Here is a 72,089-nt window from a genome sequence, read left to right on the forward strand (position 1 = left end):
ATGAAATAAATGTCATAACTTAAAGTCTATGTCTAACATCAAGATTTTACTAAATGTAGATATTGGTGAAACATATGAAACTAGATATCGAAATGGTGGAAGTGTAAAATATTGTTTCACGCATATTGGATAGGCAATGAAGAGTGCCATACCGTAACGTATTGGATGTTCGTTGGTTGATTACAATTTGACGTCCCTTGTCAGCACCGTGGCTAAATGAGACGGGGACTACTGCTTAAAGTGGCTTCTCAGAAACTTCTCAAGATAGCATCCGAGGCTTTAAGCTCCCAGCGGGATTTGAACCAGCAATCACGAACACCAAAAGCGATCACTCTAGTGGTGATTTAGATACAAGTCAAAAATACAAATAGAGCCTAGAGAATAACGTTTTATGCTACCATTACTTATTATCATAGAGTACTCACCACCAGTAGATACATCTCCAGCTTCAGTTGCAGTATCAAATGCGCTAGCTGGCAGAGCGTCTGGGTTCACTGGAAATATTCCACAGGCTCGGAATCCATTTACTGCAGCGCCAACATTAGCAGCCTTTCCCCACGCTTCAGCAAACAGATTACCAAACACATGTTTAGTGATTTTTCGTCCTCTGTTCTGGCGAATGAAAGAAGCACATTGGTCGTTCCAGTACACTTTGAGAGGCTTAAATATTGCTCTATCCAGTGGCTGTAACCAATGAGTTGTGTGACTCGGCAAACATAACAACGAAATCTGATTGTCCATGCAAAATTGAATAGCTTCGATGTTGTTATAATGAGTAGTGTGTCCGTCCAACACTAACAGCACCCGACCAGAAGGTTTGTGCTCACGAAAATGTTTCAGCCAAAGTAGAAAGGTTGCATGTGTCATATAGCCCGACTCAGACATCACCACAACTGACCCAGGGGGCAGCCCATCCTGGAATTCTTCGCGCATTCTGACACCTTTGAAAATAACAAATGGTGGTATAAACGATCCACTAGCACTGATACATGCCATCACTGTCACCGTCTCTCCCTTCTCTCCAGTTGTCACTGCGTGTATTGCCCGTTTCCCTTTCGCAGCCAAGACTTTTCCCGGTTTGTGAATCAGCTGGATCCCTGTTTCGTCGCAGTTGAACACATGCGATGCTAGTAGTCGACTTCCGTCCTCATTCTCCATTTCTTTATCCAGAAGGATGTAGAACAGATTACATTCTTCCTTGCGTAAAGCATCAGATCGAGCATATGATAGTGGTTGAGCTTTGCGAACGCTGACGTTTCTGTGTCGTTGTAATAATGCATATAACCAGTCATAACCAGCACTCTTCTTTGAGGAATTAAACGGATGTTTCAGTCCCTTTATTTCGCAATATTGATATGCTATTCGTTTCACATTTGCGATAGTAAGCGGAAACCCCTTACTCTCCAATGTTAATAAATGGTCCACCAACTCCTGTTCCGCAGCACCAAGGGCAACTTGACGCCCTAATTTTGGTTCATAATCTTGATTCTTCTTTAATCTATGCTGTAAAGTTCTACGTGGTATACGTATGCGAAGCTAGCTGTGTAAATTTTCATACCTTCCCGTATGGCGGTCAACGCTTCTTGAATTTGTTCCTCTCCATACGCACCTCTTTCCGTACGTCTCTTGTAATTTCTAACCATTTTTCTGAAACGACACAAAGAAGAAGAAACATGTTAAGCCAATTAACTAAAACTATGATTCACGACACATTCACATTTTACACATTCACAGTAATTTCAGTACTCATAGTGTCTTGGTTTCGCACTCAGAAGGTCATGGATTTGAACCCATCGGCATACCATACTGTCTGGTTTTCCGGGGTTCTTCTTACACTAGGTAAATGCCGGGATGATATCTTGTAAATCAGCTATGATCGACTTCCTTTCCAAATCTGTCTCTTCGTTGCTGTTACAGTAGTGAAAAAAATAGCTCGAGGTTTCTTCTGCACTTTTGCGTGAAATAAGATATGCATATATTTACTGTGATGTACCTCATCTCCCCCCCCCCCTGGCGTCTAAGCCTGGTGATTTTTTTCATCTAACTCACAATTCACTTACCACACTGACTTCCGTTCCGCACTCTCTCATTTCCATTTTATTGATATAAATTATTTAATTGGCTTATTTGTTTTCATATTATGTAAATGGATGTTTCTCTCTGCTTTACAAATTCAAAGTTATCTATTGTTTGATTTTTTTCACACAAGCCTTTTTCTTATGTGTGATTCAACTTATATATTAACCTACCACGTACCCAGGCTACGTTCGATGTATATTTTAATACCTCGTAATTTTGTTCACATCACACTGTTGGGGCAATTTGCGCATATGCGAATTTTACCCTACACGGATCTGTGCATTTTCCCCCAAACTATAAATAAAATTTGTGGTTAGCAACACTGACACACTGGTCTTGTCACACCCATGTGCACGCCAGCGTTGCACAAGCCGGTCATTGTACTTGACGCACATGCCTCTTGATTATCACAACTACACACAGATTTCTTCTAGTAATCGTTTATACCATTTCCTAATGTTATATTGAACACTACTGAAATAAACCAATAACATTTGAAAGTCTACTTACCATCGAAATTTGTCCTGTTTGCCTGCAACAACTCCTTTATATCTTTCCCTTCAACACAACACTCACCATGTTAGTCAATATTGCCAATTCAGGATTAAACATAGTACTGCGCATTTTCCCCATAGGAACACTAGATAGTTTTAGCCAGATAGTAACTAGTAAACTCAATCACACTCAGTACCATTAGTTGTTTGGTGTTATCCGTAAATCAGAGATCATGGTATCTCATTTCGTGTAGATTTTTGCATTTGTTTAATGCTAAAAATGTATTTTGTCGCTAATTGAACCCAGTACCATATTTATACCGACAGAACGTACCTTAGTCACAAGGTGACATGTGTGAAACACTAAACTATTCGATTAACACCTGCGGCCTTGTCAACACTAGAGAAAGTTACAAAGTGATTAAGTAAATACGGAACATAGTTCATACAAAGTGTAGCGATGTATGAGGTCTCCTTTTCATACGATTTGGATAAAGGATACATCTGAAAATAGCAACATAGAAATATATAAAGATTTCTCTGGATAATTTGGAGTAGTACAGAATTCGAACATATATACGTTGGGAAGTCAAACATTCGTTTTTTCTTCTTTCTTTACTTCTTTCTTCGGATTTCCAATAAAATTGACTACTGAAAAGCTGAATTATAGATTCTGTATTAAAACAACACCTTCGCTAGACATCTTTAGTATACACATTGCCTTACATACATAACAATACATTAGTTATTAATGCATGTCCGAAATAATAGTGCTTCGTATAGAATTTTACTTTATCCAATCGTAATAGCACAATGATAAAAAAATATTGGAGGGATAATGTTCTTATTACAGAAAAAAATGAGTTGAAATGACTTAACACTAACAAACATTTTCTTTAAACAGAAATAATATTTTATTCTAATTTATGGAAAAAGACATAATTTGTAGTACAGTAGCTATCTTTATTAGGGTTATATATTCGTACAATTGGGTCTGCCTTCAGAAAGGACGTACTTTTAGCCACAACCTACACTGTTTCTTTTGACTGTCTTCCAAGCAGAATCCTGGTTTTGTTTTGATGCACGAAATAACTGAAACAAAAATCAGAAAATATTTAATATGTTACATTAAGTGTGCTGAACTTGGTTGTACTTAACAGTACAAAGTATCTTAACATTTTTGAGATTAAATGGACAAAATCTGTTCGGTTAGGTATGGACCTTTGGGTTGCACGTAGAAAAAACTTCGAAGTGTTTATTGATGCTGAACAACTCAAAATGCATTACTATCCAAAAGTAAGTGGGCACCCCAATGGTGTTAGGGGCACCATGGGGTACCTAATATCTGTATTTTTAGATATATGGAAATATATGTCTCTAAAATGTAAGGAACTAACAACTGTTTACCGAAAACCTCAACTCGGTAAGCTTTATGGATATCGAGATATGGGAAAATAAAGAGAGACACCATAGAAGTGTGGGGTTTGTGTACTAGGTGGTGAAGTTTCGGAAGCGTAATTACGAGGGCTAACAACAACCTCAAAAGTAGTTTCAATTAAATACTCTACACACACGCCCTGGTGGGGGTTTTCGGGTACCATGACATTCACAGAACTCTCATTTCTAAACATTCTAAAATATGTATTAATAACGTTTTAAAGAACATTAGAGGTGTGTGTTTACCGAAACCGCAAATCGGTACGCCTAACAGTTACCGAAATATGGTGAAATAAAAAGCGACACCATAGGTACGTGGGGCTTGCATATTAGACAGTATAATTTAGAAAATTAATTAAAATATAACTATCAAGATATTGTCAAATAAGGGGAGGATCCATCCAGTTATGGGGTTTTCGTGTTAGGTGGTAAAATTTCCGAAACCGGTCATGGAAAGTTAATAAGCATCAGTAGCAAATTCATCTTAAATAATTAGGTATATCCATGGAGTTTAAGAATATAATGGGGTCTACCAAGATTAAATTTTAAAAGCTTTGGAAAATATATTTTGACATTTGTAAAGAGTATTAGAAATATGTATTTAAAAAAAACTTCCAGCAAGTACATCTAGCAGCTAGAGAGACACCATACAATAAAAGCGTATTAGATCTTAAAATTTCAGAAAACATTTATTGATCCTAACAAAAGTTAAATAAGAAGGTACTTCTATGGGTTAAGTGAGTACCTCAGACTCGTCAGTACAATTTCGATCGAAAGACTAATTCAGCTCTAAATTTTCTTCCAAGCGTTCACCGGGCTCTAACAAAAGTGAAAATTCTTTGTCAATATCTAATATAGCAAGCGAGATATAAGAAATTACTTATTTTATGATGTCGTAAAAATAGAGACCCACATGGATTTGTACTTTTGAGTCTTTGCTGTAAGAAGAAGAAATTTCAGAAAACAACCGTATATACCTTAATAAACAATTAAATGGGCGGGGACACGGTGGCTTAGTGGTAGAGTGCTTACCTCTGGTGTATTGGGTTCTTGGTTCGATCCGCGGCCAAGTCCGTTTGTAGTGGACATCGTATTCGTGAGTTTTCTCGGGGTATTCCCTTTCCACCCATCTTTGCACTTCATGAAGTCTGTCAACAACATTCACTTGTCTTAATCATAATCTCCCTTAGAATAAAAAACATAATCGTGGGTCACTACGCTGAAATATTTCTTTTTATTTCATTTTAAAATTAAATAGGCAGTTAAGTATGATCGTATCTCTATGGGTTAAGGAATACTCCAATAGTTTCTGCAAAAAAAAAAAAAGACTAGGTAAACATCCTACCACTAAGCTACTGTGTTCCCGCCCATTGAATTCTATTAATTTATATACAGTAGTTTTCTTAAATTTTTTCTTGTAGGAAAGACCCAAAGTACAAATCCATAAAGATCTCTATTTTTACGTCAAAAAATATATAATTCCTTATGTCTTGGTTACTATCTTAGATATTGACAGTGAATTTTCATTCTTTTGCACAGCTCGATGAACCCTTGGAATTGCCTGAAGAAAACCTAGGACTGAACTAATCTTTCGATCGAAATTGTACTGAGGTACTCATTTAATGCATAGATGTACCATCTTATTTAATTTTGTTGCGACCAATAATTGTTTTCGAAATTTCAAGATCTCATACGCTTTTATTTCATTCTGTTTCTTCAGATGTTAGATGTACTAGCTGGAAGTTTTGGGTAAACACATATTTCAAATACTGTTTACAAATATCAGATTATATTTTCAAACGCTTTTAAAATTTACTTTTGGTAGACTCCATGATGTTTTAACATCCCATGAAGATATCTAATTACTTTAAGATGAAATTGCTACTGGTGTTTATTAACTTTCCATGACCGAATTCGAAAATTTTAGCATCTAAGACGGAAACCCCTTAACTGTGTTGGTCCTCCCTTTATTTGACAACATCTTGATAGCCGTTAGTCATATTTTAATCCATTTTCCGAATTGTATCGTCAAATATACAAGCCCCACATACCTATGGTGTCGCTCTTTATTTTGCCATATCTCGGTACTCATAAGGCTTATCAAGTTGCAGTTTTCAGTAAAAAACATCAGTTCTTTACATTTTAAAGAATGTATTTACATATATCTAAAATGCAGAAATTAGGTAGGCCTACCAATTTGGAACCCCATTGGAGTACCCACTTACTTTTGCATAGCAGGGCAAAAACGCCAGTGGTTCTCACTTTAAGGTTGAAAGCATACTATTTTGTCTCTTCTGTGAGCATCGCCAATCTGTCGGAGCTGTACCACAGTTGGAAAGACTCACTGATTCTTCCTATAATGACCATGTAATCAGAATTCAAAATGGAGTAGGCGTTGAAGGAAAAACAATATTTCTAAAACGCACTGTGTATCAAGAATACAATATAAAGTAGTAAGTTTAATAACTTTGCATCACTTTTAGCACTCAAGAAAGACAATAAGATCGTTTTTACATGCTTTTTAAATCAATTTCAAAAAGAAAAATGTTAACTGAATTCAAAAGTTAACTGTATATCACTTTCATGTTAAGAGTACAGTGGACATATTAAATAACTATACATCACTTTATAACTATACATCACTTTAAACACTCAAGAATGAAAATAAACGTTTGTACATACATTTTAAAAACAATCTGAGAAACAAAATAACTTAACTGAATTCAAAATTTAATTATGCATCACCTAAAGCTTAAGAATACACTATAAAATACTGAGATTAATAACAATGCATTACTGAAGAATGAAAACAAAAATATTTTAGCTACCTATATTGTATTTACATATTATTTCTCATTAACATTTTTTTTATAACTCATGATCAAGTCTAGGGATGCGCAAGAGAAAAGAATTGAGATTGTCTCTCCTCGAAATGGTGCCGCGAAAGTTATGTCTCGTCTCGAAAACTGGATACGAATTGGAAAAGCTCTGTCTCGTCTCTAATTTCGTAACAAAAATTCTGTCTCGTCTTGTCTTGTGCGCATCCCTAATCAGTTCCATAGCCAAAAACTTAATTTCGGAGGGAGTTCAATAGGGCTTTGCGATATCTGAATTTAGACATAGATAATCGATATCTACAAACTATCGAAACTTGTTCGAAATATCGAAAAATACAGAAATATCCAAATATAAACAATATCAGAAATCGATAATATAGAAATATGAAAGAGATAAAAAATATGGATATATTGATCAAAAATTTCGATATCGAGGTTTTGATATTTGAAACTATCAATCGTTCGATCTAAATATCACACAGCCCTAGGCTCCAACTGTTGTCACCTTTAAAATTAATGTGAAAATTGCTGACTAATCTTCTGTAAGTACCGTAAGACGAGATTATTTTGCACTTCAGGATTAACTTTGCACAAAATACGGGAAAAGTTTTATAGTCCTCTGTCGGTAAAATGATGGACTGTAAAGAGAAAGTTTCAATTGCAACCGTAAGATAGAACATCTAACTGGATTTTGACTATAATGTTGGCGGTTAACATCAGTTCTAATTACCTGAAGGGTTTATTGTTGTAGAGGTATGGAAAGCAGTAACTGTAAACTGCAGGCCGACAAAATTTGAAAGATATCACCTACAAGAATTTTCGTCGAAGTCAAGTCAGTTTCGTAGAATACTCTGCGTATAATGGGACTTTGAGACAATAGTTGAAATTGAAGTGTGAAACGTTTTAAACTCATAGAAAATAGAACTGGGGGAAGGCTGTTTCAGCCTCTAATCGAGGCTACTTTGCACCGATCCAACGTAACCCCTCAGATAGGAAATTATTACTACTGATACCTCCTGTCGTCTAACTTTAGGAACATTTCCTACTTAGTTTGATGTCGGAATGGATTTCTTGTTGGAAAATAAATTACGAACAGCGGCGGATTCAGAAAAATAGCTTGAGAGGGACTTCACACAGAAAGACTTCCTTTATTTAGAAATGACTAGGCTTTTTGAAGGGCTTCAAGCGTAGACGCATAGGAATGACTAACATTAGATTTTTAAAAAATAAATCCTGCAATTTGGAAGGTAGGGCTGAAAGCCCCAAATCCCGTAAATCTTCCACTGATTATGGTTGGGATGATATTCTTGGATATAAAGAGCAACCAAGCAATCAGATTCGGAGATTTTTGCTGTTCTTGATTTGCCATTTTTGTGGGACATACTAAACTATCAGAATGTAGTTCCTATGTCACACAGTGGGGCGAAAACGCAAAAAGCTGGCCAAAAGTAAAAAAACGAAAGTTAGTAATATAGGATTTTTTTATGTAGTTGGCTAGAGTGATGTTAGAAGGGCCCAAATCCATAAATAGAATAGGGTTTTTACTTTATTCGACTACCTGAGCCACTCTTAAGTAGACCCTTCAGCAGATCAAATGCGTAGAGAACAATAGAAGAATTGTGACGCGTCCGTTTAAACGGTTGTAACTTTCGAACGCGTTCATAGTTTTTAAATCTGTAAAGTTTTCCTATATCGTACTGGTAAGTAGAATAAGTGTATGAAGTGAAAAATTAATAATAATGATGTAATAATTTATAATTTGAATCGCAAGTCAGGCAAAATTTTCACATTGTTTCTATATTTTATTAACTTAAAGCGTTGAAAACATTATGTGCACCCTCGTGCACCACGTTCATATTTTGTAGAATGGTAGTCTGAAAATTAATTAATGCTGTCGACAAAAAAGTAGCTGCCAAAACCTGCCAATTACGAAGCGTGTTGATCTTAATTATTGCTCATTAATGTTACAGTGACAAGCCGTTGCAGTTATCATAACCGAATCAAATACCAATAATGTGTGTCATTTAAGTAATAATACATTTCTAATAAATAAGAACGTAAGTAACAAGTAATTGTTCATCAAAATATGTGAAAAAAGTGAATGTTGTTAAAGATACATTGTGAAAATTACGAAGTATGTTCACATTCTTGTTATTCCGCCATTTTGGATCCGCCATTTTGTTTTTTTCAACTTTAGTTGCAGAATCGTAATCAGCAACCCCAATAACCCCTTTATCGCCACTTTTGAGAAAATTTCTACTACTTTTTCGACTTTTGTAAATATTATTCCTCCATTTTGGATCCGCCATTTTGTTTTTTTCAACGTTAGTTGTAGAATCGTAATCAGCAACCTCAATAACCCCTTAATACTAAATTTCATTCATTCTGAATATAGTTATCGTATTTTGGCCAGCTTTTTGCGTTTTCGCCCCACTGTGTGTCGGTACCAGAAAATACATAATTTTCTTTACAAATATCGATAATTCGTACTAAGTACTGACACCGGTACCGTAAATCCAACCTCAATATTTGTAGACTGCATGCAGTTTTGTGTAGGACGTGAAATGTATAAATAGAGGAGAGAAAACATTGCACAGAAACTTTATGTTCGTATGTTGAAAATAATTTCCTGTATGTGTTGCAAAGTATCTTCAGCTATCAGGTTACTTTGCAACAAAGTTTATATCAAATGAAATGAAATCTTTGAGGTTCACGTCCCACGATTGTCGGATATGCTAAAGGAGACGATGATGATGAGAATGAATGGAATAGTAGAATGAAAAATGTGTGAGAAAACGGGAAAACCTCGAGAAAAAACACACACAGTGTTTCTCTAACACAAAGCCTATTTGGCTGGGATCGATCCAGGAACTTCACGCAGGAGAGGTGAACGTTCTACAACTGAGCTACCACGTCCCCCAAAACACAACCTCAGAATATACTTCATGTAGAGTAGAAATAACAATATGTTGTAAAAAAAAATGGCCGGTCTGAAAGGCTTGTAAGCTAAATAATACAATTGCTACTCGATTTATTACTAGCATTGTTTAATTATCTACGGTACTGAAAATCGCAACACTAATATCATTATGTTATGTCACATCCTTTGAAAACTATGCCAACTGCAAAGGAGACCTGCTTTGCTTCGTGATATCCGAAGAGTAGACGACTGAAGGCGAAAGCAGGCAAGTAGCATACAAATTTATGATGTTGAAGGCCTTATTTCTCACAAGTATGGAGAAAAGAGATAGAACCAAAAATAACAGGAAATCTTTGTTTATGTCCTACGAGTATGCTATGTAAGCTGACGGTCACAAATAAGTAATGAAAATTGATGATCTTGGAATACTATTATGTGGAATAATGAGGGAGAAAAATAATCGTTGATTAAATATGAAATTGAAAAAAATAAGAGCCTGACGCTCAAATACTTATCTATCCGACAGCCATCTTGATTCCCCTAAAATATCATGAAGTGCTTGAATGATTCTAAACCCAATAATAGTAACAGTAATTTAACAATAAACACAGAATATATAATTTACGCACCTTGAAATGTAGAAATTAATGATTGTAATCCCCAGCTTTCCAATAGACCTTTGATTTCTCCAAATGAAGATTCGGATATCTTTTTTTCTTCTCAAGCAATAATGGATTACAATAATCAGTTGCAGTCCAAAGCCAAGTTAAGCATGAATATAAAAGAATTCATTAGTAAGATGCATACAAAATCTTACGCATGCAATTACGAATCTACTTCTATTAAATTGTAAATTTAAACAAACTAAATTATACTAGAGTTATAGTGACATCAAACGTACATTAAATAAGATATACAGGGTGTCTCAAAAGTCCCTTGACATAGGGTAACTGTGTTATTATCAGAGTCACAGCAAAATGTAGGAGGGGAAACATATCCAAATATAATATTCTCAGTGTAAAGTGAAGGAATTTTTAAAATCGGATGACCCGTTTGCGCTGTACACTCTTTATGCGCCCAATGTGAAATGAAAATGCAACGTTGCCATTTACCTGGACCCACAACATAAGTGAGTTATGTTACTGTTTTTTACGCATACATGTCGATGGCCAGCCCCCATTTCAAATAGAAACTTTATTCACTTATGTTGTGGGTCCAAATAAATGACAACGTTGCATTTTCATTTAAAATTGGTGCATGAAGAGTATACAGCACAAACATCTCGTCCGATTTTTTTAAAAGTGTTCACTTTAGATTGAAAACATCATATTTCAAGACGTTTTTTCCTCTTACATTTTGTTGCAACTCTGATAATAACAGAGTTAACCTATGTCAAGGAGCTTTTGATACATCCTGTATACATCATCAGAAGTTCCTTTCTAAACGCTACACGGATGTGGTTTAATTGAATGTGAGATGGGTGATACACATTAGGCCTTTTGGGAGTACGTCCCACGGACGACCGTAATTTTGTGTTCAAAATTTTTATTATGAACTGGTGGGATATGTGATATATATATGGCCACGGGCTAGAAATTTCTCAGTATGTCAAATGTGCAATCAGATTTCATGCAGCTTAATTTGGTGAAAAGCTATTGCCAATTGAACGTTAAATTTACCTCTTTCTTGCAGATGTTGAACCATGCCGTTACCACGTGAGGAATGGATCGCAATAATTAAACTGTGGGGCAGGAGGAGTAAATGTGCAGTGGTTGCCGATTGCAGTCATCCACAATGTGACTCTGGGTCACATGTTTCAGTGTCATAGTAATTACTAAATTTGAGAAGACGGGCACATTGGTCGTAGCAGTTCGAACTCGAGGGCCCTTTTTCCTTCCCCATTTTCAACCGGTACATGAAAATTCGATTTTCTCCATGTTTGCCTGCGCCGATTTTGAAAATTCCATTATTAATCGATTTCTCTCGTCGAGCACTACAAGAATCAGTCAAGATCTCGCGGGCCCTTTCTTCTTCCCTAATCAGCTTAATATTTTTCAACTTAAATTTTATTTTAATTATTTATTTTCTTGTGACTCAATATTTAATTGCAATCGTTCATTGGGGAGAAATTTGGCCATTCTCAAATATATAAATATATTATTGTTAAAATATATGTATTCTCGTATTGTTAGTTTCTTCCACTATTGCAAAATTAATACCTGGAAAACCTGGAAAATTCAGGGAAATTGAGTTCAATATTTTTGTATGAACCATGGTATTTACTGTGTTTTTTGAATAGGGAGAACTGTACGAAAGGGTGTTTTGGGAATGGTATAACAGTAGGTTTCTGGGGGTGTTGTTCGAAATGAAATCAAATCTTTCGTCCCATGTTTTACGTCCCACTATTATGCTGGCTAGGCTAAAGTTGACGGGCTGTTTTTCGATGTAAGTCAGTGTTGCCAATTTTGGGAAAAGTAGCTAAATCAGGGGAATTCGACCTCCACGATAGCGTAGGGTGACCATAAAATTTTCAGTTGAAAACGGGACAATTTCTGGCAACCCTTTACTTTTAGATCTACCTTTGTTCTTATCAGTGCCTTGATATCATGCTTCCCCTCTCTCTCTTTGTTATAGAGCGGGGTCAAGCAATTCGATACGTATGAAAAAGGAAAGACACGTTGAAGTTTGTTCAACACACAATCAACTGCTTAGACCTCTGCTGCCTTTCAGGCAGTACTGCGAACTATAGAGTATGTTTAATATAGGGAATTTCAGTTCAATTTTTCCCTCTTTGTTATTATTAATTATTAATACTTTTAAAAGGAGTAAAGGTACTGGGTTTGTTGTTTACTTCTTTCATTTGCATAAAACGGGACGAATACTACTTTTTTCCATCTACTGACGGGACGGCCGGGACACGCCCCTTAAACGGGACTGTCCCGGTCAAAACGGGACGTATATTTGCCCTACGATAGTGACAAAAAATAATTTTTCCGATTGGAGACTTTTTGGGTGATTTTTAAATGACGATTTAGCTACTTACACATTTATCGACTTTTTGCTGTAAACAAAATGTTCATCTGTAGAGACACATTAATAGTTCAAAACAGTTTTTACGTTCTTTTTTTCTGTTTGTTTGTTTTAATCAGCGCAAGTGATAAAGAATTTGGAAATACAGCGTACCCACTGTCCCACAATTCTGCATTGTTATCTGTTACCCTTGCCCTCTAACGAAGAACAACTACAAACTTGATGTCCTTTAGTTCGCAGAGTTTCCGTTGAGAGACACACGTAACACATCATTACCGTCAGCAACAAGATTAGCTATAGATGCGTGAATAAAGGTGAAGTGGGTGTTTGTTATATTTGTCCTTTGGGGTCTTTTAATTAGTCTGCACTTTTTCTTTTACAAAAAATTGCTTAACGTAAGTACTGTAGTGTTAATTATTTCGGAACTAGTTTGACTCAACAATATGAACAAAAGTACCCGAAACAATCTGTAATCATCCCTGAATTCAATGATTGGTTGCGCCCTGTTTACAAAGATGTGAGTAGATTCAGCGGTGCAAATCTGTCTTCAACATTGTGGGGGACGGGTAAGACCGTTACCATAAATATTTTTTTGCGATGTCCAAAACTCTTATGAAGTTGAAAAACAATGTTATGGAGAATCAGAGTTGTCTTCAGCGTTGGGAGACTGGAAGATTTGAGGCTTATTGTGGGGGACGTCTATTTTATCTGACGTTCCTTTGTAGCAATCGGACAATAATCATCAAATTTCTCCCAGAAAACACATTTCAAATCGGATTATTGGGGAAAATTCCCCCTCAGTTCCAAGATTGGAGGGGACCCATCATCCCCCGCGGGATTTTCGCCAGTGAGTAGAACAAATTGTTTAGTTTACATCATATAACTTTAAAACAATGCTTTATAACGACTTTTCACCCAAAATTGGAGTCGTCACCTCTTGTTTCGCAAACTTATTGTCAACATTTTGACAACACTGGTTGCGGGGAGAGCTACAATGGATGAGTCAAGTTATTTCGTCGCTTCTGCTGTGAACTTAAGTACAAGATTCCAGAAGTCACATTTTTTTGGTTCCAAATAATATGTCTGCTGGGTGAAAGCATAGACTGGAATGTGTTTCACTTCATTTGCATAAAAATGTGTTGCCTTTCTTACCTTATCTTTAGTCATGAGCGCAAGAGTCTTGGTCTTCCAGTTTCTGCAAGAGTCTTGCATGCAAGACCAAGACCAAGACCAAGACCAGGAATCCCGATGCAAGACCAAGACCAAGACCAAGACCAAGACCATACCTGCAAGACCGAGACCAAGACCAAGACTCCTGCGCAAGAGTCTTGCACAAGTACCGGCTCGCTGGTAGAGCAGTCACGTGTGGTTATACGGGTCCCTGGTTTAATTCTTGCTTGCGGCATGGGAACTTTCTGGTGCGCAAGCACCGTGTGCGTGGGTTTTCTCGGGTTTTTGATCGATCCTCTTACTTCCTTCATTCCACCATTTCATTCATTTCTCATCATTATCATCTCCCTTAGCCTCAATGCATAATCGCGGGACGTTAAACTAGATATTTCGTTTCGTTTCAAAACCTATTAGCGGTGTTTTCCTTCCAAAACTAAAGAGAAATGTAATATTGAACAGTGGTAATACCGTACACCATAGGTGTCGACTATATGCGCATGGCCTTGGCTCCGAGACGCAAGCATCCGTCGGAAATTTTTAATGTGTGCTCATAAAATTAATATCAAAATAACATTTTCATGATATTGACAAAACCTTATTACATGTGACCGCAAGTTTGATTTCACGGGCGGATGCTTATACGTTGAACAATTGTTTATCAATATAACTTTTAGTCTCCTTATGTATACGGCACATCGAGGATTAAGCGATATAACATTATACTACAACAATAAATTTATACTATAAAATTGCAAGTGACTGTTTTTGTGACTCCTAATCTCTGGAACCACAAGACCGATTTCGATCAAATTTTCAACATAGATGGAATTTGGGCCTAGGACTGTCTTTATCATTTCACTTTGACGGAAAGGAGGAGTTATAAATTAACAAATAAAACTTAATAACTTGAACCAAACGTGCTATCTCGATCAAAGTTTTAACATAGATGAGGTTCTAGCCTGGAATGTTATATGTTAGTTCATTTTGACGGAGCAACGTAGGAGAGGGGGGAGATACAAAAATTAATATGAATAAAAATAAAAGTGACTAAGTTTGTGACTTAATAACTCTTGAACCGATCTCAATAGAATTTTTATCATGTATGAGGTTCTTTTCTGGATACTTTTTTTATGGTAGAACCTAGGGTTGGGGGAGGGGAAGAGGGTATATATATATATATATATTAAATAAATAAAACTTAACTCTTGAACCACCTGACGGAACTCGATCTTATTTTCAACATAGGTGAATATGGACCTGAGATGGTTTCTGTCATATCACTTTGATGGTGCAGTTTAGGGGAGTGGGACAGGAAAGATATTTAAAAATGATCGAAAATGACCGACATTAAAATGGAATCTATAGTTTTGGAGATCACTGAGATAAACAATGATACTTTCGGTGCTGTTTAAATCAAAATTCAGCCCCGTAGCTTGGCGGAGGGGAGAGGAGATATATAAAAATGATCGAAAATGACGAATTTTAGTGTCGAAACCATAGTCTTCGAGGTCGGTGAGTTGAATACTGAGACTTCCTATACCGTTTACGACCAAATTCAGCTTCGTAACTTGGGGGAGAGTGAGATAGGTAATAATGATCAAAAATGAACAAATATTAGTGCCGAATCCATAGTTTCAGGGTCTGTGACACGAAGAGTGACACTTGTGATTCCGTTTAAATCCAAATTCAGCCCCGCAACTTGGGGAGGTGGAGGATGGGAGAGAAACATAAAAATAATCGAAAATGACCGATATTAGAAAGCGCTTTACTAATATTAAAAAAGTGATTGACTAACGAAATATATTATTACTATTATTATTATTTATTTAGTTTAACCCAACAAAGTGGGTACTTGATGCTAGTAATCCATATTCACAAGTGAGACTTCAAATAACTTGGAGTTTGATGCCGTTATTTTGTATTTCTAATACAGGTCAACAGTATTTATATAAATTGTGTTTACACAAAAGGCATAGACAGTTGAGTCGTTTTCAGTTTTCACTCAAATTATTCTAAAATATTAAGAGGTTTGATTATAATAGTTATTATTTTAATTTTCTCTCCCTCTTTTTTTGGTCAATATTGCTAAATATATAATCCTCTCATAATAGCTATTCTTCCATTATTGGCAGGTTATTTGTTTCAACACTCAAGTTTCGACGTTCGGTAGAATAATTCCTGCTCCCGACAAATAGGCTTTTGGTGAACACTGTAGGTGTGGTTATTCTTAAGACTCTCCAGTTTCCTTACATTTTCTTGATTCCACCAGTATCATGTATCTCATCGTCATCTTCTCACTTACATTGATGTATAATCATGGGGCGTTAAACTAAAAAAAATCTTGCAAATACCTAGTAAAAGTGGGTTTTCTAGACTACACAAGTGGCCCGCGTAGCGTAGTCGCTAACGCTCTCGCATTCGGTGCGAACGGTCCCGGGCTTGATTCCGGTGGGCGAAATCGGTCGAAAAAGTATCAAAAGATTTTAAGTCCAGCCATCCTGATTGAGGTTTCCTGGGTTTTCCTAATTCACACTAGGCAAATGCCAGAGTGGTACCTAACATATAGGTCGCAGGCCGTTTTCTTCCTTCCCCAATCCTTTCTTCCCTTCCTTTCCTCGGATAGTGTGCTCATCGAGGGACGTCATCCCTCATATGCGACAGGCTAACAAGGCCATTTATGCCGAAAGCCCAGAAATATAAATCCTCCACTACACAAGGAAATTTTCGCGCTGAAAACGGTTTCTTAGCAATTGTGTTAAGCAGTCCTGTAGTAAATCTGCACCAAGTAATAAATCGTCACACATAAAACGGAATGAATACACACATAACATTGATTTTGCTATCTTGAAACGTAAAATGTTTCAAAATTAAAAGATTTCTCAAAATTCAGATTCACCCATTTCATTCTCCTCTACCATTAACGAGTTACAATAGTAAGAACTGTAGTCATAAACTACATTACTTAGTACTATATTAAAGCAAGTTACACTAAAAGAATATATAATTAATGGAATATTTAACTAAGTAATAGTTAACTATTGTACTTACCCAGTCTTTTGTTTCCTTAATCTCCTCTTTTCCGTTTGTAAACAACCTCGTTTATAAACCAAGTCGCCAGCAAAAGACGTAGTTGAATGACGTCAGCCATGGCGAAAGAAAGAGTGTCTATAGGCGGCCAGGATCTTACATACAGATGGCCGTATATAACATATAGCTGAAGTATTTAACATACGTATACATATGTAAAATACGGAAGATTGTTAGATGTCAGACATCCTGCAGCAAAATGACGTAACATCTAAGCGGGTAAAAGGGTGCCTCTGTAGTATATGGGTAAAGTACGCTCCGTACAAATTTCCTTAGTAAATATAAAGAATCCTTGTATTTGTACAATATACCGCTGTCCGGATAATGGATTTTTCTCAGTGTACATTAAACTGTAGGTCCACCTTTCATATAGCCTAGCTGCTGAAAGAGACACTAAACTCAGAAACAAATCTAATCGGTGTATCTTACCGATCATAGAACCCTCGAGTTAGCATTAGTATGAGCCTACCACCATCAACACTCAATACATTATCTGTAATTATGAGTGTACTCCACCATATATAATTCTTGGTTAGAGGGAAGCAAACTGGGACCCATTTTTTTCGTTTGATTCTTCTAGTATATGGCGAGACAAATACGATGGTACTAAAATTATCGAGATTGCTCCACGAGAACATGGGTAATTTGGGTCAATTTTTCGATATTTTAGAGATGAAACTTAGAGAATAAATGAAGAAACATAATGTCTTAGCTTTTGTGTAAACTTTGTATTAGATGTTGCAAAATTTCATAATTATTGTTAATAATATTATTATATTTATACCGAAGTACCAGATTCCAGTTCTAAACATGAAGCAAGTAGCAAGGGTGTAAATCACCCAAAACTTGCTTCTCCCAAAATAAATAAAATTGTTAAGTACCCATGAAATAGAAGGTGTAGTGGCCATTTTTTTGAGTGGTGCGTAGTAACAGAACTTTATTTATTGAGTTGGAAGGTGGTGGGCATTAATTTAAGCAAAATATTTGTTGATTGCTGAAGAACTTGGAATCAATGGGTGTAAAGAAACGGCCACTAGAGGGATTCGCCCTCTTTCTTGGCCAGGGGTGTGGGAGCATGAATTATTCTTTATTAAACTCATAGTTAGTTAAGGAGCTGTGAAATAATCATTGTTATTATATACTAACAAAAAAAATCAAAAAATAAAGATATTAAACAACAATAACATTAATAATATATCAATAATAACAAACTAGTAATGAAAGGTGCACATAGAAAAGATAACAAAAGGTGCGGAAAAAAACTGAAACTAATGAATAACGTAGAAAATGCATAAATGGATAAATGATGATGAGTGAGGTGCTCGTAACGCCACAACACAACATATTGATGTTAGTTCAAGCAAATGCAGATTAATCTTCTGTCCTGGGGCGTCTCAGGACTGATGAGAAACATGGGGTAAGCCCAAATTAGTGTTGTAGGGAGACAAGTGCTATGATGGAAAAAGATGTGGCAGGTGTTGACGGATAAGTTGGTGACGGAAAAAGATGGCATGGTGGTGATCTGCTGGAAGGGTGCGGATGTATATGGAAAGCAAAACTTTGAGTGGTGTATAGCAGTATTTAGATTGAGATTCTTGTTGTAAATCAGTAAATATGGTGTCAAGAAAGATATCTTTACGATCATGGAGACTGGTAGTTATGAACTTATGACGCAATTGTGCTATGTGCTGAACAAGCGGAGGAAAGGTAATTTTTTCATACAAGTCAATATTATGATACGGAAGTTTGATCCTAAGCGGTAGCGGTTCTTTGCTTTGAGGACAAGTTTCTGAAGGTGGGGTGTCCATCGCAACTTATCGTCAAAAATGATTCCTAAGTATGTTACAGTTTTAGCTGGCTGAAGAAAGTGGTCTCCCACACGTATCTGTAGTAAATTTGGATTTCGTCTAACTTTGCTGCGGCATTTAGGAGGTATAATAACAAGTGATTGTGTTTTGTTGTCATTAACTGAAAATCTCCATTTACTACACCAATTCAGAAAGCTAGTAATTGTTGTCTGTAAGTTTGTATTAATCTGCTGTATCGTGTTTCCTAGTGTAAGAAAAGCTGTATCATCAGCATATTGAAAGATATAAGTGTTCGGTGATGGAGATGGTAAATCGGAAGCATAGAGTATGTACAAAAGAGGAGATAGACTAGATCCTTGCGGTACTCCTGTGTATGGGAAGATTGGATGTGATAATGAGTTGTTTATGCTGACATAGGCTATTCGATTGAGTAGAAAAGAAAATATGACTCGGAGGTATGTAACAGGAAGACCCAGTTTAAGAAGTTTATAAAATAATCCATAATGCCAAATCCGATCAAAAGCTTTTTCCAGATCCATTAAAACGAGACAGGACGGAAGAGACTTATTATAATGATTGGTAATAATGGTAGTTAGAGGAAGTAGTTGATCATTTATGCTATAATGAGGTCGAAATCCAGTTTGGTGGAGAGGTAGAAGCTGTAGATCCATAATGTATGGGTGTAAACGAGATACGAGTATTTTTTGAAAGACTTTACCTAACGTGGAAGTTAACTGGATTGGACGATAGGACTGTACGGAATGCGGTGGTTTGTTGGGTTTCAGAAACATACAGACTTTAGATACCTTCCAATCAAGAGGATAGAAACCAGTTCTAAGCATAAATGTATATATCGATTCTAGAAATATGAAAAAAATTGACCGAACATTCCTTAAGTAATCTGTAAGTTATTTGGTCAAAGCCTGGGGCAGTACTATGTTTACGCTTGATGATGAACTGTATCTCCGCGGAGGTGATTTCACGAGTCAAAGGATTATCCGCTTCTAAAGTGTGCTGGATGGAAGGTTGAAGTAATTGTGCAATTGCCTCTTCAGAAACTGTAGGGCTGAATTGGTGTGTGCAAGGTGGGGGTGTAAATACTGACTGAAGATGTGTGGCTAAAGCGTCTGCTTTATCTTGATCTGTATCTAGAGATTGATTATCCTGTATGAGAGGATAAGATGAACTAACTGTCTGTCCAGTTAGAAGATTAAATTTTTTCCAGTATTTCGTGGGATGTGACTCTGTATTCAATTGATTGCATGCTTTGCTCCAGGTAAGCCGTTTATGAGCAACAATATAGTTATGAACTGTCCTTTGCCCTCGTCTTGCTTGAGTCAAATACTCTGGATTCCGTGTTTGTTCGTATTTTCGAAAGTAAGTGCGAGACTTTTTGACAAGAGCCAAGTACTGCAGAGGTAGCATAGGTTGGTATGTTTTGCCTCGATGTGTAGGTATGTTTTTGTTGGTGCTACTGGTGATAGCTGTGTTAATGCTATGGACGGTATTATTAAGATCGGTCTCTGATGTCGGTGGTACAAAGGAGGCAAGAGCAACATCTATATCAGTACGAAACTTATCCCATTTCGCCTTGTCGTATAACATGATTGTTCTCATAGTTGATTCAGATAGTTGTCGTCTCTGATGATTGATAACGACTTTCACCGGAAGATGGTCGCTGCCGATACAATCTAGTACATGTATATTACATTTATCGACCATAGAGGCAGTGCTAATAACAACATCGGGTGTAGTCTGACTGCTTGGTCGCGTATGTTTGGGCAATTGATGGACATGTCCATTTAAATTAAGAGTTATATGATCGAAAATCTCAGCTTTATCACGGGCAGAGCGACTGTGAATATTAACGTCGGCTAGTATGACAAGATGTTTAAAGTGATGAAACAAATAGGTGAAGAAGGCAAGAGGAATGATATGACCTGGTCGAACGTATATTGTAGCTACTGTTAAAATAAGGTGAGGAAGATAAACTGTTGTCACTAGGTGTTCCGGTAACTGCATATGCTGCGGAACCGAGGTGCATCTATAAGTAAGTTTATTACGAACTCCAATTGCAGCGCCATCTTGGGCTCGTGCGTTATTGTCTGCAGAATCGCAGCGAAGAAATTGATAGCGAGGAAATCTGACATAAGTAGCAGGTTTGAGTGCAGTCTCATTTAGTACAAATAAATCGATATTTTCCTCAAGCAGTAACTGCTGAAATAGTATTCGGTGTTGCGCTAAAGAACGAATGTTCAGAAAAAGAAGTGTCAGAGCCATATTCATACACAAAATTACGGAGTTAAACTGCAGTGTCTCGGGGAGCAATATGGAAGTGAACGTACGGTCCAAAATATGTAGCATACAAGTTAACTTGAAATATAGCGGAGGCTGCTGCAATAACATGATCTAATATAAGTTGACCTTGGAATGGGAAAATATTTTGTAATATGAGTGTTATGTAGCGGAGGAAGTTTTCCACAATAAGAGGAGAGGTGATAGACTGTGACAAAGGCACGTTAGAATCTATGGTACGTAGCGGTACCGTCATCTCCGGGTGGTCAGAAGTTGGATTCAGTTTCCCTTTACATTTATAACTATAAGTTGGGTGCTTGTCACTGGAACAGGTCGAGCATAGAGGTGGTTTTCCCGATTTAGGACACTCTTTAGTATCATGGTTGCCAGCACAGTAGCCGCATTTTACGACATTTGGACACTTAGCCGTTATATGTTGGTTGTACACCTGGCACCTTTCACATCTAATTGGAAGAGGGAGGCTTGTTCGGGAAGGTTCCACCCTATGACGTTTCTTAAATATGTATGCGCCATCTTGTAACAAGGCATCTATGGAGGATTGAGAAGTAGTCAGAACTCTCACCATATATGTTGGACCGTTAATATTACTGATACGTATACATTTGGTCACTTCAATTCCCTCTGCTTTTAGCTCCTCAAGCACCTCATCATCTGTGATTTCAGGTAAAACTCCGCGAATAACTACGGACATCATTGGTGTTCTCGAAGGTGGAGGAGTTTGCTAGATTTTGTCAGGAAGCTTAGACAGTTGTGCAGCTTTGCCAAAAATCTCGTAACTTGCCTTATTACGGAGAGTAATGCCAAAATTTTCGTCCTGAGATTTAATAATAACACCACCCCTGGTAAAAACTACCTGTTGGATACTGGCCCTTGGAAGATACTTGATAATCTGATTAAAGATATGGCGGGTGTTACTGTACTTTGGGTCGAAGTTAGTTAGAAGAAAAGATTGCAATTTAAGACGAGCAAGGGTGGCTGCATATGACGGTTGTAATCCAACAGTAAATGTGCTAGGATCCCCAGCGGCCGTCTGCATTGGTTCCGATTCTTCCGACTTGCGAATATAAGTAGGACAGCGAGATCTGGAACGCTTATCAGCCGAGTCTAAACTACCCTCCGAGAGCTGACGAGTACGTCGATTCGTTCGAGGATTGCGTTTGGCATCAGCCACGGCTTTAGGTGTTGGACGTTGAACTAATCCCGGTAGCTTATGCATGGTGCGATAAAAATATGCACAGCATAAAGTGATGTAAACAACACCCCGCTCAGATAGTGCTACAGGTAGCCCTAATAAAGGGACAAAAGAGTTGGCCAAACTGTGATTACAAGCAATGACCTTCAAAATTTAAGATAAACCCTCCAGAAGATGAAGATCCTCTGTCAATCTCCTATGTAGGGTATCTGCGCTGATCTCACAAGTACGTTTGCAATACTTGATCACTGCTTAGCACAGTAACTAACTCAAGAGGAGTTAGGTTCGTAGTAAGTATCAGGAAACAACTCCCACACTTCGACTCCAATTCACCTATTACAATGGTTTAACGGCATTTATTTGGAATATCATTGTTAGGAAATACAAATACTATAAAATATGTGTAGTTAGAGTAAATTTTTAAATACAAATTTTGCTGGCAATAATTTGTGGAAATATTGTTCAATATCTGCATACTTATTTATCCGGCATCGCAAACACACTTATTACTACAATGTGCTACCATCTGTCGAGTGAATTTAAACTATAACCGCAGAGTCGTTTTGACAAATGATTAGCGTCATGCTAAACGCCCGACTTCTGCAGGAAGCATATGTAAGTCGAACGCTTTAGTATGGTACTAATCACATGTCAAAAGGACTCTGCATATGGCCCTAAGAATTTAAAAAATACGATCTCGCAATCAATCTGATAAGGTACTTTACAGATGGTATTTTTTCTTTTTTATTTAACTACATACGTGTACAAAATAGGTGGGATTATGCGTACAAATATGGAACTTTCCTTTTTTTCTTTAGTATTACAAACGAAAAACATTCTTTTTATTTATTCTACAAAGATGTTGTCACTTGCCCCTCAGGCGAATTTTTGGACGCTGGGAACGTCTAAAATATTTGAGAAGACATAGACCTTTTATTTAACCCTGGAATACACAGGCAAAAAAAGTTTACGTGAATACACTGGTGTGGTGCCAGCGCACCCCATATAATTAAACGCTAATAAAATTATAATACACGAACTTAAACATATTTATTTCACTTTATCACTTACAAGAATACACAATAGTAGTTTGTATGCATTTTCGAACAGATACAGCTATTCCCTACTGCACGAAACGCAGACTTCTTTTCTGTGCTCAGCACAAACAGCCATTTTCATCTGATACAAAAATATTGAGTCTTTCTGTCCTTATTCCTAGGGTACATTCGACATCATGCTTGCTTCGTAAGACTAGGTGTTGAGCCAATTACATGTGATGGTTATTCTTCAATACCAAGGCTATTTCTGATACCAGTAGACAAATCAGTGAGAAGATTCTTCTTAAGGCGCTACAGCATGCAGGGTCTAGCTAACTGCATCCCCAGTTCTTTTGGAAACTCCGAACAGGTGGTTGAGAACTCCATCTATGACTGTTTTTCACTAATATAGAGTCTCTCCTTATGGCTGGATCATTTATGATGTTACCTCCCCCCCCCCCCGTGTCATTTGTGTCACTTGCACTAATTTCATTATCGACTTCCGATTGTACTTCAATATTGTGATCGGACTCACTGAAATTACCTTCAGAATCAGAATCTTTTTCTTCTAATGTGTTTAGTACAAAGTCTGTAAACTTGCTTGAACCTGCACTCACTTTCGCCATCATGCAATTTAACAAATTTGCGCGCAAAGTATCTAAAACAAATTTCGTCAGAAATGAATTTCACCTACGTAATTACACAGGTGGGATGCTCCAGAACCCCACCCTTGAATATATTATCTTCTGAAACGAGACAATTTACGAAACATTTTAAAAACCATTCCGTTAACATTGTATAAAACGTTTCAAATACATTTTCAGTAATGTTTGGAAATCGTACAGGAATCATTTTCTGGAAAACTTCTCTAACGGCGTATAAAATATTTCTACAACTTTCTTGGGTATATTCAGAGAATGTTTTTAGTATTATGTGGAAAATGTTTTCAACAACATATGGAATATATTTCCTTAAGGGAAGTAGGATACATTTTCTGAAGGAAAATGGTGGCACGTTTTAGAAACGTTTTGAAAATATTTCATTGCTGTGTGGGCTGCTGCTTTGTTTATAATCCTAGCGAGCACAGCACTGGAATTTATGTACGCCGGTAGCTTTGATTGCGTAATGAACTACAACCACTTATTATATATAGGTTAGGCATGCAACTGAACATATCAACAATGACATGAAATAATTATAAAATTGCATGAAAACTTACCATAATCCAGCAAACGGAATCCACTGCTGGGCGGACGTCTTGCGGTTCACCTGATGCACTCTGGGTAGGAATGACTCCTGCCTCCTACCTTCCACAGTATGAACTAGACGTAAAATTCTGGTAATTTCAACATGAAAAATATCATATCTAAATTACGTAGTTCTGTTTTCTTCTGTTTTAATATTTGTTTTACTTTCAACAATGGCCTACTGTTGGAAAAAGGTTGGTTGAATTCAACTATTATTCCAACGTAAAATGATGTTGGGCCAACACTGGGGCTTGGTTGGTTGCTCGTAACGGCGTAAAGAACACTGACCAACGTTCCTGTTGTCACCAAAAATCAATTCAACCATATTTTAACGTTGGCCCAGCCATTTTGGTTACATGGGCTATAACCATCCGACACCAATCGAATTTAAACACCGTTTGCGGCATTTGCTTATGGGGGAAAATATAAATGAAATCCCTCTTTCAAATGAAGTTCCTATCGCGCAAGAACATGATGGAGATTTCTTGACATCGAAATTATTAGAAGGAATTCTACCAGATATGACGCAACCCTTGGCAATGATTGAAGGCGAAACCGAAATCGTAAATATCTTTGTATCAGATGACAGAACATCTACCGAATTGCCGGCTATTGAACAACAGACAGATTGCTCAGTGGAAGGGTTTCGATTTCTTGCTGGATACATCGCTCATCTAGGAAGATTGATTGATTGAGTGATTTTTAGTTTAGCGTCCCTTTCAGCAGCGAGACTATATGAGACGTGGACCTACTGATTAACGTGGAATCCGAACCACATGAGCTCCCGCCGGGAATCGAACCCGGGTCTCCCACGCCAAAGGCGCGTACGCTAACCGCTTAGCCACGGAGGAGCTCTCATGTAGGAAGAAAATACGACACATCAATGGGTACACTATGTAGAGATGTACTTCCTTCCATACCCGGTACAGCATCTGAAGTTTGGATCGTGTTTCTGTCGCGTGGTGGTCCCCTCGTTCCAGGAATGTATATCAAAAATGAAGGGTTTTGAACTTATTTTCAATGACATTAATGGTACCAGCAAAATGTCCGGTGAAAAAAAAAACATTGTAAAAAGACTAACCGCGAAAATAAGTGAAAAGTATCCTGATGTGAATGAACATTTAATTAAAATATATGTAAGAACTACGATGTTCATTCGCATAAAATACATGAATAATAGAATTAAAATTCTAAAATCAACAAATGCCCATAAAAGAAAATCTCGACTAGGCATGCCTCAGCCACAGTGAGGCCTACAACTAAGCAGAAAAAGGCACGTAGGTTTATTATTTAAAATTATTTATTATTGTTTATTTCCTGTGCAAACCTTGTCTTGTGTTGCTTGTGGCTGTACGCTTTGCTTGTCTTCTCTACACTTTCTCGCCTTCATAGCTGCTCCTGCAGTGACGTCATTTCTCCAGCGAATCAGCGTCCCTTTACCGATATAACCGAACTTTATACATTCTATTAACCTTGAATCACTTTACGAAAGAAATACGCAACCGCAGAAGAAGAAGATTGGAAAAATAAAGTTACTTTTCTGAAAGTTCTCGTAAATAATTTCATTAAAACACTGGCAAACAATATAAGGGAACTATAAGAACAGTGTTAAATTCTTATATAATTTGAATTCACAATGGCTGGTGAGGCGTCTGTTAAGTTGGAATTGATGTGTAAAGAAGAAATTGTTTATGACTTACCTCAGGAAGATCCACTCGAAGGGAAAGGTTGGACATACGAACTGATGACTGACAACAAAGAGTTAATATTATCTAGAACGGAAGGAGACCAAACAATGGACAAGGGTACAGCTTTGGATGTGAAAGTGACCGTTGATATGCTTAAATCAGAATTTGCAGAATCAGATCCTGCATTAAAAAGTAATATAGAAACGCTAAGAAAAATAGTGGTTCAGGAGACTTGCGCGTCGTACTCTAATGACTCCCAACAATTAACCACAAAAAATTTAAATTCAGTTCGGCCAGAAAGGTAATGTTCAATTTTTCATATACTAATTGGTTCAGATTGATATTACGGTTACATGGGTTTGGAAAATTGGTTAAAAGAAATGCTTCACAAGAAGTATTTAATGTGGGTGATATCTCGAAGTAAGTAAAGCGAGCCATACACTACGAGATCAATCCTAGGAAATATCTTAGGATTTATCTTCGGAAAAATGTTATGACGTATCTGGTAGGAAATCCTACCCTTTTTGTGCCATACACGTAAAGAGTTTTCCTGTCTGACCGAATGACGTTTATCAACATTGTGAAATAGTTCTATTTAATAGAAGTACAAAGTTGAAGAATTACTATGCTAACCATACTGCACATCCCACTGTATTAATACCAGGCGCTATATTATTAAATTGGATACCTCTAAAAAAATGTCAGAAGGGTGCTGGTACACTTTTGGCGCACCACATTTTAAAAGATTTACAATAAAATTTAATACTTTGCATGAAAAGACATATTTATAAGGATTAAATTTCTGCAAACAACAGAATTAAATACAAAGTAATACAGCTGTATTTTATGTTTACAATTATAGGGTTGCTAGTGTAAAATCATTATAAATGTTTTAACGACGTATAAAATAGGTTAGAGACAATGTTTAGCATAAAGGGTCCAGCTAATTTTTCTAAGAAATGTTACAATTTCGGTAGTTTCTATTTACATTAATTTAGTTTAGGCTGGTTCAGGTTAATTACGGTTATGTTATGTTAGATTGTATTAGTATATGGCTCCAGTTAATTTTGAAAAAGTAATAGAATTTCGCTTACTTCTATTAATATTACGTTAGTTTAAGTTAGTTAATTTCATTAGGTTAGATTTTGTTAGGTCTAAGTACTTGAATCTTCCATTTCTCCTGTAAATTTTGTATGTTTTGCCTACTTCTGAATCCCTTCTGCGAAACATTTACCTAAGTGAGTGCATATGAAAGATGAGCGGTGATACTATTTTCCACTTTATTTCTGTATAGTTTACAGAAGCTATAGTTTATGTTTACAAGTGGAGGGGTACTACCACGATACCATGACAATTACTATTCAAACTCGTATCATTGCCGAAACCCACTCGTTTTCAATATATTCACTGACGCGCCTTCTTCCTTCGATTGCACCCCCTGACTGATGCTCGGGCCCGGCTTCGCCCTGCACTGACTCGGTTAGATATGATATCCCGCATTCTTACTTTCCGGAGGCCACCTAGCACAACTTGGTTTGCGTTTCTTGCACTATAGTTTTTCTATTATATATCCGGCCCCCGTATTTGTACGCAAATCGTAAGGGAATTGTAGTTTATCATCTATTGCTTTTGGTGGCTCCCTTGAGGGACTTTATCTATGCTATGTGAATAATTTTAATGTCGGTCAACGCAAATTATTTAGGAAAAAGTAAGGCGCGCTATATACTATAGGATGGGTCCTAGGAAATCTCTTACAATTTGTCCTAGAGAAAATCTCAACGTGTATGGCATCAGATAGCATGTCATTTCCTGTGTTCTGAACGATCCTATGAGATATCTCTTGTTTAGAGCACACTCTATTTCGGAAAGAAAATTCGTAAGATTTCGATTTAAGCGACATTGGGTGAGAGAAAGTGAAAACATAACTGATGAAGTATCTTCTGATCGTGCAGGTTTACTTTAGGTGTACCACTCGAAATAATTGTTGAAAAATTATATTGTATCACTGTTTACTAAATGATTTGCGTTGGCAGACATGAACCTTATTCACATAGCATAGATAAAATTCCTCAAGTGGACCATGAAAAGCAATTGTTGTTAAACTACAATTTTTCTGCGATTTGCGTACACATACGGGGGCCGGATATATAGTATAAAAACTATAGTGCTAAAAACGCAAACCAAGTTGTACTAGGTGGCCTCTGGAAAGTACGAATGCTATCTAACCCTAGTCAGAACAGGGCGAAGCCGGGGCCCGAGCGTCAGTCAAGGGATGCGAGCGAAGGAAGCAGGCGCGTCTGTGAATGTAGTGAAAACGAGTGGGTTTCGGCAATGATACGAGTTTGAATAGCAATTGTCACGGTATCGTGGTAGTAGCGCTCCACTTGTAAACATAAACTTTAGATTCTGTAAACTATACAGAAATAAACCGATGGTGGAAAATAGTATCACCGGTGATCTTTCATATGTACTCAGATAGGTAAATGTTTCGCCGAAGGTGTCCAGAAGTAGGCAAAAGATACAAAATTTATAGGAGAAATGGAAGATGGAAGTATTTAGACCTAAAACAACCTAACCACATCTAACCTAATGAAATTAACAAACTTAAACTAACCTAATATCAATAGAAGTAAGCAAAATTCTATTACTTTTTGAAAATTAGCTGGAGCCATTTACTAATAAACTCTAACGTAACAACCGCAACTAAGCCGAACCAGCCTAAACTAAACTGATGTAAATAGCAACTACCGAAATTGTAACATTTCTTAGAAGAATTAGCTGGACCCTTTCTGCTAAACATTGTCTCTAACCTATTTTATCCGTCGTCGTTAAACATTTATAATCATTTTACACTAGTAACCCTAAAATTGTAAACATAAAATGCAGCTGTATAACTTTGTATTTAATTATGTTGTTTGCAGAAATTCGAACCTTATAAATGTCTTTTCATGCAAAGTATTAAATTGTATTTGTAAATCTTCTAAATTTTATTTGTAAATGTGGTGCGCCAAAAGTATACCAGCACCCTTCTGACATTTTTAAGAGGTATCCCATATAACAATATTGCGCCATTTATTAATATAAGTGGGATGTGCAGTATGGTTAGAATAGTAATTCTTCAACTTTGTACTTTTATTAAATAGAACTATTTCACAATGTTGATAAACGTCATTCGGTCAGACAGGAAAACTTTTCACGTGTAGGGCACAAAAAGTGTAGGGTTTTCTACAAGATATGTCATAACATTTTTCATAAGATAAATCCTAAGATATTTCCTAGGATTGATCTCGTACTGTATAGCACGCCTTAAAAACTATAATTTTTCAACAATTATTTCGAGTGGTACACCTAAAGTAAACCTGCACGATTAGAAGATACCTCATCAGTTGTGTTTTCACTTTCTCTCACCTGATGTCGCTTAAATCGAAATCTTACGAATTTTCTTTCCAAAACAGAGCGTGCTCTAAACAAGAGAAATCTCATAGGATCGTTCAGAACACAGGAAATGACATGCGATCTGATGCCATACACGTTGAGATTTTGACTCTAGGACAAATCGTAAGAGATTTCCTAGGATCTATCCTACAGTATATAGCCCCTATATCCTACAGTATACAGTATAGAGTCTAAATCTACAATTTGGAAATGGCGTGGCACACATACAGTAGTTGTATACCAAATAATAACAAGAAATCGATTTTTCTTTGTCAAGATATAAAGCAAGATATAAGGAAGTCTATTTTTTTAAGATATAAACTACTACTCATACACATCTTATGTCGTTTATACATACTTCTTAAAAAAAAAATGATTCTTTTATTATTGATTACACATTACTCACTAATTGTTGCACATATTTAAAATATAGGTGCTCGACGATATTGTTTTATTTATATAGAGACTTTTGTAAAATATGATATCGCGAGAATGATATTCATCCTAAAATTTTCCAAATTAAACGTGGAATGTATTATGTTGGAACAAAAACTATGAACGTTTGTAATTTTATTTAGGATTTAGTTCATTTGGGTCTAGCCTCATTTCTCCGGAGGGTTTAGAACGACATTAGCAAAATATAGGATCACTTTAGGGGCTTAGTAAACGTACATGATATATGAATTATTGTACAAACAACTATAACGAGCATGCGCTAGATGGACAGTAAATAGAAGATTGCTATGCAGATTAGGGCATTACGCAGAATGTTGGTAAACGAGGATAGCGGAAAATACTGTATTTAGGATAAGTTTACATGTCTTGCGTGTTGAGTGTGTACTTGAACGTTCCTAAGTTTTTTATAGGTAATATTCTGAAATGCTTTCTTTGCTTGCGTATTTGTGTTCCGAAGTACCACAATACATTAGGGACGTAATTTCTTAATAATGTGGATTCCTTCATTCTCAAACATTTTTCTAGTCCTGTGTCATGATTTGACACATTGAATTTTGATAGTCCATTTCGTTTACAGTGGTTACTAGATACCGTTACACGCGGTTAATCTGCACATCGGTCGTTAGTTTGCAAGAAATATGAAAAGTGTTTCATGGTCCTCTGTCGGTACAACCATGAACTGTAAACAGGGAATTTCAACTACGCTGTAAGATAGAACATGTAACTGTATTTTGGCTATAATGTTCGGGGTTAGCATCAGTTCTAATTACCAGGAGGGTTTTTTGCAGTAGTATGGAAATCAGTTACTGTAAAAACAGCCTAAATTTAAAAGAATTTCTGTTAAAGTTAAGTTAGTTTCGTAGAATACTAGTGCGTATAATTCGACTTTGATGCAATTGTTGAAATTGAAATGTGAAACGTTTCATACGTGGGGTTCCTTTCAACAACATCCAAAAAAGTATGTTGAACATACGTTTCTGTGCAATGTTTTCATTTAGTATTTAAACATTTTACACTTTACACAAAACTGCATTCATTTTATTAACATTGATATTATAATGATGGTATCGGTATCAGTACTTACTTTGAATTATCGATATTTGTCAAGGAAATTATGTATTTTCTGGTACCAACTCTGAAACCTCATTCTAATAGTTTAAAATATGTCCCACAAAAGTGCCAGCTGACGAACAGAAAAAATCATTTTTGTAAACTGATTTGATTTGGTTATTCCTTTTGTCCAAGAATATGATCCGAACACTAATCAGTTTAAGATTTACGGGGTTTGTAACTTTCAGGCTGAAACCCAGCCAAAATTGCATGATTTTTTTTAAACGGCAAGTCTGCAATTAGACTCAAACAGTGACTTTAATCGGTTCTTACAGGTTTAGTCACTTCCTGGAACTGTTTCTGCGTGAGTCACTTGTTGGAATTGTTCGTGCCTTTGGTGTGACGGCTTAGTACAGAGATTGGTGGTAGTTCATATTTTTTCCACTGTGTCTCTGTACACTCATATGGCAGTTTGTTACTGTGACTTCACATGTTCTGTCTGCTTGTATGTGTGTGCTGTTGCTGGTGGAATGCGGTGAGCGTGTTATTGAATTTTTGTTTCAGAGAATTTGAACTTTTCGTTTTTAAATAAGTTTGTATTTGATTCGGATACTAACTCATATCGCTTTTCAGCACTGTGGTTTAGTTGAGTTAGAGAAAGCCTGTGATGGTTGTGGTCGAACTCTGAAGATATTCCCGACGTATGGTAAAAGTGGGCGTTTATTGGTTAGTCTTGTTTGGTATAATAACAAGTTTGCTCGCTTTAATAAATCGACGTCTGTGCAGAAACGAACATTTTTCAGTAATGTGTATTTGAGTATTGCGCATGCGTTCCTGCCATTTTACTTTTACCGGAATCAGAAGCTATGAGTTCATTACTCATGAGTGTTCTGGTATGGCGAAACGGCGAGTCCTTTCGTTTTTTAATTAATATTATTTTTATTCTTGATTTGCTTTGCATTTGAGTATTTGGCAAAGTATTTATTTTGCTGCTGGTTGTTCCATTATGTTGGGGAAATGAAATTTATTTTTCCTTGTCATGCTTCATTGATTTATAATTAGTGATAAGTGTTTTTTTAATTTTTGTCCTTCTTACGTTAGCTTTATAGTAGTGGTTTGACTAAATATTTTTTTGGATATTTTTATGGTACTTGAGTAGGATATGGGTGGGGTGGTAGTCCCCATATAGATAACAATATTGATAGTCACCACTTCACCTGGATTGATTAAGAATGGTGCTTAGTAACATTTTGGCCCTTGTCTTTAGAGTATAATTCTTAACATTGTACATTATTTTGACTCGGACAGTAACTATAACCGATTCAACTGATCCGGTTCCGGGAGCAAACTGGAGCATTTTGGGAATCATTCCTAAATTGCTTCCGACACCGGATCAGATAAATCGTTGTAGTCACTGTTTGAGTCAAAGTAAAGGTTTGCCTAAAAATCTATTGCTAGTGATTCCTACGTGTATAAGCTGCAAGCCCAGTCCCCAAATATCTAGTGATTTTTTTTAAATAATTTTTAAATGAAGCGCCTCATACTACTTTTCTGGATCTGCCACTGTTCATTATTTGTTTTCTAACAAGCAATCCGTTCCAGCATCTACCTAAATAGGAAATTTACCTAAATTTAAAACACAGGAGGCTCCAGTGGTAATAATTTCCTATCTAAGCGGTATTTTGCACTGGTGCAAATTAACCCCTAGTAAAGGGTTAAACGCCTTCTCTCAGTTTTACTTTTTTATGACTTTAGAACGTTTCACATTTCAATTTTAACTACTGCATATAAGTCCCATTATACATGGTAGTATTCTACGGAACTAATTAAACTTCGACGGAAATTCTATAGGTGATATCTGTTAAATTTTATCATCCTTTACAGTGACTTTGTAGCCTTTAGCTCTACTAGAACAAACTTTCCCGGTAATTTGAACTGAATTAACCGCAAACATTATAGCCGAAATACAGTTACATGTTCTATCTTACGGCGGCAATTGAAACTTCCTCTCTACTGTTCATGGTTTTACCGACAGAGTACTGTGAATCTCTTTTCAAATTTTGTGCAAAGTAACCCCGTCTTATGTTACTTCAAAGTAGTTTTATGCAAGATATCATAGTTTTGATTAAACGGTAGGTTATATACCATTATTTGGTTTACTTTAACTTGGGAAAAGGAAGTGTTAAAGATGTGATTAACTAACTCTTTATCTTTCGCTGTCATCACCTTAAGAGGATGAAGCTCGATTCGTATACTAATTTATAAAAGCTAGTTAATATACACTTATAACTAACATTATGGAGTAGGGTACTATAGACATAAAAGACTCCAAAATATTAGGAAGAGTAGAGATGAGAAAATGATCAAATAGGGCCGCTATCACTATCGAATCCATAGTCTTCTAGCGCAGTAGATGTTTCTCATTGGTATTTATTTTGTTTAATTTTTATAATAATAGTTATTATAATTTTGATAAAGAATTAGAAATGTACCGGAAAAGACATTAAAATCGCAAGATTGTTGCTCCTCTTATTTATTCTTATCAGTTTCTTATTTCAAAATTTTTTGTATGCACATTTTTTGCCTGAAGCTAGTGCTATTTCGCCTGGCGCATGGTAAAATAGAAGTTTGTACAGTACTATAATATGAATTTTTACCTAATACTACGGAAAAAATTCGTAATGTGTATCATTTGTTTAACATAACATAAAAAAGATATAGCAAAAAATATATATTAATAATCATAACCTATGGAGTAATCGTGGGCAATACATAGTGATTTCGTTATGTATAAAAATATTTATAACAATCTTTAAAACATTCAACACTCGAAATCGAAAATGACATCAATAATCATTACATTTTGGAAACACGTCTCAAATAAATAAAAAAGTAAGAAATTGTTTGATTCATATCTAGGCCCATTCTTTCTGTAAGGCCCTCGAAAATTTTATTCATTTCACTTGTCTTTTAAATGTTGTGATTTCAAATTATAACCCCTATAGTGGAAAGCAGACCGGACGCCATTAATAGTTCCAAATTCTAAACATGTTACAAATGAAATGATTGGGTATAATTGTATACCTCTTACCTAGGACATTATTGTCCGTTCCTAGATTGTAGAAAATGATAACTAATTGTTTCACTCATCGGGTAGCGATAACGTGAATTGAATTGAAACACCTCCACCTTAGTTCCTCAGAGCGCGTAAATGAGAAGTCAAAATTTAGAGTAGGAAAAAATAGAAGAAATTGATGACTTTAGTTTCTCTTATCTACGGACATAATTGTATGTTTTATATTGTATCATGTAGCAACAAATATGTTTCCCTCGGTTATTACGGATAAGACAATTTCAAATTATATCCTTTGTGTTGAGAAACGGAAAAACTATTATTATGAACCACAAGTTTGATAATATTTAAAGAATATGGATTTGAAATATTTTCCCGACTTGTTTCGGATTTGTACCTTTTTATTTGCAGCTATTCTACAACCAACTTTACGGAATAAATAATTTATTTATTTTCATTTTTAGTAGTTAACTGTAACAAATTAGGAGTTTGTGCTTAATACAATTTAGAAATTTCTAAGAATATCTTTAGCTGGAAACTACAAAGAAAGTTGTATTCTTTGTACTGTATTGTATTGTATTGTTGAAAGTTGTATTTTTATTTACAGCAATTGGAGGTTTAATTATGCAGTTGTGCTTTGAAAGTTCTCCAGAAAGAACTGTCCAATAAATATCGTTGTAAAGCATATTTACAAAGCTAATCCCGAGAAATATGGTTGTATTTTTGAAAATTTACTACTCAGACCAGATGTGATTTATGCTTTGTAAGCCCGAATCCGGCCAGCGGGCTAATCATTTTATATATTAGGAAGAAGGTGTTCTAGTTTTTATTACTTTTACTTTAATGTTACTTAATTATGCACCAAGGCAGACGGTAATGAGAGCAATGAATGAACGGTAGAGTGAAAAAAGTGGGAGGAAACGTCAGAATACCGCGAAAACCCAGGTACACGTTTTTGTTCTTCAACTACAAAACCCGCTTGACGGAAGCTAAACAAACTAGCAGAGCTTTATCACTCAGCCAACGTGTCTCCAGTAAAAATAAAATAGTACCACTTTACAGCTTTCCTACAATACGTATGTTATACTGATATTAATTTATTTTGCAATTCAGAATTTAACTAAAATATGATATATATAAGAACATGCTACTCGAAACTATAGGCACAATAGATTTTGTCTCTTTTTTCCCTCTAACTTCTGCGCTTAAGACGGGTAATTAATTAATGTAACTGATTGTAAAATTAATTTTTAGCACTTTTACGTCGGGAATCGAACTCGGGACCACGTGCACCGATGGCACGCGCTAGCAATTCGAACAACGGCGAAGGCTTTATTCAAATGCACAAACTGTCCTATGTCAAGACTAGTGATGGACAAATACCCGGGAAGATATTTTTCGGGAAGATTCCCAAAAATGAGAATTTTTTGGGAATTAATGAACAATCACAAATAAAATGCATTCTATTTCTATATACCAGTTCAAAATTAAAATCGTTTTTATATCACAGTATATTATTACAGTTGTCCCAAGAGGAGTCTTTAAAATGTATATTCTGAAGGATGTTACGTTATTTTATTAAATTTAGAGAGTACGCATAAATGGATATTTATTTACAATATGTTCTACGAAAGAAAATGTGTTTCAAAAATGGTATAGAAAGTCCACGTACTTTTAAACCACTAAAAAGTTTAAATTTACATGTAAATGGATTTTCTATACTTGACTCTACTACTGATATAAACATATTAAATTTTACATGTTATAAACAAATTAGGTTGGGTAACTGCCAGAAGACTCCTGTCCCACAATTTTCTCAACATTTAGGCATAAATATGTATGTTCACAATATTTGCAAGAAAAATTCTTCTCTTTATAATTTTGCATGTAATATTGCCACACGACATTTCTCTCTGCCCATTTCTCGAAATGTCATGCTTTAATTCACATGTAAGTGAACTCCGAATACCTCTTCAAAAATTCAAGCCAGAGACAGGAGACAGACCGACGTCTTTTACTAACATTGTTTCAGGGTTTATTAATAGTGCTATATCTCTATTTCTATGTAATTCTACATTATTTTACAAAATGTTTCTTTTTCATCATTTGTAAATTAGTACTTTGCTATTTTGGCTATTGTTTATGTTTGGTGGAGCATCATATGCGCCTACTTTTGGCGATATTCTATTCTGATACGGTTGTTTTATGGCTTCATATGTTAAATTACGTTACCAACATTAAATTCAGACGGCATTGCCGAGCGAGCTTTAGCGAGTGAAGTCGGGATAGAGCCCCGCAGGGCTCTTGGTTTTCTATCTTCGTTACCAGCAATTCATTTCCTTTTCTCACATAAATCATTTCCTCTTACACTTACGGTTTGTGCAAATTCCCTACCGCCCTAAAAAATTGTGTTCGATACTTTCTTGAGTACTTCAACATCACTATCAACTTTTTTGTTCCGTAAATTGTCCTACGTTTTGCTAGTTTTTGGCCCCTATACTAAACAATTACCCTACTTTTTAGTTCAAATGGAAATGGATCTTAAGAAAATCATATTATTAGTTATATAAAGTACAGTCAAATAATTGTAGATTTTTTAACTAGCCTATTCTTTAAAAACTAGAAGTAAGTCATATTAAAATAAAGTAATTAGTAATATTGTTCTTATAATTTGGAAGATAAAGTAAAGAAATGGAAATAAATACCTTCCCAGGATTTTATAGGCCAGGAAGATAACCCTGGGATATTCAGGGTCTCAAATGAGAAAGTAAGAAATTGTTTGATTCATATCTAGGCCCATGCTTTCTGTAAGGCCGTCGAAAATTTTAGTCATTTCACTTGTCTTTTAAATGGTGTGATTTCAAATTATAACCCCTATGGTGAAAAGCAAAACGCACGCCATTAATAGATCCAAATTCTAAACATGTTACAAATAAAACGATTGGGTATAATTGTATAGCTCTTACCTAGAATATTATTATCCCGTCCTAGATTGTAGAAAATGATAACTAATTATTTCACTCATCGAGCAGCGATAATGTGATTTGAAGTGAAAGAACTCCAACTTAGTCCCTCAGAGCGCGTAAATGAGAGGTCAAAATTTAGAGTAGGTATAAAAATAGAAGAAATGGGTGATTTTATTTTCTCTTATCTACAGACATAATTGTATGTTTTATATTGTATCATATAGCAACAAATGTGTTTCCCTCAGTTATTACGCATAAGACAATCTCAAATTATATCCTTTGCGTTGAGAAGCGGAAAAAGTATTATTACCTACCACAAGTTTGATAATATTTCAAGAAAAAGGATTGGAAATATTTTCCTGACTTCGGATTTCCTTGTTTCAGATTTGTACCTTTTACTTTTCAGCTATTCTATAACCAACTTTACGGAATAAATAATTTATTTATTTTCATTTTCATTTTTAGTAGTTAACTGTAACAAATTAGGAGTGTGATTTCTACAATTTAGAAATTCGTTAGAATATCTTTAGCTGGAAACTACAAAGAAAGTTTCAACTCGTTCTATTTCAAGCGCTTTCCAATTCGATTTTTTTTTGTGGTGCTCTGAGCCTATCGTAGAGGTATATATTTGACATACTGCTACTCCTAGTATAAGAGGCAAGTAACTCGTCAGTATTTTTTTCAAACGAAGAAGGAAGTATTAATGTCCGTACTGACAAACAATGAAATAAATTTTGATCGTAGCATTAAACTTGTTTCAAACTTGATCAGAACGGCTCCTACTCTGCAGATGGTATAATTTGAGACCGTTTCATTTCTTTTAGGCGAGTGAAATGAATTGAGATCTTATTCGAGAATATAGACGAATGTAAGAATAACCCAGGAACGAACTTTGAAAAATTTCCCAACCATTCTATTTGAAACATATTGCGAAATTTATCAGCTATTGCCAGTTATTTTGCTTCTAATTGCAGAGAATGTAATTTAAGATCAAGATATTTCTTAATATTTGATTGAAATAAATTTTGTTACTCTGCTTTTAGATTTTAGGCAAGTGAGAATGGCCCAAGATTCAAGTCCTGCAGGATTTTGTATTTTTTATTTAAGAAAAGCTTTGGAATAGAAGATTAAGAATAGATTTATCATTACAAAATAACTATGCAAAGTATGTTTTTTGACAAAATAGAATCTTAGTACCTTTAAAAATGTGCCCAACGTCGGCTTCTTCTTTTTAGTTTTCCTCTAAAGGGAAGTGGTCATTATGACTGCTAATCGATTTCTGAGTAACGTTAGTTTCAGTTTTTGTTAAGGGGCAGCAGCATTTTATCAGATAATGTTCTCGCAGTACTTTTGAAAACTGTATTTTATAATGGATTTTCGTTCTTATATATAGAACTCCTGTAGCCTAACATCATCATTATTATTTAAATTCATTTCAGAACGATGTTAAGTCAAATTTCGTTTTGGGTTAATGAGATATACTCATAAAATGCCAGCGAAGCGTTATTTATTTATTTATTTATAAATTAGCCCTGTACAGTCCAGATTAGGAATAGCAGCATTATACTATACTGTCTAAGCTGATATAAACTGCTTTAAGAAAAACTATTGTCCACTTTTATTATATTTCTTACACGGGGGAATACATTCCATGATCCAATCGAAAGTGCAGGAACGTGAGAGTACAAGGAACCAAGACTGCCGAGAAGGTTATGATTTATATATATCTTTTTTTTATGTATTTTGTGTTTCCACGTATATTTCCCTTTTTTTTAGTTTGAACCTTTTCTCAATTTTTAAAAGTTTTTTTTCACACTATTTTCGATTGAATTCCACCAAGATATGAGTTTTCTACCATTTTGTCAGTACTTGCGTGTATTGATAGCTTTTATCATACTTCATACTGCCTTTTTTTAAACAGTTCCATATTTTTTCACTTAAAGATGTAAACGCTGAGCTATTCCATATAAAATCAGGCAGTTTACGAGTGAAGCTTCAAAATTTAGATTTAAATTTTACATTTCAAGTAGTATTACCAGTTGGCGAAAAGAAGTGGAAGGCTGAGATTTTTTCGAAGTCAGTTTTGAAATTAAAGATACTGATAATTTACCAGCAAAATATTCCGTGCTTGACATTTGTTTGATTAGCACTTGCAGAGAGCTCAAAGCTCATAGGATACTAGCAAGTAGCAACATGGCACTTGCAACATAGATATTTTCTATTTTGTATGCAAGTAGTATGAGAATCGTCAAAGTAATTTAAATGATATTTTTATAACTTGTTTATGATAATCAACAATTTGTTAATCAACTAATTTATATTTTAACTGAGTGTGACGTGAAAAGTCACGAAATATCAAAACTGTATGCAAGGTGGCAATAATATCATGATAGGACAGCACATGATTTGGGTACTAGTTTCGTAGTGTCATCATTAGCTCAGCTGCGGAACTATTTCTAAACAAGCAAACGGAGTGAAATGAATTGTATATACTCAGTCAGAAATGTCCAGTATATGCTGTATTCGCATCAATAGTAATTGTATTTAAGCGCAGAACTAAACTTTAACAAACTTGAAACCAGAAACTTAATGAAACGACAAAATGATCTTACCTTCCTCCAGACACTATTATGTTTGGACCTTGAATTTACCATGAAACCATTGCCTCCAAGAGTTTTAGAAAAACACAAATCTTGAGAGATAAGGTTGGTAGCTACTCCTTACATTTCTTATACGGTACAGCTTCTATACACTATTCATACAGTATACGGTACAGCTTCTACACCATATTCATCTTACCTTCTTCTTTCAAAAAAAAAAAAAGAAAAAAAGAAAAAGAAAAAAACGCAGCGAAATGATGGCTATTTCACAATAAGTTACTAGGTTTGGAAACACAGCTGCTCGAAACACAGGTACCATAGTGAGTTATCAAAATTGGCAGAAGGCAATTTTATATACACATCCAGGATAACAATGCTACCAACTTGAAATGTGCAAAATATAGCTACAGAACCAAATATTTAAACATGTACAAATTTTAGCATGAATTCCAAATTGAAAAGTTGAATATAATATAATTCAAAGATAGAGTAGTCACATAGATTGATTATTTTATATCTGTGGAATCAAACTTCAGAAAAACGATCATGTGGCATTTCATTATATGGGACCCAGAAGCCGTTGATTGTAGGGAGCGTAAACCCATGGCCGATAGGTTACTTCGGCGTTTGGTCTACCATGCAGTAACATGTTAGTCATATTTTATGTTTAATCTTCTAGTATAAAAATTAGGATCCATGATCTGTAAAAATTTCCATCGTTTCTTTGTGTAATTCTCTTTTACCTTTCTTAATTTTAATAGTCGGAATGTATTATTTCAATTTTTCCTTTTGTGGTTAATTTTCACCATGTTCAGCATTTTCTTTTGATGATTGTTTTTAGCTACATTACTAATGGAATTTTTAGAATTAATTCTTAAATGTTCACCTATTTCTTTTTAATCCAATTTTTTATTACTTGTCCTAGTCAGCTAACCATTAATATTTAAGGAGGCTGGCGTTCTAAGAAATAGTAACTCCTTAATCCAGGTGAATTGTTTCAGTGTATGTCTTATAGCTGGACACCGACCATGACACGCAAGGATATTTCTCCAATTGGAGCAAGAAAGAATTAATATTTCGGCATCACTTAGAGAAGCACTAGATAGATAGGATAAATTACATTCACGTTGAGTTCTAAGAGTTGAAAATTAATGCAAACAAAATGAATATAATAATGTGCATCATGTTGAGACAGAGAAAGATGGACAAAACAACAACATTTTAACTCTTAAGCATACACAGTCTGGATTTCTCTCCTGTCACATCTTTCTGTTTGGGTTTTTCTCTTTCCTTACGGAATAAATCGCTTTTAGAATCAATAGCGAACATAATTTACAATGTTTAATTCATGGAAAAACAAACTGTAGGCGAATGGAACGGAGAATATTTAGAATGAGTCTCACAAGCTGTCCAAATAGAGGAACAATCTAAGGCGTATGTTCAAAACAGCCATATAACTGCACACTGCCATATAGTTGCCCACGGTTCCATTTCAATTTTTAATTTTATTTACGGTTTTTAGATGTCTATGGCTAAACATGTGGCTTCAGAAAGAAAACCTTGGATCTGTAGATCAAGATCAGGCAAATGTTAATCCACCATCTTCAGAACTTACTGTTGCGTCTACATATATGTAGGATTAATCGAGGTCTTGCATTGAGAAAAGCTAATCTATCCGATAGAAGCACTTCAAATTTGGTTTTGGGGCACAATGTTGCGTATAACATGGACCGAAAAAAATAAATGAGCAAGGACTAAGAGACGCTAATGAAGGACAACAGATCATGAAAATAATAGTAAAAAAAAAAGAAAAAGCATGCTTTTCTACCTTATTCGGCACTCCGATTTTATCACCATGCTGATAGCGGGAAATGCAATAGCAATTCCAGGAGAACGAAGACCAAGGATATAGTATGTAGACAGTTACGAAGAAGAGGCGTTATCAAATTTTAAAACTGATCTTCCATGGTAGAAAAAAAAGTTCATAATTTCCATGTTGCCCACCTACCTATGGCAGGGGGGAACAGGAAGGAACCGATGATTTGAAGAGTGAACTCCCAAATTTACGATATTCACACTACTTGCTTAAGGATGATTAGAAAGTTCATTTCATAAATCTACGAAGCCAGTTCTACCTCTACAAGGAGATGTTTTCACCAATAATCCATGCGGGAACGACATTTCGTAGCTTTGTTAGGTAATGTTCGTGCAGTGTAAATAAAACTACGAAAATAGTATGCGCAAGCTCTCGCAGGAATACATCGGAACTATGTCGTGTTATTTTTTAAAATAACACGCGTTCAAATATCGCGTGGTACAAGCTATATTTTACTCTCAAAACATATTGTTTTGTTATTAATAATTTTTTTTCCTGCATTTCTTGTAGATATCTTAATTTTTTTTTACCAGTGGTTAGTGGAGGCTAGTTTTGGTCAAATATCTTTTCACTTCTATTTCTTTCTTTTGACTCCATGGGTTATTCCTGTGGCCGTGAAATCGTGTTTTTGTCGTTGTTAGAATCTTGTAAATATAATCGTAACGTTCATATTGATTTTCACCTTTTTCCCAAACGTTTTTACATCCCTCTCTCTCTCTCTCTCTCTCTCTGTCACTTGTTTATTCCGTTTATCCCAGCTTTGCTACGGCAAATCACGATTTCTTACGTACCTACGTTTTGTCATAAACTGAAGCTGGGGAGAACGGTAGACAAAGCGTAGATATCGTAAAAATGGAAAAGTGAGCAAATGATCAAATTAAGCTCAGATATTAAAAAACTAAAATTATCTTGCGGCGCAAATCACAAAACCTGGTTAAAGTGTATAGAAAATCTAATAATACTGAATGTAATTCATAAAAATTAAAAGAACATCAAAAGGTTAAAAATGCATAAGTAACTTTTACTGTATATGTTTACGACCGCTTCGACTTCTTTATTTCCACCTTTATCTTATTTTTTCTTTTAATACAGATGGCCTTATGGCACAATTGATAAATTAAGATTTCACGTACTCACAATAATCTTCGACCGGTCAACTCCTTCAGGGGCGTTGCAGGTATAACAATCTCAGACGTTCCACGTCGGATAATCCCAAGGATCCGCTGGAGTCCTCTGCTGATAGTAATAAGCGATCGTCCAAGCCGGCACAATTTTTCCTTCCTTTTCAATGTTTTGGAGCCAGAGTTTGTCTCACAAAACTGAAATTAGAAACGAATGTTAAGGTGCTAACACATATGTACTAGTCACTTCACTACTGATTTCTGCACGATATTAGAAAAAAATATTTTACACGAAGGAGTATGCAAATATCGTACAATCACTGATGATAAACTAAAAAAAAAATCGACTCTCACGTATGCAAACGGCAATTTAGCTTGCGAAGCTCAATCCGTACAAGGGGAGAACTCATAAGAGTATAACGTGTGTTTACTTTAGAACAATGCACCCCACTCGCCTTCGTGTGTGCCCTTCTGAGCGACGACCAGGCGTTCGTGCAAAGCACTCAAGGTTCTTTTAGCAAACCAAAACTTGTATATGGTCAGCCGGGAAAATCCCGATTTTCACTCCTAGCATCGGGACCGGAATTATCGTCCTATTAGCTTTTAGTTATAGCAGTGTATAGATGGAGGGTGATTGTCCCGAAAGTCAGATATAAAGAAACAGTCACCAGAAATGCAGCACTCACGTGACCAGTGTCCTCCTCCATATACGAAGCTTCGTTAATAAAGTTTAAAATTAACATATTCCAAAACTGGTGTCGAATCTGGCGTAATATCACGACTATTTTTTTTAACTGTATACATCTCAAATACGGAAGTAGTTCAAATTTACTATTACATCCAATTTCAATACTTATTTTATTAGAGGAAGAGTGCTAAAATCTATCACGTTCCAGTTGCTTGTAATCGATCCTGCATTCAAATAGTATGTTCATTTTTTTTCGTTGAAATTCAATTCCAACTGGACATGGTTAAAATTATCCGTCTCCGGTTTCAACATTTATCGCTATAAAACGAAAATAATAACAGGTATGTAGCAGCTGTTGTTTTGTAAGTGATTTGTAATCCTGTTATCGGATTTTCATAGAGAAAAACTGTATAAGCTGTCGAGCAGCTCTTCTGCGGTCGGGTCAGCGTCCCAACTTTACGTTCTGTCTTCTTCCTTAGCTATCTATTCAGATTAGAAGTGCTTCAAATTAACAAGTTTTTTCAACATTTATCTCTATAGAAATGAAAGAATAACGGATAACTAGTAATAGATATTTGAGATAGATATTTGAGATAGATTCCTTCTTCGATCTTGTTAATACATGGGAACATATTGTTACAGATGTACTACCTCATGTTTGAATATTGAATTTGCATAATTTGGAAGTCGATTGTGAAACGATATTCACATGTTTAATTTGGGTATTGAATAAAATGTTTAATAAACCCCACCAGGTTGATACTTTTAACCATGCATAAAAAAGTTGTAGCTACGTAACAGATATTTGGCAGAAGTTACGTGAATAATTAATAAAAAAAATGTGACACCTTCACACTTTCTTTTTTACTGGCATGAATTTTAACCTTTATCCTGATTTGAAATATTATTTTAGTACTAGGCACTGCTGTTATTTGTTCGTTTTCGAGCCAATATTGTATGTTTTAACCAGTACAAGATTTTACCATTCCGACATTTACGTTGGTAGATTCACACATTCCGCTAACACCGTATCAGTTGTTCATAAACAGGGATATTTTACGAATTTTGTAACTTTTTGAACTTCTTCATTATAGTTACCTTAGTGTAAACATAATGTTCAGCCGGTATTGTATATGTTGGTGATTCTACCTACCTGCACAATTGTGTAGGTCAGTGCTGAAAGAGTTAAAGATGGTTATTAACAATCAGGAAAAAGACGTTAAATTTTGAATAACTTACGTAGCGTGAGATGAACGGAAAGAAACTTTACGTGCTATATATTTAGTTAACAATTACAATAAAAAACATCACATTTTTACACAAATAATGAAATCGATATGTCTACGATAGGCGGGTCACGTCGCTTGCGTCACTAATATGCTTGTGAACTGTAAAACTTTTGTGAAATTTTGGTGTGTCAAAAAGGAAAAGATAATACTATAGGATACGATACTCTAAGAATGGGCTATAATGATGGAAGTTGGCATGGTTTAGTGTAGGATGATACCCAGTGGAGAAGTTAAATTTATGAGGTGCGGGACTTCGGGTTTGGTTAATCACTGGGTGAATGAGTTTCGCATATTCTTGAATTTATACTAAAATTTAAAGTGAAATATATATTTTACTTTTTAAGCTATTACCGCTAAAAGTACACATTGAAAATTACTATGAAAACTTCAAATGAAGGTCACGTTTCTTGCAATTGAGTTACTCTTTCGGCCTTCATTCACAATTTCGGGAACGTATGTTCAGTACGTTGTACTTTTTTGTAACCAGCGAAACAAACTCCTGATCACGAGGGTGCTACCTCTGCAACAAAGTGTGCAGAAAACCATGCTTAACTTCAACTTTGAAATTTCACAGATAGTACAGTAAATACAACCAGAACCAAGCTTATGCTTATTGTCCCTGGTTCAGGATTTGTGCAGGAACTTGATTTTAATTCGTACTTTATTGAGATGCGGACTAGTTTCAACACGCATTTATGCGAATAAAACATATTTTGACTGAAATAGTATAAACAAAATGTATACTTTCTTCGAAATGCGATGGTAAAGTCGGGAAAAGATTTTCTTGAAAATTTATTTCATATGTTAATTATTATTATTATTTTGTTGTTTTTACGTTGTGTTTATAAATGTCCAGTGTTCGTTACAATATTAGTCATATAGTATTACGTAATTCTATTCCATCAAGTGTATGTTTAAAGAAGTTATATTATGTAAGATGCCGTTAAAGGTACGTAGATATACTTAGTGAAGAGTGTCCGTAAGTGTTCTTCCCTGGCTATTGTATTGTAGTAGCGCGGGAATGAAACAGGAAATATCACAGTGAATTATCGAGGAAAAAATTGTGATTCTTCGATATTTTTTCCCAAGTAGGTAGATATACTTCTCCATATAAGTAAATTGCTCCATATAAGTAAAGAAAAACGTTCGGAAATGATAAAGGCGTTGTTTGAATGAGAAATGATGAAAATACTTTGTTTCGAAGTAATTTTTTAAAGTCGTATACAACAAGCATTTTTGCTTTTTTTGGCGTTGCTCTTGTTAAAACATCTAAAGAAGTCTATAAGTTGATTTGAAGTTCACAGCTTAATTTCACAACATCCCCTTGAAATTGTAGTTTTTCTACATTTTTTTATGCTAGCAAAATTGTGATCACTTGAGTGCATCAGACAAAGCGTGGTGAAGTTCTGTAAATTGCATATTCATTTTATATCATATGGTAAATTTATGTATTATGAAATCTGCGCAAAATTGTCCGTTTTCATCTCGTAAGTCGTAGATAACATGCTCACTGGTATAGAGTAAAGATTTTTCATGATAAATTTCACCTCCCAAGCATAATCCACTCATCAGATAGTCTGCTTTTAGCGTAAGATTTATAGCTTTTCTTTTATTCGTAGGGTATTCATTCTGGAGTCAGTAACGTAAGAAAAGATAAAAAGTTTTCTAAATGAGATACATCATACATGTCTGGCTAATTCCAGACATGTAAAATTTAATTTCAATTGATTAAGCCATTTCTGTTGTTAATACAAGATTAGGTCGATGTCAATTTTTTTGTACTGAGGTATAATATGCAGATTGTTCGTCTTCTCACTCTTGAATGTTGTAATTCCGAGAACATTGCTGCTCGCTACAATTTTTTTAAAAGTAATAAAGCTATTGTGCCAACTGTCCTTTCTCTAACAGGAGAGACCAGTTAGATTATAAGAGTTGACGTACAAATTTAATCCTCTTCCCGTCTTTATGATTCCCATTTGAATGAACGTAACGTAATAAAATGCCACTTAAATGTAGACGCTCAACATATTAAATTATTTATTTCAGACCGTTCAGCAGCCTGTATTTTATAATGTGATGCATAACAAAAATTTCTTCAATTTTTCGGTATTCAGAGTGTAGCATTTATCTTCGTACGCCCTATTTACTTTTAAAGTGAAAAACAATAACGACTTGAATGTTTCACGATGCTAATAACACTCGAGAGGCATTGTTTGCAAAAACCCTGTAATAGGAAGATTCCAAACCCAATATATATTTCGATTTGTGTGAATGACATTACACCAGGTTATGATAAATTTAAATTCTATCTTTACACCAGAAAGATAAAAGCACTATTAATAATCTAGGAGTAACGAAGGTTTTAATGGTTGTCCACATTATCTTAACGTGGAATTCTGGAATCGTTATATCATGTATTTCAAATAAGTAGATAAAAATTACAAGAAATTGAAAACTCTATGCTTCTCAAAACTTTTTATTTAATAAGAAAGTATCAGATGTAACTACGTAGCTACATATCAATATACGCAAAATTTTACTATCTCAAGGTATCAGACTATATAAAATCGCAAATAGAAATTTGTATAGTTAAGGAAATCACGTATCTTGTGCAAAATTTTAAAAGTTGTTATATCGTCCCTTTCTTTCTTTGTAATCATAGCGACCGTTTTTTGTAGCTGCAATTGCAACAAGTTCTTCCGATTTTCAAATTTTCTGACACAAAAAGTAATGATATATAATTAATGTTAGTGACAACGGGTCTCCATTTTCACTTATAATAATGAAATGTTTATTCCACATAGCACAAAATAAGTATTTTGGTATGTACCAGGTTAACTCTGATATCGTATATATCGTGACGGACATAAGTCTTTGACCAGGTAATGGCAACTGCTTTGAAACAAATGCAGCTTATGAGAATTAGGTGTTTCATATCTGTATTTTCATGTGCACAAGAAACATACTTCTGGGTCATGATCGCAGTGGTTCATGGTGAGTGGTGGGTCGTAGTGTGTCATGATGGTGGTGGGTCGCAGTGGGTGATATGCTGTTGACCTCCGACTGACTGACCAACCGATTCAATAAACAACTCCAAATGTGGCACTTCCCGGAATATCCGTACAGATTCTGGAAAAGTTCCAAACAATATGTAATGGTTACATTTTAGGTTAAGATATTGCTAGTCTAGTGTTTCATCTTTGAATAGAATTGCGATTCGCCGTGGCTTTTTTCTACATATTTTTTCGTGAGAAAACGTTAATGAGCAATAGAAAATACAACTTTTTCGATTCGGATCGGTTTGGGTTAACAGCTTGAAAATAAAATCCTTTAATGTCCAACGATTATGCCTGTTAGGTTAAGGAAGACTATGATTAAAGCAAGTGAATTATGATAGACAAACTGGTGAATTGAGAAAGTGGGAGTATCCCGAGAAAACCCACGAGCACGATGTCAGTCTCAACCTTGCTTGCCTTGGGAACGAACCACGCACCCCACACATCAGATTGTTTATTAGACTGGGTCTCACTTTCGATTCCCGATGGGAAAGCCTTTTAAATATTAAATGTCCTCTGTGTTCGTGTCCAGGTCGTTCAAGGTTATTGGAAACACCTGGAAAACAAGAATAACCAAATATAATAGAGATAAGTTACGGAGATACTTTGGGACTTTTTAAAATTTAATCTTGAATTCACTGTACTACACTATGTTATCTTGAGCAAAATCAGTGATAATTGGTTAATAAAAAATTGGAATCGTAAACGTTTGCAATTCGCTACATAGCAACTCTTACATAAAAGAGCAATTCGCAACTCTTACTTAAAAGAGCGGTCTTAGGGTAGTGGCTTGATCATTCGCTTTGTGTGTTAGAGGTCCGCGGTTCGATTCTCTTCGATGATATTCAGAAAAAAATATAATTTAGAATGTTAGTATTTCTGATGTATAATAAAATGAAGAATTGTCAATTTCTCTTGTTCTTACAAGTTAGAGTTGAAACGACTTCTTTCACAGGGAAAACTAATTACATGACGTCACAATCTCGATTCCTACTGTCTGAAAACTTCGCTTGTTTCGAAAACAATTCATGAATACAAATGCGTCATCCTTCAGGTCTATGAGACAAGATTGCCTGAATTGTTACTAACTGTTCTTCTACTCTCACTAGAAACAATAATAATGTTTTCCTTCTCCATTTTCAACACGTTCCATATATTCGTTCAAGAAAATTTGATAAATAGTAACTATTGTTTTTGGTATGTTTTGATGATATTTCAATATAACGCAACCATAATCCAACGTCTTTTACCCAAATAAAGGGTGTTACTTCGAAAGGGTATCGTGATGAAGACAAATCCTACTTAGCTTCTGTTAAGGCATCCGAAGTTTCGAATTTCATATGGTCCAGTAGCTGACACCGTTTTCCTCTCTTTGCAAAGTATCTCTTATAACTCAATTCCTCCTTATAGTGTGTCCAAAGAATTTATTTTCATTTTCGTAATTTCAGTATGCTTATTTGCATCGCAGTAGGACGCAATATTGAGGTATCAGATATTCAGTAATAATAATAATAATAATAATATAGATAAGAAATTCCGTACGAGGACACATTGTATTAAGCCTGTAAAATCACCCGTAGCGTTAGCCAGAAGTTACAATGTAGTCGGGATTAAAGAGAAGTGTCAGGACTATCAGGACATACCCTCTCCATACGTCCCTACAACTAGCTAAATGTTATAACGGAAAGTTTCTAGACAAATTTCGTGTAGAAAGTAGGGATTCTGAATTCACAAGACCCGTAAGAAAATTTGTTTTTAAGTAATGGTTAGGCCGGCTAAGCTACACAAGACGTCGATGATGAGAACGAAAGAAATATTGGAATAAAGAAAGTGGGAGGAAGCGGAACACGGAAAAAACCGAAACACACTGTTTGTTCAGCACAATGCTCACTAGGGGGGAGTTGGGTGAAACAGGTTGAACCATTAAATTACAACACTTCAGCAATAATAATAATAATGGTATTAAATGTTTTAAAGTTACTCTAAAATTTTGCAAATCTTACTTAAACGTAGAGGTTTCGGGGAAGGAGTTCCGTACCTTCGTGAGACATTTCTCAGCTACTCAAATTTAATCGAAAATTTTCCTCTAAAGTTTCCTGTAGAAAATATTCTATTGTACGTTTTGAGGAAAATAACTGTAATAAAAAGAACTGAATATCATTGAAAACTAAGGGTTATAATAAACTAACATGTGCAGTTTGCAGATGTAATTCTATAAGCTTCACTACAAAAATATATACACAGACCATAATTCAGTGAGCATTGAAATACAGGGTAACAAAATAATATATAAGATTCAGTCTACAGAAGAATTGTTACCTAAAGAGTAGCATATACTCTTTCGAGAGTCGAGATGAGACGAGCAATGTTTACGATACTTTTCGTCTCGTCTCGATTCTCATCTCCAAAGCGTGACGATATTGTGAGTTAGGCTTGTCCCGTCTCGAATTAAAATGTTAAGCCTCATCCCGATTTTGTTCGGTATGTTTTAGAATCGAGATGAGAAATTCCCCTTCTAATAGGCAACATTACACAAAACCGAAATATCTTTTTTGGCTAATATCTCGTTCTGCTTGTAATGGTATGACCTGTGCGATAATAAGTTTTTATTGTTTAAATATTTCACGAGATTATTATTGTTACTAGTATTATTCCTGAAAATTTGATAGTTCAAGCATTGAAACAAACGAGTATTTAAATATTTGAATGCAATAAAACGTGTGTCATTGCCGATCAATCGCAATCAAAATTCCTAAAGTAGACAAAAAAAAAAGTTGCTGGACGTGTATTTGGTAGAAGAACCTCCAGATTACTGGTCAAGCGTCTAGACCACTGAACCGCGAACACTACGCTGTGAACGATTCGTCTTTAGTCTTGTTACGTTAAGTCTCTCTGCCTCAGCTTGTAAAGTTTTAAGTTACTTTTTTCTTCGTTCCGAAACGTCTTTCGTTTTCCACTTATGATGATATAACTGAATAAACTTCGGTACAGTTTTTAATAAGTTGAGTTGTTCTTAAACCTTTGGTTCCCAACTTTGTTTTTTCTTCACACGAAACTGCAGATATGACAGATTTAATTCTGATACTCACCCTTTGTTTCAAAGGAGTCGCCATTACATGATCAAAGACTTATGACCGCCACGATATAAATGATTGTTCAATTTGATATAATGAAAAAAAACTACAGCCTCTTATTTTGAAAGTAGAGAGATATGGAGACTTCTCAGTCGTAATCCATTTCATATTTCTACAATATTTCATGTAATAAAACAAATTGAGCGTAATTTTATCATGAAATATAGCGAATAATTACTTTTTTTGCTACTTAATCATTATCTTCAATCACATTTCGTTGTTTGTTGAATATGTTGCAGGCCCGATAACGTATTTGCTTCCCACGGAGAAGAGAATACGTTTACTATATTAAAGAAAGCCATTTCTCATTCAGATGAAGAATCTCATACTTCGACGCAGTTTGGCAAAAAATTTCATCGATCACGTTTGTCAAGACGTATGCTGACACAGGAAAGTGAAAAGCGTCATACGTACCAAAACAGTGATAAACGCTTTAGTCAAAGTTCAAATTTGTCAAGCGGTAAGATAGTTCATACAGGTGAGAAAACCCACATCTGCGGAGTATGTGAAAAAGAATTTCGTGTATGTTCAAGTTTGGCTAAGCACATGTTAATCCACACAGGAGAAAAACATCTAACTTGTCAAGAGTGTGGTAAGGCATTTAATCAACGTTCAAGTTTGGCTACACACATGTTAATCCACACAGGGGAAAAGCATCACACATGCCAAGAGTGTGGTAAGTCATTTAATCGACGTTCAAAATTGGCTACACACATGTTACTCCACACAGGAGAAAAACCCTACATCTGCCAAGAGTGTTTTAAGGCATTTAACCAACGTTCAAATTTGGCTAGACACATGCTAATTCATAGAGGAGAAAAACATTACACATGCCAGGAGTGTGGTAAGGGGTTTATTCTACGTTCAAATTTGGCTATACACATGTTAATCCACACAGGGGAAAAGCATCACACTTGCCAAGCGTGTGGTAAGGCATTTAATAAACGTTCAACTTTGGCTAGGCACATTTTAATCCACACAGGAGAAAAAAATCATTACATATGCCAAGAGTGTGGTAAGTCATTTAATCGACGTTCAACTTTGGCTACACACATGTTAGTCCACACAGGAGAAAAACCGTACATCTGCCAAGAGTGTGCTAAGGCATTTAATCACCGTTCAAGTTTGGCTACACACATGTTAATCCACACAGAGGAAAAGCATCACACATGCCAAGAGTGTGGTAAGTCATTTAATCGACGTTCAAATTTGGCTACACACATGTTACTCCACACAGGAGAAAAACCGTACATCTGCCAAGAGTGTGCTAAGGCATTTAATCACCGTTCAAGTTTGGCTAGACACATGCTAATCCATAGAGGAGAAAAACATTACACATGCCAGGAGTGTGGTAAGGGGTTTATTCTACGTTCAAATTTGGCTATACACATGTTAATCCACACAGGAGAAAAGCACCACACTTGCCAAGCGTGTGGTAAGGCATTTAATAAACGTTCAAATTTGGCTAGGCAAATTTTAATCCACACAGGAGAAAAAAATCATTACATATGCCAAGAGTGTAGTAAGTCATTTAATCGACGTTCAACTTTGGCTACACACATGTTAATCCACACAGGAGAAGAACATTACACATGCCAAGGCTGTGCTAAAGCATTCAGTCACCGTTCAAGTTTGGTTAGACATATGTTAATCCACACAGGAGAAAAACATCACACTTGCCAAGAGTGTGGTAAGGCATTTAATCACCGTTCAAGTTTGCTTAGACACATGTTAAACCACACAGGAGAAAAACATCACACTTGTCAAGAGTGTGGTAAGGCATTTATGCGACGTTTTCGTTTGGCTAGACATATGTTAATCCACACAGGAGAAAAGCATCACACTTGCGAAGAGTGCGGTTAGGCATTTAATCAACGTTAAAATTTGGTTAGACACATTTTAATCCACACAGGACAATAATCACTATTGCGGAGAGTGTAGGAAAGAATTTACTGGCAATTCACATTTAGCAAATGGCAATATTAAAAGACACATTTCAATAACTAAACACATGCAAATGGTGGTGAGTAGGATTTAGTTTGAAATCACCTTTGGCAAGACATGTAACTAGACATAGGCTATAGAAAGGGATGTGACGCACTCACAAGATGTTAAGTTTTGAAAAAAAATCTTAAATTCACGATAAATATCGTACAAAACGTCTGCAGTACTATTAAATATTAAAGGAAACAATAAGTCCTTTAAATGATATACCTCTTCTTTGTAAAGGAATGTGTTTTGAAAGACAAGTTTTAAGTTCGTAATTTGGAGGCAGATATTACGGAAATTTGGTTCCGCATCTACGATACGAGCTGCGCTTCTGCCTTCCCCTTACAGGGATTGCAGCATAGTGAAAATGGCTGACGCCGAGGAAGATTCGAGTAACGATTCTTCAAGTGAATGCTTATCTGAAAATAATGACTCCAAATATACCCCTTCTTGAGTCTTCATATATGTAATGGAGTTAAGGGAAAACAAGTTTAAGCGACATCGATAATAAAAGGTACCTTCCTCATCAGCTACAAGTGTAGATCCAGTGAAAGAAAATGTTCCATGTATATTCCAACACTAGGGCCTTCTGCACCATCTGCGATTTGGACGCATCTTGCTGGCCGATACATAGTTGCGCAGGTCCGTTTTCACCGCATATATTTATATTTCACAAGACATTTTTTCATGCTCATTGACGGAAGCTTTGGGCAAATTAAAGAAAAGTAGCGATCAAAAATCAAGTCCTCCTACCTTCCACATGGGTTAAATTGATCAGACAAACTTCACGCAAAAATCATATTAAGGTTGTGTGTGTCAAAAGAAAAATTACTAATAATAGTGAACATGATTTCACTACAGTTGTTAACGTCTTTGATTTTAACCCTTAAAGGATCCTGGCATTTTGGGCTATTTTTTCAACTGTCAGTCAAGCAGGTACTGTATCGTCACTATTTATTCTAGGATCATGGTTCATACCTCATTCTCTTCAGAATAGAGCTGGCTTTCAAATGGTACCACTTGCATGCTCATACCATATACCAGAAGCGCGAAAGAAAATGTCAAAATGGAAATTTCGAAGGGAAAATTTTTTCCTCGAACTTTGGCCCCCCCTGGACCCCCCCCCCGTGTGATCGTAGCCATCTAAAAAAATCTGAGAAATAGTACTTGGCATACTGACTGTGTGTGCCAAATTTCAAGTTTCTATCTTGAATAGTAAGGGCGGGAGAATTTTTATAAAAAATTCCCACAATGCCCCAAAGTACCATAAAACACTATGATCTCAGGGAAAAAAATTCTTGAGACATCCCTAATTACCCTAGGACTATGATTCGCCAATCATTCTCTTCAGAATAGAACAATCTTTCAGGCGGTACGATTCATATGTCTCCATCATGTATCTAAGGCGGGAAATTCCTGAAAAAAGGGATTTTTTGGGCAAAATTTACCTTTTTTCAACTTTTGCCCCTCTGGACTCCCCTGTTTTCGGAAAAACAGGGGAGTCCAGAAATCGGAAAAAAACTTCTGGTAAATACTACTCGGTGGACTGAATGTTTGTGCAAAATTTAAATCTTCTACGTGAAAAAATAGGCCCGCCAGAAAAAAATTCCCTACCATGCTCCACTTTTACCCTATACAGAAGTATATTTGGATAAAAATTCACTGAGACGGCTCTAATTACCCTAGAATAATAATTTGACAATCGTTCTCTTCAGAATAGAACGGCCTTTCAGACGGTATGACTCACGTGGTCCTATCATGTATGTGAGGCGGGAAAATGACGAAAAACGGGATTTTGGGAGTTAAAAAATCTCTTTACCCATTTTCCCACCTGGTTCTCCCCCTGTTTTAGCACTGACATCGGAACAAAAAATCTGGTAAATACTACTCGATGGACTGAATGTTTATGCAAAATTTCAATCTTTTACGTAGAAAAATAAGCCCGCCAAAAAATGTTCAACATAGGCTTAGGAAATAAAAAAAAATTTGAATTATGACGTCATCACCTCCTATATCTGGACGCAGGACGATCTGAAATCATACGTAATGTCTTCTACAAGGCCTCTGGACTTGGAAAACTAAAAAAACCCGGACGAAAAAGCTCAAATAGAAGAGAAATAACGCAATTTACCATGAAAAGTGCATATGGTACAAATTGTACCATAAGATCCCGAAAGGGTTAAAGCGACTTTAACGGCATTCTTATCTAAAGTGTTAATAACGTTAGCGGAATTCGTGGTGTATGTTCGGAAAGAGTTTTGTGTACCAAAACTTCGGTACACAGTATCTTCCACTCTTTTTCGCTCACTGTCGTTTCTGAAGCGGGGGATGATGATGTAAAGTGAATGTGCATGTAGGTTGTTAAAGTTCGTAGCTGTTTCGTATTCCTTACCTATTCTTTGTTGTGTACTCAGAAGTTGTTGAGTATACTGACTTACCAACTTTTCACTCGTTTTATAAGAAAAGTTGTTAAATCAGGTTTTAAACTTTATTTAAAAACGTTCTGTTTACCTAATAAGTATCTGGTACTGCAAGACATCGCATACCTGTCGAAAACGAACCAGAACACAAAATTTTAGATCATTGTATTGATATATCAGTATTACAACATATTTCTATAAAGTTTAAAGCGTGATCCTGTAAAATCTAGAAATAATGAGTTTGCAACTTCTGATTCTAGTGCGTCATTTGATGCGCATTCAAGCTTGGCAAGACAAATTTTAATAAACACAAGTGAAAACTTTACACATACGACGAGCTTAGAAAAGTATTTGGTGTATGTTCAAGTTTGGCAGGACATTTTAATACACAGATGGAAATCTCACACGCATGACAACACACAGTTGAAAAAAATATATATGGAGCTCACATTTTGCAATACATATGTTAAAACACACAGGAGAAAACATATTAAAAACAAAAGTGTTCTAAGTGTGTAGAAATGACCTAATTAAAGTTTATATTTCGCAACAGATATATTAATACAAATGGGGAGAATCTGCTAGTGTGAAGACTATGAAGAATGGTATAATCGAAGTTCAATTTTTGGGGAAACATGCTATCTCATACAGGTAAAAGATGGCTATGCATAATTGTGAAAACCGTTTACATGAAGTCCACATTTTTTTAGTGGAAAGATGTTGTAAGACACGTGAAACGATTCACTGAAAAATAATGTTTGTACATAAAATGGTATTGCCTAGTTACACACATGATAAAATATACAAATGCGAAACACCTTAGTTGTCAAAAGTTCGCAATAAAATTCGTTAAATATCACGTTCCTTACCTTGATCCGCTCAAGTACTGCAAATTCACGTTTCCGCTTGCGACGACGTCAGTTCGGCCGTCATCGATTAATCACATTTTTCAGCACTGTGCATGATGCAAAGTGTATGTTTTGGCGCATTTAGGTTTAGTAAATTAAGACAAATCATTGTTGACCAAAAGTATACTTTTAATTTAAATTAAATTACAACACTGCTAAATATGAGTGAACACACTGAACAAAACGCAAAAGAACAGAATATAACCTAATCAACATCTATGTCACTTAGCTAGCTGTGATAATGTTGATATTTATTGCAGGGATCAAAAATCGTTGAGTGCTTCTTGCACATGTGTTTCCACAATATGTAGATTCAAGGCGGGTTAAAAGTTAATCAACATCCACGTCACTGCCCTCTTTCTGATATTGCTGGCATGTATTGAAAGTAGTAGTAATTGTTGACTGCCTCCTGAACACGTTTTTCCCACAATCATTTCTTTCAAGGCAAGTTCTATTTTCTCTTGACGCGGAGATGTAGCAAATATCTCTTCGGATTGGTTAGACCGGTTCATCATCTGTAGTTTGATTTCTGTAAAGTGCTAAAAACAGCAGTTTTTTTTTTTTAATTGAGATTTCAGAACGAGCTTTCAGGTTTTCATTTATTAGTTCTAATGCTAACTCATACAGATATGGTCTTGTAATATTTTTGATGTTAGGGATGTTAAAAATGAAACAGCGACTGAAAAATAATAAAAGTTTTACTTACATTTTATGTAAATGCGAAAGAAAAAAAATCACGTTTAGGCTCTCTCTGACGGCAGATGGGTCGTCCACCCTCCAATACCAACTTTAAGATTGTACTGAACCGGAAGTAATGTCTTTGATAATTTTCTCCTACAGGATTGATATGTTTCAGAGTAGCGAGATATTGCTTTACGATGACACATAACTTTCTAATCCAGATTTATAAATGGGAGAAAAACGGGCTGTTTTCCAAGAACAGGAAAAACAGGTTTCCCTGAAACGTCTATGAAAAATGAGCGAAATTGGAAAAGAAATAATAGATGACGTCGAACGCAGAAAGGTTCAGCTTATATTGTCCTGGCCAGAGGTTCTCAGGCCGGAGAGAAAATGAAAGTAACTCAACCTCTGGAGGAGTGATAAATAAATGAGATAAAGTGAACGAGCAAGCGGATTGAACATGGAAGTACGTTGATTATGCAGTTTAGAATTTATTACAAAATAATTCATTAAAATGTTCTGTTCTTCCCTCAACCTCTGCACCTGTTGCATCATTGTACATTACAAGAGGTATCCTAGAAGTTTTAGACCTAAGACCAAAATTGTATAATGTTGTTGATGCTGGTCTCTGATTTTTTTTAAAAAAAATATAGTCTAGGTATTTGCTGCATCTCAATAGCTTTTTTATATGAAGTCCTATATCAGAAATTCAATTAAAGATATGTGTTCATTTGGAAATGCATACCGCAGTTCCCAAAGCTTTTTCTTATTTCGGAATGTGTGGCGACCCGGTTCGCCGTGCCTTGTTGGAAATTTCATTGTTTTTACTTTTTTGAACAGTACAAAGTATTAATTGTTGCATTAAAAACGTCGGCGAGAGAACCCACTGTCTCGTCTATTGTTCCATCTAGTAAAAGTGTCCACTGTAACACCATAGTACTTTACAAATTTCATCCAAAGGAGCCTTCCTTCAGGCAGGCACAAACTTTCTTTTTGCGTTGGATTGCTGGCTTCAGGGATTGGGAGTAAGATATGGAACGGGGAAATCGCGGTCTGGGAGAAGCAATTCTATACATGAAATGACACATTCTGTCGGAAAGATAGAGATGACATAACCTAAGCTGTTATTTTTACGCGCGTTATGAATATTGTATTACCCAAATCGAGTCCTTGAATAGAATTGTTGACAAAGGGATGTCATTTGTGTCTGATGTTATCCCATGTTTACCGTCGATCAATATCTAAGCCCAAGTTATAGTCACCAAAATGAGCAACTTTGTCACCCTGTGATGGCAACTGGAAGTGATTCGTGGCATGTTTCAAGTAAACTTTGAGGAGTTTTTGCATATGGTCTGCAGAAACACCCGACGAAGTTTGTGTTTTTGGACAGACTTGCCTCAGCTCAAATAATTTAACACTCACGTACGAGATGATTCTGTGCTCTGCTGCCACATTTATTTTAATGCTATGATCTTGGTCGTTTATCTATGTCGAGAATTGGTTAAGAAATGGCATTCCACTGTTCCTTACCGATTCTTTCAAACATGTTTCACTCACCAGTAAACAGCCATATTCCAGCAACAAACTAATATTCATAGTACAATTCGTAAAATTGTTTTTAACGCTTTGTGTATTTTGGTATTATGCTTTAAACGTGGTTTTCTGTTCACTGCACTTTTGATCAGCATTCTTCTGTACATCACCACATTAAACAAAGAATATGGAGCACCTGATTTGGCACTCTTCTCTAGCGTGGGATCACGTTGTCCAAGTCACTCTCACTCTTTTCTTGGCATCTGTGTTGAACATTGTAAATTATATTAATTGAGTGTTATGTAGCAATAATAGTTAACGGTATTTTACTTCATTTCCAGCCGTAAGCTTACTACTGGATTCACAATGGAAATGATAAAGCACAGAAAAAACACAAATATTTTTCCCGAAACAGGAGCACGAACTTTAACTTTTCTACAGTTTGATGCCATATTTTTGAACTTTATTCATAGACGATCCTAAGTACATTGAAAGTTTTCTTAATGCCGAACACAGATTTCCGGTGTGGATAGCCGCATCATCCAAAATTTATCAAAAACTTTTGATCTAACCGTAAGTTTTCCACATAGGTTTCCTTGTCCGATTACCTAGCCCCACTCTGGAGCTATACCAACGCATAACTTTCCCCATATTACAGTACCATATCGAAAAACAATCTCACCTATATCAACAAACGCTTCCAAACTTAGCATCCTTTATTCATGCAGTATCTAGTATCTCACTTTAGACCCTACACCAAATCGCTATCAGCATATCCCTTGTCCCTAATGTTTACGCTCTGTCAGTACACTTTACCCTCATTGTTCGTAACCCTACAGTGGTAATGTGAAAAAAAAAAAAAATCATGAATGGTAACATTTTGCCTCCTGGACCAAGAAACAGTTTTACCTGATAAGATGTGAACTAGGATTTAAATTTTTATTATATTTACAATACTAAATACAAAATACACCAGACAGTAGATACACTTTAAGCGAAACTGTACATTCATTTCATTGAAGCAATATCTTTCTTGTTATAATAAGCTCGAAACCTATGTGACTATTTTATTGCTTAAATACCGGCACTCAAAATAAAATATTTATTAACTAGAAAGAAGTAAACCAGTATTTCTCCTAATAGCGGTGTATTACACATAGGGAAATTCACGTTTCAATTCTACCGCAGTCTCCGCACATCATTTCTGCGTGCCTTAGGCAAATCCACTTACAACAATTTTGGCAAAAGTATCTGCACTTACTGTGTTTACAGATGTAACGTCGTCCTCGTTTTCCTAGTTGAGGCGGTACAGGAGCATCTTCTTCTAAAATCAATCCAGAAAACCCTGCCTCCGATTTTCGAAGCTCTGTGGGATTTCATTTATTTAATGCTCTCTGTTTCATCAAACTTTTCTCAGTTCCTTTAGGTATTTTCGCTCTTAGAATTTACTCGCTCTTTTCGCTGAATGTATAACTTTACCATTGATCGCTTCTACATTTAAGAAGTGATAAAATAACGCCATTGGGCATCGTCTAGTGTATCTGTCTTCGTCATATTGAGTACGTATCTGGTCTATTGTGTCCACCCCACCTTTAGTTTCATAGTAAAGTGTGACGATTTCTGGCTTCCTTTTATCTCCGGTACTCTCATCTAATTTGCTGTGATTATGCATACTTGAGATCAGCACTACACACCGAGTTTTCTTAGGTGCGTAGGAGACAATGGTGCAGTTCTAATGAAAACCAAACACACTCCTGTATTCTTTCCTTTTTTTTTTTGGGCATTCACAAACATGGGGACAACTCTTCCTTGTTTTTAGGATTTGTCCCTATAATTGTTAACTTATTGTCCCATTCCATTGATTTAACTAAATTGTAGCTTGTAAACCAATAATTGTCAAAGGTCACGTTGCGAGATGAACCATAAATCGGTTGTCACAATCTCTTCACTACTTCCTCAGGTTTGTTATCTATCTGGAACGAACCTTCTGGTTCTGTTCCCACCTACGCTTCCATATTTGTTGTGTAGTATAATGTTTCCCCAACAAGACTAAACATTTTAATTCCGTATTTTGCAAGTCTTTTGGCTATATAATACGAAATCCACATCTTCCCCGGAAACAGACAAGTGTCTCATCCAAAGTTGCTAAGATACTAATTAAGAAAACTTGTTGCAGTTGTTCAAAAATAATTAAAAGTCACGAATTGGGGCTAATCTGGGGCTGAAGGTTATATCTGATTATTTTATTCATTAGCATCTTCCACTCTTTGATCCATCGTATCCCGCACAGTAATCACTTTCTACTCAGTTTGGCTTACCCGGTCCCCATAATCACATAGAGATGACCCTACGCAGAAGACACATTCATTTGTCTGATTAAAATACCCATGTGTTGTCTTGTGCTTCGCACCTCCCCTCATTCTCCATCCTCGCTATCACTTTACAAATTTTTCATTTTCTCTAGTTGTATTGTATTTATATTGAATTAATCTGTCTATATTAAGTAGTGTGTTATATATGTTTACTTCCTTTATAATGCTAAGGATCAAAGTTCCTTATGCCCAATTTTTTGTTTTTCTTTTTGATTTTTGTTAGATGTTATACCGTATAATTGTAAAAATTCGATAGAACACAGACCAGCACTTACACTTTGCACGTAAATTCCTTTTCAGCACTCACGTTACAGAGGGCGTAACCTTCTCGTAGGTTGCTAGCCATTTTGACTGCCCGGTAGAAAGTAGTGCATTCGCAAACTTTCCCAGCTGGATTACATGTAGTGAGGCGTAGTTGCCAAGCCTAGGCTGTGTTTATTGCACTCGTGCGGGTGCACGGTGATGCTGACACATTAACAGGCGAGAGGTTGCAAGAAATTGAGAGCTTTCACGAGCGGAAGCTCGCTGGAGTATACAAGTAGTATGATTTTTGATCATCATTATGACCGTTTTCATTCTTATACTGATCTCATAGTTTTGGATATTGCTTCAGTTCGGTTATTTTATCCCATATGATAATTGACGATGGACAGTCTTTTACGCGTCCTTTGAAGATAAACAAGAAGCGGAGAAATCGACGAGACAGAGCATACACTGAACCAAGTTATCAGAGTTCTCATCCTCCAATCAGTGCCAACCACCAAGCATCATCAACAAGTTCACCACCATTTAAGCATACAAATGCACATAGCATCTCGAGCTCTGACTCTCACTCCGACCGGCTTATCGTTCTCTGCACCATGTCTACAGCTTCCTACTGCAAAACTACAATCCAAAATACTTGAATTCGAAGTTTTACTTCTGTAACTTCTCCAGTATCGGCAACGCAAAGATATTTCGCAAATGGTAGGAAAAAAAGTGGATTTAAATCATTAAATCACAGTCGGCTAACTTCGCAAAATATTTCATGACGATACAGTTTTGAAATGTTCAGAAAAACTGTAATTTTAACTTCTCTTAACAACATCCGACACTAGCAACCTCAGCCACATACCATGTCAATAGTAGTACGAGGGGTCCCTCCATCTATAACACATGACGATATATCAGCTGAACTACCTGAAGTGAGAAGTAGCTTTAAAAATGCATCCGTATTCGGAACAATCAGGGAGTAACGAACATAGTTCGAATTCTGAGAACATCACAGGATACTATCAACGACCGTTTGCATAAACAAATCTTCGTTTTCAAGAAGAGACGACGATTTGAACCATCCTGCTCATTACGACCACTTCCTCTCCGAGGTAAACGCTGTCAAGAATACAAAGAACATCCTATTAACAGGTGTATCCTATGAACTTGTTATCCTACTAAGAAGTACACACTTTTTCTCTTCCTATCAAAAGCTGTCCGAATCTCAAACCTACAACACTTGGTATCAATTCCCGCCTCCGACATACAGCTAGAAGTGTAAGTCTTGGCTTGCTCCAGAAGAATTGAAGCCGAAACTTGTAGTACCACTATTGACTCATTATGTTAAAATCGAAAAGGTAAGACTTCACGAGAGACTAATAAATTTTTTTATATTCATAAACTATTAACATTTGTCACCGACACTCCTCAAACGTTCATCTTTTGTACAACCATTAATATTACAACACGTTCAACACACAGCTCGCGACATTCTTCACCTTGATCTTCATGCCACTTACAATGGTTCGTACGTGCACTTTCATGTATCTTCACTCGAAACAATTATTTTACCTCATAGTGATCATATACCTAGGTATTTTACTATGACTTTTATTTCTATTTCTCAACATTCTCTTGTACTTACCTCATATACTCATATTTGAACAACTATTACACGAGGAACAATTTCACACATTACTTATCAGTAAAACGCATCTCACTCCCAAACTTAGTTAAAAATTTACCTGCTATCAACTCATTCGACACGATAAGAAGCTTCCAGGTTGACGCGATACCAGCGGCGTGGCATAGTATTTTATCCTTACACATGCTATAGTATTGAATCCCCACCTAATATTCCAGAACATCTAATCATAACTATTTATTACAAATCTTCATGTATCACAATGACAGTCATCTATGTTCGACCACGTCGTCCTATTCGTCTCCCATTCCAATATATGTCTAATATATTTCCGACATTGCTGATATCTTCTGATATTAACATCCATAGCCGCTCAGACCGAGAGAAACAGCTTTTAACAATTTTATTACTGCCTCCACTACAGGCTTCATTCACCCATTACCAGAACCAACCCGTTCCTGATCTAACACTACTCCTGACATAGTGATTACTTCATTTCTCGCCCACAGTATTTTCATCTACATCCTAGATCTCCTGGGTAGTGAACTTGCCCATTACACTCACTCTAGAAGTTTTCACTACTTCCTCCTCTGTCTTACAACCCCCTTTTCTCATACTTCGCTACTAAACTTACTAAACTCATACACTCTCAGCGTCCTATCCCTCTTTTACTGAATATGAATGTAACCCTTCGAATACCAAGACTGGGTCAGTTTGGCCCAGATGTTCTTTTATAAAGAAATGCTATAATATCAAAGAGAGGAAGTGGGCTAATATTTTAGGTATTCCTGCATTAACAACCATTTTTACTTTTGGAAATCGAAAATCATATAAAAATAAGCACCAAATACCCAAAAAATGACAGAAAAGGTAGCTAGGTCATTTTGACCTAGCCTTGGTACCATATGGTACGGCACACAAAAATAACATATTTTATTATTATTATTATTATTATTATTATGCTTATTGAAACGGTATTTTTTCTTTTACCTGCAACAATCACTTCCCCGTTCTACCGAGCTTTGATTGGGATGAGATTAGTAGAAAGTTTTATCAAACACTTTTTTTCACTCTTTTCCCCATCCGCTCTCACCACTACAAATTTCTTTCTCAGCACAGTCTAATGTGATGATGTTTTAATAGGAGGGTGCCCGAAATTTTTTGCACCGACTGTACTTGACGTTTAACAAAAAAATTTCTGGCTGTTCATATAATTCGTAATATTGTTTGTTATTCTATTTCAAATTAACATGGAAAACTGTAAAAATTTTATTAGGAATTATAGTTTTGGGAATCAATATCTTTATTTATATATTAAAATAGTTATAAGTCTTGTATATGGATATGTAAATGGATTATTACAATTCTTACGGTGTCAGTGCTATCTGAAAACATAGGTCCACTATTGGACGGAACTTTTCAGATCAAATAACCAATCTAAAATTCGACAGAATTTTCAGGACCACCCTTCACCTCTCTTTTAGATACCTAGGTCCTTCTAAAATCTAGTTTAATCCAGATTTTACCAAATTTTATTCGTTTCAAAGCCCCACCGCCAAAATGCTTTGTTTTGATTGGAGGATTCACCCACGCTATGATATTAGAGCGCGATTATTCCATTCCATGCCTGAAAATTGTGCTGACAACAGCCAGACTCGGATCTTCCAGCTCAGAAAGGTAAAAAGGAGCTAGAAAAGCTGCAAATAAAGGTAAAACTAATATAATAGTTGAATAACTACCAAGCAGGAAGCTACGGAGCCATAATTTGCTAGATTTTTATAGAAAAAACCGGACTGAAGAACTAAAATAGGAAGCATAACTCGGTGCCGCCATGTTGTGCAGATATAGTTAGTGATGGACAGGTTTTGTGAAGTGCATCAGTTTGCGAGTTGTTCTTAGGGATCCACAAACAGTTTCGGAGGAGTAGTGCTTTCTCCCTTAAAATGTTCTTATCCTAAAACTATTTCCTTTCGAGTTACGTAAGACCTGCCCCACTGCCGTTTGTTTTCGTCTATGTAGTGGATGTGATTTCGTTTGTATTTATTCATTAGTAACATGGCGGTATTTAATTTCGTTGTAGTTAAGATAGGTAGAATAATGCACTTGTAAATTTACAGTAAGGGCTCCTATCTGACTCCCAAATTGGGAGTACGGCTTCCAGCGGAATGAGTTGAACATGTAGTTTGTTCCGGGTTCCTGCCCCTTTAGGGCAGGGGTCCTATTGTTAGTCAACACTTTGATATGTCCCTTCGGGGCATTGTTTAAACAGGTTGATTTTCAGAATGTGATTCAGTGAATACGAGGGCCAGTTGGCCCTGTTCCTTTCGGTCCCTTTTCCTTTCGTTACCTTTCATAGAGCCGATTTAAAATGGTAAAATCTGAATGTTGTCTGTGTATATTTATTAGTATAACATGTATTAAGGTTATTCAGTACGTCCAAACAGTTTGTGTCTAAAACGATAGATGGCGCCACCGTCACCAATGTTAACATATACAACTAATAAAATTAAAACAATCAAATATAAAATAAACAGTTCAAAAATTAAGCAAAAACGGATATAATCTGGTTAATGGACGTTACAAAATCTAGGGAATGGTACGTGTCGATTTCAGATATTGTTATTAGTTTCATTGTTAGAGGCCACCATTGTTAAGTAAACAATCAACTTTATCTGCCGTACTTTCTACCAGAAACTGACCAAACTTTGCACACCCATTTAAGATTGAAATATCTAGAGAATGGTACGTGTGGATTCCAAATATTGTTGTTAGTTTCATTGTTAGAGGCCACCATTGTTAAATAAACAATCAACTTTATCTGCCACACTTTCTACCACAAACTGACCAAACTTGGCATACAAATCGGATTACAACTGAGATATCTACTGAATGGTACCAGTCGATTTCACATATTGTTGTTAGTTTCATTGTTCGAGGCCGCCATTGTTAAATAAACAATCGTTGGATTTCTCCATTGTTAGATAAACAATCAACTTTATCTGCCATACTTTCTATCACAAACTAACCAAGCTCGGCACACTCATTTACGATTGAGATATCAATGGAATGGTACGTGTCGATTTCACCTATTGTTATTACTTTCATTGTTAGAGGCCGCCATTGTTAAATGAACAATCAACTTTATCTGCCATACTTCCTACCAGAAACTGGCCAAACCTTGCACACTCATTTAAGATTAAAATATCTAGGGAAAGATATGTGTCGTTTTCTCATATTGTTGTTAGTTTCATTGTTAAAGATCACCATTGTTAAATAAACATTCGTTGGATTTCTCTATTGTTAAATAAACGATTAACTTTATCTGTCATAATTTCTACCACAAACTAAGCAAATTTTCACACTTATGAACGATTGAGATATCTATGGAATGGTATATGTCGATTTCACATATTGTTGTTCTTTCATTGTTGAAGGCCACCATTGTTAAATAAACAATCTTTGGATTTCTAAATTGTTACATAAACAATCAACTTTATCTTACACTCTTTCTACCAAAAACTAATCAAATTTTGCGCACTCATTTACCATTGAGATATCTATGAAACGGTACGTGTCGATTTCACTTATTTTTGTTAGTTTCATTGTTAAAGGCCACCATTGTTAAATAAAAAATCAACTTTATGTGCCACACTTTTTAACAGAAACTGACCAAACTTTGCACACCCATTTAAGATTGAAATATCTAGGGAATGGTATGTGTCGATTTCACATATTGTTGTTAGTTTCATTGTTGAAGGCCACGATTGTTAAAGAAACAATCAAGTTTTTCTGCCACACTTTCTACAACAACCTAAACAAAATTTGCAGACTCATTTAAGATTAAGATATCTATGGAACGATATGGGTCGATTTCACATATTGCTGATAGTTTCATTGTTAGAGGCCACCATTGTTAAATAAACAATCAACTTTAACGGCCATACGTTCTACCACAAACTGACCAAACTTTGCACACCCATTTAAAGTTGAAATATCTAGGGAATGCTATGTGTCGATTTCACATATTGTTATTAGTTTCATTATTGAAGGCCACCATTGTTATATAAACAATGGTTGGATTTCTCCATTATTAAATATACAGTCAACTTTATCTGTAATATTTTCTACCACAAACTAACCAAACTTGGCACACTCATTTACGATTGAGATATCTATGGAATGGTGCGTGTTGATTTCACTTATTGTTGTTAATTTCATTGTTAGAGGCCACCATTGTTAAATGAACAATCAACTTTATCTGCCGTACTTTCTACCACAAACTGGCCAAACTTGGCACACCCATTTAAGATTGAAATATCTAGGCAATGGTACATGTGGATTCCACATATTGTTGTTAGTTTCATTGTTGAAGACCACCATTGTTAAATACACAATCGTTGGATTTCTCCATTATTAAATATACAGTCAACTTTATCTGTCATATTTTCTGCCACAAACTAACCAAACTTGGCACACTCATTTACGATTGAGATATCAATGGAATGGTTCATGCCGATTTCACACATTGTTGCTAGTTTCATTGTTAGAGGCCACCGTTGTTAAGTAAACAATCAACTTTATCTGCCGTACTTTCTACCAGAAAGTGAAGAAACTTCGCACACGCATTTAAGATTGAGATATCTAGGGAATGGTACGTGTGGATTCCACATAGTGTTGTTAGTTTCATTGTTGAAGGCCACCATTGTTAAATATAAAATCAACTTTATCTGCCACACTTTCTACCACAAACTGACCAAACTTGGCATACCCATAGGATTACAACTGAGATATCTACTGAATGGTACCAGTCGATTTCACATATTGTTGTTAGTTTCATTGTTCGAGGCCGCCATTGTTAAATAAACAATCGTTGGATTTCTCCATTGTTAGATAAACAATCAACTTTATCTGCCATACTTTCTATCACAAACTAACCAAGCTTGGCACACTCATTTACGATTGAGATATCAATGGAATGGTACGTGTCGATTTCACCTATTGTTGTTACTTTCATTGTTAGAGGCCGCCATTGTTAAATGAACAATCAACTTTATCTGCCATACTTCCTACCAGAAACTGGCCAAACCTTGCACACACATTTAAGATTAAAATATCTAGGGAAAGATATGTGTCGTTTTTTCATATTGTTGTTAGTTTCATTATTGAAGGCCACCATTTTTAAATAAACATTCGTTGGATTTCTCTATTGTTAAATAACTGATTAACTTTATCTGTCATAATTTCTACCACAAACTAAGCAAACTTTTCACACTTATGAACGATTGAGATATCTATGGAATGGTATGTGTCGATTTCACATATTGTTGTTCTTTCATTGTTGAAGGCCACCATTGTTAAATAAATAATCTTTGGATTTCTAAATTGTTACATAAACAATCAACTTTATCTTACACTCTTTCTACCAAAAACTAATCAAATTTTGCGCACTCATTTACCATTGAGATATCTATGAAACGGTACGTGTCGATTTCACTTATTTTTGTTAGTTTCATTGTTAAAGGCCACCATTGTTAAAAAAAAATCAACTTTATGTGCCACACTTTTTAACAGAAACTGACCAAACTTTGCACACCCATTTAAGATTGAAATATCTAAGGAATGGTATGTGTCGATTTCACATATTGTTGTTAGTTTCATTGTTGAAGGCCACTATTGTTAAAGAAACAATCAAGTTTTTCTGCCACACTTTCTACAACAACCTAAACAAAATTTGCAGACTCATTTAAGATTAAGATATCTATGGAACGATATGGGTCGATTTCACATATTGCTGATAGTTTCATTGTTAGAGGCCACCATTGTTAAATAAACAATCAACTTTAATGGCCATACGTTCTACCACAAACTGACCAAACTTTGCACACCCATTTAAAGTTGAAATATCTAGGGAATGCTATGTGTCAATTTCACATATTGTTGTTAGTTTCATTATTGAAGGCCACCATTGTTATATAAACAATGGTTGGATTTCTCCAGTAATAAAGAGCTCCTCAGTGGCTAAGCGGTTAGCGTACGCGCCTTTGGCGTGGGAGGCCCGGGTTCGATTCCCGGCGGGAGCCCATGTGGTTCGGATTCCACGTTAATCAGTAGGTCCACGTCTCATATAGCCTCGCTGCTGAACGGGACGTAAAACTCAAAATCAACTCAACTCTCCATTATTAAATATAGTCAACTTTATCTGTAATATTTTCTACCACAAACTAACCAAACTTGGCACACTCATTTACGATTGAGATATCTATGGAATGGTGCGTGTTGATTTCACTTATTGTTGTTACTTTCATTGTTAAAGGCCACCATTGTTAAATGAACAATCAACTTTATCTGCCATACTTTCTACCACAAACTGGCCAAACTTGGCACACCCATTTAAGATTGAAATATCTAGGCAATGGTACATGTGGATTCCACATTTTGTTGTTAGTTTCATTGTTGAAGACCACCATTGTTAAATACACAATCGTTGGATTTCTCCATTATTAAATATACAGTCAACTTTATCTGTCATATTTTCTGCCACAAACTAACCAAACTTGGCACACTCATTTACGATTGAGATATCAATGGAATGGTTCATGCCGATTTCACACATTGTTGTTAGTTTCATTGTTAGAGGCCACCGTTGTTAAGTAAACAATCAACTTTATCTGCCGTACTTTCTACCAGAAAGTGAAGAAACTTTGCACACCCATTTAAGATTGAGATATCTAGGGAATGGTACGTGTGGATTCCACATAGTGTTGTTAGTTTCATTGTTGAAGGCCACCATTGTTAAATATACAATCAACTTTATCTGCCACACTTTCTACCACCAACTGACCAAACTTGGCATACCCATCGGATTACAACTGAGATATCTAGGGAATGGTACCTGCCGATTTCACAAATTGTTGTTAGTTTCATTGTTATAGGCTACCATTGTTAAATAAACAATCAAATTTGTCATACGTTCTACCAGAAACTGACGAAATTTTGCACACAAATTTAAGTTTTAAATATCTAGGGAATGCTACGTGTCGATTTCATGTATTGTTGTTAGTTTCGTTGCTGAAGACCACCATTGTTAAATACACAATCGATGGATTTCTAAATTGTTAAATAAACAAACAACTTTACCTGTCATACTTTCTACCACAAACTAACCAAACTTGGCACACTGATTTGCGATTAAGATGTCTATGGAATGGTACGTGTCGATTTCACATACTGTTGTTAGTTTTCTTGTTAGAGGAAACCATTATTAAATAAACAATCATCTTTATCAGCCATACTTTTTAGCAGAAACTGGCCAAACTTTGCATACCCATTTAAGATTGAAATATCTATGGAATGGTATGTGTCGATTTCACATATTGTTTTTGTTTCATTGTTGAAGATCACCATTGTTAAATAAACAATCATTGGAAATCTTCTTTGTTAAATAAACAATCAACTTTATCTTACATACTTTCTACCACAAACTAACCAAACTTTGCACACCCATTTAAGATTGAAATATCTAGGAAATAGTACGTGTTGATTCCACATATTGTTGTTAGTTTCATTGTTGAAGGCCACCATCGTTAAACAAAGAATCAACTTTGCTATATTTTGTACCAGAAACTGACCAAACTTGGCACACCCATCGGATTACCACTGAGTTATCTATGAAATGGTACTTGTCGATTTCAGTTGTTGTTGTTAGTTTCATTGTTAGAGGCCACCATTGTTAAATAAACAATCAACTTTATCTGTCATACTTTCTACCAGAAACTAGCGAAACTTTGCTTACCTATTTACGATTGAAATGTCTATGGAATGGTACATGCCGATTATCAAGGGCTAACAAGCCCTAGCCAAATTGTTTGTAATGCGTCATTATGCTTGGGATCAAACGATAATTATTCGTGATCAAACGAGCTGGCCAAATTCCGATTGAATTTGTTTTCATGGTGGCTGTGGTGGAGGGGGTAACAAGTCATCGGTAAATGTTATTGTTCGGAAAATGAAATAGTGCAAAAAAATAAACATATTTCATTCAGAACTTTGTTGTGCCTGCTTTGTAACCAGTGTGAATTAGTTGTGTGCCGCCAGATTTCTTTTCATTCTTTTTTTTTTTTTTTTTTTTGTCAGGTGGAGCGGATGGCCCCCTACAGCGTTCCTAGAATTACACTCTAAAAGCCCACAGTGTTCCTAGAGCTGCACTCTAAAATCCCCTCCCATATAACTGACCTTTGTTTCACAGCAGACACCTTACATTTGAACTCTGTTGAGATTCTGTGTAAGTTTGTCGGTTGTACGCACAAATTGAGAGTATAAACATGTATTAGGGAATGAGAAGTTCTCGAAATAAATTTGCAAGCTGAATATTTTTTCGCGACATAAGTGAAGAGTAATTGTATATCCTTGAAGAGTACCCTGTAGAGTAAGAAAACTCTGAGCAAAATAATCATTGAATAAATAGCAATGTAATCACAGTAATGTACATATGGCATGTTGTATTTCTACCAGATTGTCAGAGCACTAATTCTCTCATTTTTTGATGTGAGCGGTCTCGCTATCGAATCTCCAGAAGAACATTAAAAAAAAAGATGTATTTAGGTCTATTCCATTTTAAACAAACGAAATACGTTGCGTAAAAGAACTTTCCATGTTAAAATATTTGATGGGTAGAGTAGTTTGTGTGGGATTTGATTGTTATTGCATGTATCTATTGCATGCTGATTGGGTAGCTGGGAAGGCAGCCAAGATATTCATTCTGACGGTTGCAAGCCCGTGAAAATACAGAGCAACAGTTACTCCAAGGGAGTAGATAATAGATAAAAAAAAAAAAAAAACTACCGTGAGGGAGAGAGCCGAAAAGAGTTTATAGTATGAAATTTTGTCCGCAACTAGGGAAGTTCCGCCAGGAACGCAGGATCACCTGTATATGGCTCTCATTGTTGAGACACTAAAATTTTTCAATTAATCGTATACGGAAGATAAACATTAATAAACTATTTTTATTTATTTACTTATTCCTCGGGGGGTAGTCTATCTCAGAAGATTACGATTAGCATAATTCTATGTTTCAGGGGTGCGGTTCCAATCCACCTCCCAGAGGCGGTTTTTGGGTGGGCGAACCGGACCTTGTCCTTAGATCCACACATTAATTAAAGTATATGTAACACACATGTACGTATGTGTGTGTGTGTGTGCGTATG

At 35.8% G+C, this 72,089-nt stretch overlaps 1 protein-coding gene across 1 annotated transcript; it reads left to right on the forward strand.

Moving 5' to 3' along the window:
* The first annotated feature begins 26,066 nt into the window (after positions 1 to 26,066).
* Positions 26,067 to 57,662, forward strand: LOC145669615 (uncharacterized). The gene is made up of 2 exons (XM_081737848.1): positions 26,067 to 26,643; positions 51,326 to 57,662. The coding sequence occupies exons 1-2, from the start codon at positions 26,291 to 26,293 to the stop codon at positions 52,947 to 52,949; spliced, it is 1,977 nt and encodes a 658-aa protein (XP_081593974.1). The 5' UTR covers positions 26,067 to 26,290; the 3' UTR covers positions 52,950 to 57,662.
* Positions 57,663 to 72,089: the final 14,427 nt, after the last annotated feature.

This window comes from Thermobia domestica, chromosome 14, assembly GCF_964235325.1.
Source record: "Thermobia domestica chromosome 14, izTheDome1.hap1.1, whole genome shotgun sequence".
NCBI classification, from domain to species: domain Eukaryota; kingdom Metazoa; phylum Arthropoda; class Insecta; order Zygentoma; family Lepismatidae; genus Thermobia; species Thermobia domestica.

Coding starts and splice junctions, on each gene's coding strand:
- LOC145669615 (XM_081737848.1), top strand. CDS start 26,291: ATGGCTGGTGAGGCGTCTGTTAAGTTGGAATTGATGTGTAAAGAAGAA. Junction 26,644..51,325: donor AATTCAGTTCGGCCAGAAAG/GTAATGTTCAAT, acceptor AATATGTTGCAG/GCCCGATAACGTATTTGCTT.